At 48.0% G+C, this 71,291-nt stretch overlaps 1 protein-coding gene across 1 annotated transcript; it reads left to right on the top strand.

Annotated features, from left to right (window-relative positions):
* The first annotated feature begins 13,896 nt into the window (after positions 1-13,896).
* SMOX (spermine oxidase) lies at positions 13,897-70,673 on the top strand. The gene is made up of 7 exons (XM_048510025.1): positions 13,897-14,029; positions 47,244-47,478; positions 53,791-54,017; positions 57,777-57,950; positions 61,986-62,685; positions 67,071-67,231; positions 70,163-70,673. The coding sequence occupies exons 2-7, from the start codon at positions 47,271-47,273 to the stop codon at positions 70,298-70,300; spliced, it is 1,608 nt and encodes a 535-aa protein (XP_048365982.1). The 5' UTR covers positions 13,897-14,029; positions 47,244-47,270; the 3' UTR covers positions 70,301-70,673.
* Positions 70,674-71,291: the final 618 nt, after the last annotated feature.

The raw sequence follows: 71,291 nt of genomic DNA, 5'->3' as shown, positions 1-71,291 counted from the left end.
CACCTGCAGGATGTGAAAGCAATGGCCTGCTGCTGCTGCTGCTGCTCCTGAGCACCTGGTCTGCTAAGGCATTTGCAATCTCAGATCAAGGAGGATCAAGATTGGTAGCCATAGATCGACTTCTCCTCTATAAATCTGACCAAGCCCTGAGAGATAAATTGAATTATAATATGTGACTAAATATGTGAGTTACTTTTAAATTAGTGAGATGTTAATGCCTTTTCTACGCCATAGGTGTCAAACTCGCGGCACTCCAGATGTTATGGACTACAGTTCCCATCATCCCTTGCCAGCATGATGCGGGAACTGTAGTCCACAACATCTGGAGGGCCGTGAGTTTGACACCTATGAGCTGCTCGATTGTAGGAACCTGCGGTACTCTGATGTACCAGGGAATCCAATTCCCTTCAAAGCCTTCTGTCAGCATGGCCAATTGGCCATGCTGGTAGGGGCTGATGGGAATTGTAGTTCCTGAACATCTGGAGAGCCGCAGGTTCCCTACCCCTGTTCTACGCCCTCTACAACAAAAAGCAAAAAAGTTCATTTCTTATTCAAAGCAAAAGAGCCCCCAACGATGCCGTTGTGATTGCGTATTAACTTGTAAAGCAGTTATTATACTGCTGAAGTCTGATTTAATACTGTTTTGACTGTACCTGGTATGGCGGAAAGCTGTTATTTTTTAATTTATTTTAGATTTTAGATTTCTAGGCCTCCCATTCCCGAAAAGGACTCTTTTGCTTTGAATGAGAAATTTGCACAAAGAACCACGAGGAAATTTTAGTTCATTCCCCCTTTGCATTGTACAGTACACAGAAGAAGCATTTAAGGCTCACTAATGCAAAGCGAATAACATATTTAGCTTTTCCCCACCTGGTTATAATTTCATTTCTCTTTTGGGAGAAGACCAGGTCAAGACTTTCCCTAGGCCAGTGGTGGCAAACCTATGGCACGGGTGCCAGAGGTGGCACTCAGAGCCCTCTCTGTGGGCACGTGCAAACAGAGTGCCCCCCCCCCCACATCTAGGCTGGACTGGGCCACTGGGCTCGATTATTAGCATTAAACCTAAGACCTAGTTTTGGGGAAGCAGTGTAGGTAACCCTGTTAAGCGCTGTTAAACCCCACTGATTTTCACGCGAAGAACTACAGCACAATCCTTTACCTGGGAGCAAGCTCGGTTGCTGGCAATGGGGCTTGCTTCTGAGTCAACCCTCCTAGGGTCGTGATTCACCCATTGGAAGAGTTGCACGGTTGCTTCAAAGCAAAGCCACCGACTTACCACCAAGCTTACTCCTGAGTAACGCACACCTCGGAGCCAATCGTTTTTTCTAAACTAAAACCTCAGTATTCAGGTTAAATTGCCGTGTTGGCACTTTGCGATATATAAGTGGGTTTTGGGTTGCAATTTGGGCACTCGGTCTCAAAAAAGTTTGCCACCACTGCCCTAGGCTGTGCTACTGAATGGGCAAAAACTTAGGTAGGGAACTGATTTGCTGATGGGGCATTCGCGTGCCTATCTTTTGCCGTGGGGCTTGCAAAGGCAGGTAGCCGCCTAAGTCAATCAACCCAATTGCATCAGCAAATGCAAGTCTCCCTGAGTGAGAAATCTCATTACCGTCCAGCTGCCAGGTGGGCTCCATTACCTTTTACTATCTTTGCTTGACTCTCTCCTAGCTTATCAGTCTGCCTCAGGTATGGGTGCAGTCTCCAATTTAAATATGGGTGCAGTCTCCAACCTATCAGTCTCTTTGTCCAGCTTGCCTGCCTGCAATCTCCTTTTGTTATCTTTCCCAAAAACCCCGCTCAACTCAAAGCCAGGAAATCCATAGATATCTATCCTGGACTCACCCAGAATTCCGGGACCTTGCAGTTATTTCTTTTATAACCATCGCAAGCGTGTGCAGATTCGCACTTGCGAAACATGCATGTTCCAATAGCAAATATTTATAGTTTAGTATAGTATTTATTTATGCTATAATGTATTTTAATGAATTTTAATGTTTTATCGCTATATTGTATTTATGAGACCTTATATTGTATCTGTTTTATGTATCATTGTACACCGCCCAGAGACCTTCGGGGGTTGGGCGGTTTATCAAGCCTAATAATAATAATAATAATAATAATAATAATAATAATAATAATAATATTGATTGATTGATTGATTGATTGATTGATTGATTGATTGATTGATTGATTGATTGATTGATTGACAGGAAGTCAAAACGTACATAGATCAGCTTGGGACTCCTATGCTGGTAGAGTCTCCACACAACTGCCCAACACGCCCGTGCATTGAGAAGGCCCTGAAACACATTATATGACTTTGGGCTGTTCACACGCTCAGTCTCAGTTGTGACGAAAAGAAGGGAAGGAAGTGTTTCCTTTCATGCACAAATCAAAGATTTGCTTTAATTGTCTCAGTGAAGGATTTCACAGTGACACCTTTCCTCTCCTGTTATGGAATCTTCTTTTTTTGCGACTGAGATTCAGACAAGTGAAAAAAAAATTAACTACTTGATTGATTGTTGGTGGCATGTGGTTTTTAGCAATATAAATTATATATGTTGAAATAATTAAGAACGTAAGAACATAAGAACAAGCCTGCTGGATCAGACCAGAGTCCATCTAGTCCAGCTCTCTGCTACTCGCAGTGGCCCACCAGGTACCTTTGGGAGCTCACCTGCAGGAGGTGAAAGCAATGGCCTTCTGCGGCTGTTGCTTCCGATCACCTGGTCTGTTAAGGCATTTGCAATCTCAGATCAAAGAGGATCAAGATTGGTAGCCATAGATCGACTTCTCCTGCATAAATCTGTCCAAGCCCCTTTTAAAGCTATCCAGGTTAGTGGCCATCACCACCTCCTGTGGCAGCATATTCCATGTTCCAAACACCAATCACACGTTACGTGAAGAAGTGTTTCCTTTTATTAGTCCTAATTCTTCCCCCCAGCATTTTCAGTGAATGCCCCCTGGTTCTAGTATTGTGAGAAAGAGAGAAAAATTTCTCTGTGTCAACATTTTCTACCCCATGCATCATTTTATAGACTTCAGTCATATCCCCCCTCAGCTGTCTCCTCTCCAAACTAAAGAGTCCCAAACGCTGCAGCCTCTCCTCATAGGGAAGGTGCTGCAGTTCCTCAATCATCCTTGTTGCCCTTTATTTAATGTATAGCACTAATTTGGGGCCTGAATTTACCCGTGCTCCCTGGGAAATTCACCCGTGCCCCCTGGGAAATTGAGAAGTCTATGCCTCTGCTTGACTTGGAAAGCAAGGGGTGAGAAGCATCCTTGTAAAACCAAGAAATGCAATAAGTTCTGGGCTTCTGCGGAAAAGGGCAGCCCTTTGTTGATTTCCTGAATGCCATGTTTATTTACATATTTCAAACTCAGAATTGGAAGAGATCATGAGGATCATTTAGTCCAACCCCTTTCTAAACCATGAGCGACAGCTATAATACTCCCAGCACGTAGGTATCCAATCACTATTTTAATATCTCTAGTGATGAACGATACACCTCCTCATGAGGGAAACTGATTCAGTGTCGGACACATGTTCATGTCAGGAAGTTCTTCCTCAAATTTTGAGGACACCTCCTTTTATGTAATTTAGTTTGTGTATATGTGATATATATATATATCAGTCAGACTCCTATCATCTAAAACAACTGAAAACATACACTCTCTGTAATCTGGAGATGAGCTTTAATTCTGGGGGCGTCCGTTCCTTCAAGTCTACAGATGAACAGAGAATCTGAAGTGGATATGGAGGCTCAATACAAACACAGATTCTGTTAAGGTAATATGCATCCAAATGGGAATATTCTGCTGTATAGACATTTACATATGTTTGTCATGTTGTGTAGCATTGTTGTTTAGCACTTTAGCACTGTGTTCACTTTTGTATGTCTTTATTGATTCATGGTCTTTGCACATATACACAAACTAAATAGTTGCGTGGCAGAGTACAATGCGTTCCGTTTCTAATTACCTGATTATTCCGTTGCACTCGCATTGGTTTTTTCCCCTTAGGCATCTCTTCTCCAACATAGAGACCCCTAACTCCTTCAACTTTTCTTCATAGGACCTGCTCTCCAAACCTGGTCACTTCCAGGGATGATTAGGAAAGGAATTGATAATAAAACTGCAAAGATTGTCATGCCCTTATATAAAGCAGTGGTGCGACCGCACTTGGAGTACTGTGTTCAGTTCTGGTTGCCACATCTCAAAAAGGATATTGAAGAGATAGAAAAAGTGCAGAGAAGGGCAACAAGGATGATTGAAGGATTGGAGCACCTTCCTTATGAGGAGAGGCTGCAGCGTTTGGGACTCTTTAGTTTGGAGAGGAGACGTCTGAGGGGGGATATGATTGAAGTCTATAAAATGATGCATGGCATAGAAAATGTTGACAGAGAGAAATTTTTCTCTCTTTCTCACAATACTAGAACCAGGGGGCATACATTGAAAATGCTGGGGGGAAGAATTAGGACTAATAAAAGGAAACACTTCTTCACACAACGTGTGATTGGTGTTTGGAATATGCTGCCACAGAGGTGGTGATGGCCACTTACCTGGATAGCTTTAAAAAGGGCTTGGACAGATTTATGGAGGAGAAGTCAATCTCTGGCTCCCAATCTTGATCCTCCTTGATCTGAGATTGCAAAATAGCAGACCAGGTGCTCGGGAGCAGCAGCAGCAGCAGCAGCAGGCCATTGCTTTCACCTCCAGCATGTGAGCTCCCAAAGGCACCTGGTGGGCCTCTGTGGGTAGCAGAGTGCTGGACTAGATGGACTCTGGTCTGATCCTTCAGGCTAGTTCTTATGTTCTTATGTTCCTTCATTTCCACAGGGCTGGACACCTTCCAGCTTGTTGACATCCTTGCTAAACTGTGGTGCTTAAAACTGACCACAGTACTCCAGTTAAGGTCTGACTGAAGCAGTGCCCAGTGGCATCATGGCCTTACTTCATCTCAATCCTACGCTTCTGCTTAATGGAGCCTAAAACCACATTAGCCTTTTTTGCTGCTGCATCACACCTCTGGCTTATATTATGTAATGTGCAGCAAAACCTGCTCCATGTCCTGATGTTATCCCACTGTACATTTCCTTTCTATATCACTGGCTGCAGGGTGGGGCGCATTCATTGAAGTGAGGTCAGGGCAGCAAGTAAATTCGGCTATATGACTTGTATACACGCCCAGTACTTCTTATGACAGGAAATTCTGCCATAAAAGGGCTCAAATGTCACTCTAAGCCTTAGGGCATGCCCAGACAGCACTATCCCATATTGTCTTTCCCTGGTCCATCCCATTTTGTTCAGAGATGGAATATGGATTTAACATCAAAAACATAAATTTGCTTTGATGGGGGTCACTCAAGGTACATCTCTTCCAGCATTCTCTTTCCAACTTCCGGCGAGTCCTTCAGCGGGATAGGAATTCAACCACTCCCATGGTATGTATCAATCAATCAATCAATCAATCAATCAATCAATCAATCAATCAATCAATCAATCAATCAATCAATCAATCAACTTAAGACCTGGTTTTCTGCCCTCACAAGGTTCACCAAGGCAACCAACAATTTAGAACATACAGGACCAAAAACCCCCCAACATATTTTAAAAGCATTAAAATAACTCTCCTTGCAATAGGTAAAAAGGTAAAGTTTCCCCTTCAATAGCGTTTGACCCTGGGGTACCACTGCAAGCAATGATTTCACAGGCAAGCCGTTTTTGTGGGGTAGTTTCCCATTGCTTTCCCTGGCTATTCTTTACCCCCTAGCTAGGTGCTAGGTACTCATTTACTGACCAAGGAATGGATGGATGGCTGAGTTGACCATGAGCCGGCTGCCAGGATATCTGACCCACAGGGGGCTCGAACTCCTGAACGTGTGAGTGGCAGTGCAAGCACTTAACCACTATGCCACACAGCTCCTCCCCCCCAATACATATCATTAAAAACAGAGCTAAAATGTAAACGCAGGCATAAAACAGAAACTGTTGGTCAGGAAGCAGCAGGGTTGCATATTTCTTTATTTCATTAGATTTGCAACCTCGCCCTTTCCTGGCTAATGCCACGCTCAGGGCGCCTCGCCCACATCATATAAAAGCAGCATACAATTACAATAATTTAACACTAAAACACGGACAGATCCATTTCCACACACAATCAATAAGATGGTGAATGATAAAATCAGATTGTTGTGGGTTTTCCGGGCTGCGTGGCCGTGGTCTGGTGGATCTTGTTCCTAACGTTTTGCCTGCATCTGTGGCTGACCTCTTCAGAGGTGTATCAGAGGGAAGTCTGTTACACACTGTGCCCAGACAATAAAATCAGAGCCTCAAAGCCTAAGATTCCTCATCCCAGGGTCCTGCCACTCTAGTATTCAGGACAGGGAAAAGGGGGGGGGGGAGCATCAAACCTTTTGAAAATGAAGAAACTGAATAATTTGAAAAATGCTTGGAAAAGTTAAAAGTTTGAGAGGCCAGCAAGATGGATTGGACACACGGGTCGCCTAAACCAAAAGCACGGTCGAATGTCTCTGTCTTATAGGACCTAAGAACTAACTGAGGTGCTGCAAGAAATCTCCTGCTATTACAGTTGATTTCCAGATGTTGTACAAGTGAAGGAAGGCAGGGAGGGAGGGTCAAGAAAACTCAAAGAAAGCTCAACACACAGTGATCTCCTTTGCTTTCCCTGAGAAGAGGAAAAAGCCACACTTCCACACCTTTTGAAAAATGCGGGGCTTCTCTGATCTGAGAATGTGGTAAGTTCCGGAGAGGGGAAGGCGCAACGGGGCGGGGGGAGGCGCAACGTCCTGGGTGCGTGGCATGGGCGAAGCATTCCAGGGTGGGCGGTGATGCAGCAGGGGCGCAAGGCACGCATGTGCCCCCGAGCGCAGTTCCCCCACATTCTGCCCATTATGAGAGCCTCTGCTTTAACCCTTTCCCCCAAGCTTCTTTCTGAACCGTAGTGTTACACTGCAGGCGTATTTCCTATGCAAAAAAGCCTGCTTGAAAACTTCATGGTTTTGTGTAACTTGAGTAAAGGAGCAGCAGTGGAGGAGCAGCAGTGGCGTAGGAGGTTAAGAGCTCGTGTATCTAATCTGGAGGAACCGGGTTTGATTCCCAGCTCTGCTGCCTGAGCTGCGGAGGCTTCTCTGGGGAATTCAGATTAGCCTGTACACTCCCACACACGCCAGCTGGGTGACCTTGGGCTAGTCACAGCTTCTTGGAGCTCTCTCAGCCCCACCTACCTCCCAGGGTGTTTGTAGTGAGGGGGGAAGGGCAAGGAGATTGTAAGCCCCTTTGAGTCTCCTGCAGGAGAGAAAGGGGGGATATAAATCCAAACTCTTCTTCTTCTTCTTCTAAAGTCAGGAGAAGGGGAGCCTTCCTGACTTCCTCAGGCAGAATGTTCCAAAGCGTGGAGGGGCACAACTGAGCACGGATGTCAAGCAGGACTTTGGGCGGGGCCCCTTGAACTCAAACCTGTCTCCTTAGTAATGCAACCCATTGTATCCTGGTGGTTCATGCCTTTGTACTCGGCTGCGTTAAACCGGCCCCGAAACCCTCCACGTAACCGGCTCTTAAACATAATTGAGTTGTTTAGTGCTATTTGGTTGAGAGAGTATCAGATTGAGGTGAGCCGGCCACCACCAAGCCAGCTACGAAACCCTACACCCGGAAAGATTGTATCGGCCGGCTCTAATGGGATTTCAGCTGTCTGGGTGTACCTGTTCCACCTGCCTCTCTAAAGGTGCCGTGGTTTGCAGCATCAGCCACTCAGGTATGCCCATCGCAGCAATCTGTGGGATCTAGGTGTAACTTAACCCAAAGATATGTCATCAGGGTTAGTTTTGCTAAACCAAGACTCAGGTGTCTCTTACTGGAACACTGGCTGGAAACTTTGGAAGCTGTAGAGCTTAAAACTTCTCTTCGTTTCCTGGTTTCACTTATTCTCTGGCACCTGTCTTGGCAGAATCTTGGCAGAATCTGGAGGACTACACCCAGAGATACTAGCCTACTCTCGGTCCCTCCAGCTGTTCCGTCTACGTGACCTTTCTAGCTTGGATTGGTTGGGAGACGCCATTCTGTACCTTTTGCCTTCTAAGAATCTGCACGTCTCCCAAAGACTTCCCCAAAACGTATTCACCCGTAAGTCGAACGCTAGCTTGGTTTGTGACTCTTATGCATCAGGTTTTTATTTTCATTTATTTATTTAAAATGGTATGGCCCAAGAACATAAGAACATAAGAACAAGCCTGCTGGATCAGACCAGAGTCCATCTAGTCCAGCTCTCTGCTACTCGCAGTGGCCCACCAGGTGCCTTTGGGAGCTCACAGGCAGGAGGTGAAAGCAGTAGCCTACTTTCGGCTTTTGCTCCCGATCACCCTGGTCTGCTAAGGCATTTTGCAATCTGAGATCAAGGAGGATCAAGATTGGTAGCCATAGATCGACTTCTCCTCCATAAATCTATCCAAGCCCCTTTTAAAGCTATCCAGGTTAGTGGCCATCACCCTCCCGTGGCAGCATATTCCAAACACCAATCACACGTTGCGTGAAGAAGTGTTTCCTTGTATTAGTCCTAATTCTTCTCCCCAGCATTTTCAATGTATGCCCCCTGGTTCTAGTATTGTGAGAAAGAGAGAAAAATTTCTCTCTGTCAACATTTTCTATCCCATGCATAATTTTATAGACTTCAATCATATCCCCCCTCAGACGTCTCCTCTCTAAACTAAAGAGTCCCAAACGCTGCAGCCTCTCCTCATAAGGAAGGTGCTCCAGTCCCTCAATCATCCTCGTTGCCCTTCTCTGCACTTTTTCTATCTCTTCGATATCCTTTTTGAGATGTGGTGACCAGAACTGAACACAGTACCCCAAGTGCTCCGAACACGGCCCTAAAGGTGGCGGCATCAAACCTTAAGAACATTTTCAGCATTAAAAACATTTAAAATACAGTATGTTTGCAGCAATTCAATACAGGTATGAAAACAGATAACACGGGGGCGGGGTGGGGCAGTGGGAAGTCAGTAACAATCACTGAAAGGATGCGATACAAAAGAAAGTCTTTGCCCCACGGGCGGAAGACAACAATAGGAGACGGAGAAGTCGCTTTGGGGAAGTTCAAAGCTTCAGCGTCACAATCAAGAAGGCCCTTTCTCAGGTTACGATCCATGTAGCTTCACGTCCCAGGGGCATTCCAAACAGGCCCCTTCAAAAGAGGCATTTATGTCACAAAACGTATGTGCATTCCATTTGTACCTGATCAGCCCTTCTCCCAAAGAAGAAACAGGAAGCCTCAGTTCTGCTATTCAGGGGTGGGAAGGAACATGTTTGAGATGTAACAGGCCCTGGCCAATAGCTGCCTACAGGTTTCAGTTTCGAAGGATCAACATGCTTCTTTTTTTGTACATGGTGAACATTAGCACAGGATTTATGATCAGCCCTCGGCCTACGACTAGAACATGGTCCATGAGTTTCAAAGGCGGGAGAGCCGCTTTCTATACCCTTTTCAACAAAAAGAACTAAGTAGAAGAAGAAGGAGAGTTTGGATTTATATCCCCCCTTTCTCTCCTGCAGGAGACTCAAAGGGACTGACAATCTCCTTGCCCTTCCCCCCTCACAACAAACACCCTGTGAGGTAGGTGGGGCTGAGAGAGCTCCCAGAAGCTGTGACTAGCCCAAGGTCACCCAGCTGGCGTGTGTGGGAGTGTACAGGCTAATCTGAATTCCCCAGAGAAGCCTCCACAGCTCAGGCGGCAGAGCTGGGAATCCAACCCGGTTCCTCCAGATTAGATACACGAGCTCTTAACCTCCTACGCCACTGCTGCTCCCAGCAGAACTTCATTCGCCACAGGCTCGGCCATCTTTGTTTTAGAACGCTCCGCTTGGCTCCTAGTGCCATGGCGGTCCCACGAAGAGGAGCCATGGCCGCAGCGTGGGCGGGAGGCTGGCCGTGACAGTCCAGCACGTGGTGGATGAAGTTACAATTCTATTTAATTTTTTTAAAACGGCATTGCCACCCTCATCACTCTTAAAACGTTGCTCTGCCGTGGGTTTCCCAGGCTGTGTGGCTGCGGTCTGGTAGCCTTTACGCATCAAAACCAGACCACAGCCACACAATCTGGAAAAACCACAACAGTCAGTGGATTCCAGCTATGAAAGCTTTCAACAATCATTTATGGGCTTTCTTTGCGACAACGAAACCCACAGCCTAACCTTGGTTGAATTCTACTTCGCCTTCCTTTCAGGTTTGCACCGCTGCCATGCCACTTTAACCCAGGCACAGTGTTTTTAATGCGGTATAGTGTTTACAGTGTGAAACTGGCAGACCTGGGTTCAAACCCCCCTCTGCCACGAACATTACGGAGCGATGCCTTCTTAACAAGGACAGTCGCATTTGAGAAAGATTTGGGGAGAAGAAACGAGTAGGGAGGAGCCATGCCCTTACATCTCATTCTGTGGGAAAACACCGTTCGGGTGAAAGGCATTTCGCACGTGTTTAAGGTAGTTTCCCGGATGGCACAAATCCTTTCTCTTCCTCCTAAAAAAGCTCCCCACCGTTTCCTTGAAGAGGGAACCTCCCTCTCCTTGTCCGCTCTTTGGAGAAAAGATACTCTGCATGCACTTAGAGGCACGGTATTACGATCCTTTTTCTGGAAGGGGGAAAAGCCACACTTACTCTGTGGAAAAAGCATCTTTTGTACATGCTCTGAGGCAATGTATTTATGTCCTTTTCCAGGGAGGACCTGTGGCTGCCAACTCTGGTTTGGGAATTGCTGGTGATTTTTTTTGGGGGGGGGTGGCACCCAGGGAGGGGAGGGCTTGTAGGACATCATCAGGGTCAGTGGTGGGACATCATCAGGGTCAGTGCCACAGAGTCAGTGGTGGGATTCAGCCAGTTCACACCAGTTCAGTAGAACTGGTACCTAATTTTTTTTTTGTTGAGCTTGGAGAACTGGTTTTTAAAAGCGGCTTTCAGAGGCCCGGAGCCGCCCGGCGACTTGCTGCCCGGCTGCTCTGAGGCACTAAAACCCACGGAGCACCCTCTCCCAGGGGAGCGAGGGGGCTTTCAGAGCAGTGGTGACAAGGCCCCGTTGCCCCACCCCCACAAGAAGTTTATCCGCAGCAGGTAAGTGGGTGGCAGGTGTGTGTGTGTGTGAACCGGTTGTTAAATTATTAGAATCCCGCCACTACAGAGTCCACCTTCCAAAGTACGGTTGCCAACTCCAGGTTGGGAAATACCTTGTAATTTCAGGGGTGGAGGCTAAGGAAAGTCTTCAACATGGTAAAGGGCCATTGAGTCCACCCTCCAATGCAGCCATTTCCTCCTGAGGGCCTGATCCCTGTAGTCTGGAGATCAGTTGTCCTTCTGGGACAACTCCAGACACCCCCCCCCCCCAATCTGGAGGCTGTCAATCGCTTCCCAAAGCAGCCAAACTCAGGTGTAATTCCGGGAGGGCTTTCGGCCCCACTGGGCAGTCAGCATGTCACCATTTCCTCCAGAGGAACAGATCCCTGAAATCCAGGCATCATTCCCTGAGGTTCCAGTCCCCACCTGGAGGCTGGCAACCCTACTCCAAAGAAACCATGTTCTTCCTGGTCCCTGTTCTCTGGAGGTCAGGTGCCATTTGGGGGGGGGGGATAACAAAAGAGGGGGAAATGTAACTCTAAAATAACAGCAGTAAGTACTGAAAGGTCAAGAACAAATTCACATTTAGGGTCAAAAAATGAACTATATAAATGTATATATTTTAGAAATATACACATACAAATATACATAAAACACACATATACACACATATATATGCATACATACCGTGTTTCCCCGAATATAAGACAGTGTCTTATATTAATTTTTGCTCCCAAAGACGCGCTATGTCTTATTTTCAGGGGATGTCTTATTTTTCTGTGTTCTGTTCGTCGGGCGTGCTTCCAAACAAAAACTTTGCTATGTCTTACTTTCGGGGGATGCCTTATATTTCGCACTTCAGCAAAACCTCTACTGTGTCTTATTTTTCGGGGATGTCTTATATTAGGGGAAACAGGGTACACACATGTATATACACGAATATCTACACACATGTATATTTTATATATAATTATGTATATATCTACGCACACACACATATACACGAATATCTACACACATGTACATTTTATATATAGTTATGTATAGATCTACACACACACACACACCTATATATCTACATACATGAATATCTACACACATGTACATTTTATATATAGTTATGTATATATCTACACACACATGTATATACATGAATATCTACTTGTTTATATATAGTTATGTATATATCTATACACACACTCCTATATATATAGTATACACACATGTATACACACGAATATCTACACACATGTACATTCTATATATAGTTATGTATATATCTATACACACACACCTATATACATGAATATCTACACACATGTACATTTTATATATAGTTATGTATAGATCTACACACACACACACACCTATATATCTACATACATGAATATCTACACACATGTACATTTTATATATAGTTATGTATATATCTACACACACATGTATATACATGAATATCTACACACATGTACATTTTATATATAGTTATGTATATATCTACACACACATGTATATACATGAATATCTACACACATGTACATTTTATATATAGTTATGTATAGATCTACACACACACACACCTATATATCTACATACATGAATATCTACACACATGTACATTTTATACATAGTTATGTATATATCTACACATACACACCTATATATCTACATACATGAATATCTACACACATGTACATTTTATATATAGTTATGTATAGATCTACACACACACACACCTATATATCTACATACATGAATATCTACACCCATGTACATTCTATATATAGTTATGTATATATCTATACACACACACCTATATATATGTATGCATACACACATGTATACACACGAATATCTACACACATGTTCATTTTATATATAGTTATGTATAGATCTACACACACACACACCTATATATCTACATACATGAATATCTACACACATGTACATTTTATATATAGTTATGTATAGATCTACACACACACACACCTATATATCTACATACATGAATATCTACACACATGTACATTTTATACATAGTTATGTATATATCTACACACACACACCTATATATATGTATGCCACATGAATATCATCATCTACACATGTACATTTTATACATAGTTATGTATATATCTACACACACACACACCTATATATCTACATACATGAATATCTACACACATGTACATTTTATACATAGTTATGTATAGATCTACACACACACACACATCTCTCTCTCTCTCTCTGTCTACACACATACATACATATACACATGGGTACATACATACACAAATGTGTACACACATGTCTATATGTATATACACATACATACATATCAGCACGCGCACACACATATGCAAAACACCAAACCCACAAATGGGGCCGTTGATCGCCCACACCACATCCGCATTTGCACACGCACCCACACACACACACACACACACGCGGCAACCGGACAGGCCACCCGGGCGGCCGCCCTCCCTCCCTCCCTCCCCTTCCGCAGGCAGCGGCTCCCTGAAGCCCGGAGGCCGGCCGGCCGGCTGGCTGGCTGGGGCGCCATTCCCGGGGCGAAGAGGCCACTCTGCACCTGCCCAGAGGCCCCCTGCCCGCCCGCCTGCCTGCCTGCCTGAGGGAAGGCCCGCCGATGGCCGCCCTTCCGGCGGGCCCGGCGGGCAGAGGCGATGCGAGGCGGGGCGAGGGGCCGGCCCGGCCGGGGAGGAGGAGCCGGGGGGTGGGGGCGGGAGGCCGGCTGGCTGGCTGGCGGGCTGGCGAGGAGGAGGAGGAGGAGGAGGAAGGCCGGGCTGCCGAGGAGAAGGCCGCCGCCGGTCGTCGCTTCGCCGCTCCGCCAGCCTCCGCCACCGCCGGCTCCGCAGGGCCCCCCGACGCCGCCATTGGAGACAGGTACCGACCCGGGGGGGGGGGCGCTCAGCCTCACACCCCCTCCTCCATCCCTCCCTCCCCCCACCCTGAGGGGGCGCTGAAAAGACCACCCCCCCTTCCTGCTTGGATCATTTTAGGGGGCTCGGAAAAGACTCCGCCCCATCTGCCCGTGTTATTTTAGGGGGCTTTGGAAAGACCCCCCCCCATCTCCTCCCAACCTGCCTTTGTTATTTTAGGGAGTGCTGAAAAGACCCCCCCCCCCACAAAACTGCCTGCATTATGTTAGGAGGCTTTGAAAAGACCCCCTCCCCCCAAACCTGCCCATGTTATTTTAGGGGGGGTTGAAAAGAACCCCCCCCCCCCAAAAAAACCCTGCCTGCATTATGTCAGGAGGCTTTGAAAAGACCCCCCCTCCCCAACCTGCCCATGTTATTTTAGGGGGGGGTTGAAAAGACCCCCCTCTCCACCTGCCTGTATTATTTTAGGGGGCATCCCAAAGACCACCCCTTTCCCAAACCCTTTATTTCTTTTCATTTCTAGTAGGCATTAAAGCCCCCCCACCCATTGTTTTCTTTGGGGAGGGGGAGCTCTGTGCTCATTTTAGAGCCCCCCCCCCCCCGGCTCCCTTTGGGGTCTGTGAATGTTGGAGCAGAGGGCAGCCCCCCCTCCTCAGTCCTTCCCCCAAACTTAAGGGGAGCTTCTGCTGTCCTTTGAAGATAATGGTGTCCCCCCCCTCCCCATAAGAGTTCCCCATTTTTTTATTGTTATTGGTATTAATTTAAAAATTCTCCCCCATCCACTTGTTTTGCTCATTAACATTAAAGGTTGGGTGATTTTTCAGATTTTTAAGGGGGGGGTACACACTATCTTAACATACACCCCCCCCCCTTTGCTGGTTGCAATTTGGAGTTATGGAAATTTGTGTTGCTCCCCTTGTTTTAGCTAATCTGATCCCCCTCCTCAGCATTTTTTTTCAAATGGCAGGATTTGTAATTGCAGATTTTTATACACCCCCACCCCCGTTTAATTGTGTAGGAATTGTGCTTCTGTGACCATTTTGGGGGGGGTGTTGAAATCCCTGTTCCCTGTATCCCCCCCCATCTTGGAGCAGAGTGGGGGTTTTTTTTACTATTATCCTTGAACCCCCTTTCTCCCTCCCAAATGATCCCAAATGGGGGTGTGTTACTGGCGGGGGTGTGTACGTGTTAAGGTTTGCATTGGCTGCTGTAGGTAATGCACACCCACACAGCTCCTTCCCAGCTGCCTTCAGATGGGGAGGGGTGGATATACACATTGGGGGAGCAATTTGCTGAGAAGGTCCTGGGGGGGGTCATTTGTCTAAAGGGATGGTTGCATCTACAGATGATCCCGCAGTGTCTTTTTTTCACCCTCATCCATAGCAATGCCCCCCCTCCCCCAATATCTCATCCCATTGTGAGGTTATTTCTTCTTTGCGTATCCCTGGATGAGGGTGTGAGATTCTCTAGTAGGAATGACAACAAACACTCCGCCGTCCCTGGGAATAAAGCATGTTTTATCTTTGCCGATGTCATCCTATTGGTGGCCCTGTCGTAACATTCCCTTGTTTCCTCCCGCCGTGACCCCAAACGTGCAAAATGTACAAAAACGATGCACTCAAAAACCAGACTGAAACATGAGAGAATGGCAGAAATGCTTCTCATTTGAAATTTTGATCGCAGCCGCCTTTGCAGTGAGGCCGTGGAAGTATCGCAGTCATGGCAAAAGGCAATGTTTTGGTTTGAAACAAAGCAAAACAAAAGAAAATATTACGTTTTGTGCCACCGGGTGTGTTGACTTTGTCAGGTCTGCAAGTGGAAGGGGAATCGGGTTCAGAGGACGGCTGGTGTACGAAAATGCTCTTGCCATCTCTCCTTTACGCCCTAAATAGTAAAACATGACCTATTTGCCGACGACCTGGAAGAACGAGGGAGGAATCCTGCGCAGCAGAAGGTGGTGGGTTTTCCGTTCTGCGGCTTGCGTCGTCGTCGGGTGGGTGCCTGAACGGAAGGAGGAAGGGAGAAATCTCGCAAACAAAAGCCTCTCTTCCCTTCACCCGACAGACAGCAGCACCGTCAAGGGGAGGCGGGGGGGGGGGGGGAGGTTGTCACCGGTTTCAGCTGCATTGGGCTGGCATGCTTTGTGTGGAGATAATGCGCTCGCCTGGAGTATGTGCACGATGCGTGGATGGAAACATTCCGAGGAGCGCATCGCCGACAGGAAATCTGTGGCTGCTCAGATTTGCTGAGGTGCGTGGAAACAACCTGGGGTGTGTAAGCGACTTAAAGGGAAAGAGGAGCGTCGAAAGCCGGTTTATGCATTTTGAATTGGTGTGCGGTTGCGTGTGGATACGAAGGAGAGTAAGAGCGCATCATGCACTTTGCTGGATAAGGCTAGGGGTTCGGTTAATCCACAACAGCGACTGGAGAGAGAACCTGTGGGAAAATGGTGGCAGACCACAAAGGTGTAAACTTTCCCTTTGTTGTTTATCCAGGAGTGCTTTGATTGTGTGTTCCTGCATTGCAAGAGGTTGGACTTGATGGCCCTTGGGGGTCTCTTGCCGCTCTATGATTCTGTCCCTGCCCCCTTCTTTATAGATTTATATTGACTCCATATGTATCTATTACATTTTAATCAATATTTTACTTCATTTATATTTACATACTTCATTAATCTCCTGCCAGTCTTTCCAAAGGGGGCTCAAAGTAGCTTATGTTGTTCTCCTCTCCTCCATATTATCCTTACAACAACCCAGCGAGGTAGTTTAGACTCAGAATATTCGAGTGGCTTAACATCATCTTCCAAGCTTCTGTGGCAGAGGAGATATTCAAAGCTGTTTCCCCTGTCTTTTCTTCAGTGAGCGCACAGTGACATTATGTTTCTTCTGTTTACCCCATTTCCCCCCATTACAACAACCTTGTGAAGTAGGTTAGGCTGAGATTGAGTGACGGCCGACTAGCTTTAATTAATTAATTAGATTTCTTCCTCGCCTGTCCCTAAGAGACCCAGGGCGATTTAGAGGCTCCGGTTAAAATCCTCGAGTTAAAACAATCTCGAGTTAAAACAATATACATTACAATAAATACCTTAAATCTCTTTCTCTCAAAGCCTATCTGAATTTATAAGCAGTTGCTTAAAACTATCACAGCCATCAGGCGATAACACTCAGATCTCTCCCAGATGGTTTGATTTAGGTGACTCCCAGTAAAGGGTCTGCAAGTAAGGGAAAGGAAAAAGGAAAAGAGAGGGAAAGGAAGGGGGAAAACAGTGGGGATTCGAATTCGGTCCTGCCAGTGATGTTCATATTTATTTGAAATGTTTATATGCACACCTTTCTCTTGATGATAGAGGACCCAAGGTGCTTAAAAACAATACTCTATGATAAAACTGTACCTTACCACTGAGCTAAATACAAGTAAACTTTGAAACAGTAAATATAAGTTACTTTAAAATCACCAGTCAAAAAAACCCCCTATGCAAAACCAAAAAGGTATTCTCATTTGCCTGGTCCTGGACTGTCTTCAAAGTTCTCCAGAATAACGTATACTGAATGTCAAAGTTCAGTTTAGATATCACAGCTAACAGCCTTTGACTGGAGCTATTCTTCTTATTCAGAAGTTGTTATTCTTGGATTCAAAAGCTTGTAGGGGGAAAAGGATTCAAAAGGTCCAACCTGGTCACTACGGGGAGTTACCCTCCGACGGTATCTATCCCTGTCACGTGTCATTTCAAAAAGCATGATGTGCTGGTATGTTTCTCTGCCCCTGTAGCAGCACACGTGGAAATAAGGAAGGAGATGAGTAAACTACACACCAGTGATGTTGTAACATGTTTGTTCAGCTGTGTCTTGCCACGGAGACACGGGTTAATGGTGCTCACGTGTCTCCGTGGAACATGTGGCGCAAACTGAATGGTTGTTGCCTAGTTCTATACTTTCAAAGCAGTTAGCATAATTGTTTCGTAATCTCTGTGGCTGGTGTATGATGGTAAATCAGCTGATTTTGCCGAGTGTTGTGGGTTTTGTGGGCTGTGGGGCTGTGGTCCGGTTGGTTTTGTTGCTGATGTTTTGCTCACATGTGACTGGCATCTTCATGACATGGTGAGATGTGTTTGTCGCTGTGGCACAGTCTAACCGTGGCATGCCTCTGAAGCTGCTAACCACAGATGCGGGCGAAACGTCAGGAGCAAAAGCTAGCAGGCCACGGCCACGCAGCCTGGAAAACCCACAACAACCAGTTGATTCTGGCCATGAAAGTCTTTGACAATTTTGCTGACTTAAAAAGAAAAATAGGGGCCAAAAAACGAAGCAGGAACCTTTGCATTTTTACAGCCTACTTGGAAAGTGTGTTTGCAACAGAAGAAGTTGTTTGATTGCAATTCGTGGGTGTGATTTTTTTTTAGTACGTATCTCATTTTCCATCTCTTTGCATCCAGGCATCAAGTTTATTAATTTATTCATTTGTAGCCCACCTTTCTCACCAGTGGGAACCCAAAACGATTTACAGCATTCTCTGTTCCACTGCGTTATCCAAACAACACCCCTGTAAGGTAGGCTGAGAGTGATTGGCCCAAGGTGACCCACAAGCTTCCATAGCCGATTGGAAATTCGAACCTGGGTCTTCCAAATCCTAGTCTAACCCATGCAGGCTTTTGTTTGTTCTTCCCCTGAGTGGATGGAATGCCATTGAAGTAGACAGAATAAACGGCAGGTTAATTGCAGATTGGTTTTATTTTATTTGTTTATGTTGTTTATACCCTGACTTTCTTCCCCATAGGCCCAAGGTAGTTTACATTGCTCCATTTCATCCTCACAACAAGGTAGGTTAGGCTGAGAGTGTGTCCGGGATCATCTGTTGTGCTTCCGGCATAGGTTTGATCACTTTTGCGTGGCAGGAGAGCAGCAGTGGCATAGGAGGTTAAGAGCTCATGCATCTAATCTGGAGGAACCGGGTTTGATTCCCAGCTCTGCCGCCTGAGCTGTGGAGGCTTATCTGGGGAATTCAGATTAGCCTCTGCACTCCCACACACGCCAGCTGGGTGACCTTGGGCTAGTCACAGTTCTTCTGAGCTCTCTCAGCCCCACCTACCTCACAGGGTGTTTGTTGTGAGGGGGGGAAGGGCAAGGAGATTATAAGCCCCTTTGAGTCTCCTGCAGGAGAGAAAGAGGGGATATAAATCCAAACTCTTCTTCTTCTTTTGATTTCCTAGAGTGCGTAAAAAAAATTCATGTGAGTTTTTTTTAAACCCTTTTCCCCGCTTGAGCGGTTTTCCATAAAGAAACTGTGAGGTGCATCTCTGGGCAAACGATATTGGGATTATGATGATATATCAGCTATCAATTTAGGCAAGTTTAGCTGGAAGTTAGGCAATTAATTCAGGGGGTTTCGTTCCATGAACGTGCATAGGATTGCAGTCTTGGTCTCTTCTTAACACACAGACAAGTGGAAGAAAAAAGTAATTGCTGTGTGTGATTTGGAACAAAATAGTCGCATGCAAATAAAAGGTTAAGCACCCATTCCTTCCCAACACCATTTCTCTGCTCTAAATCGCCTTCCCCCATTTCCCCCCCATTTCCCCTTAAAAACAGGCATCGAGTCTGTGAAAATTGCAGAGAAGGCCACTGTTCTCTGTGGACCATTTTGTCTTTTGGTTTCCTGTTAACAATCTGACATTTTCTTAGAATTTGCTGAGAAACAAGTGTTATGGGTACAAAACATGGAGTGCTAGGTTATGTTAAATTACGGTCACGCTGGGACCCAGGGACTTCCCTATGGCATAAGAACCATGCTTATCTTAAGCCTTTTATCATCTTGATTTATTTAAGGCCTTTGTTGAGTCTGTTCATTTTCGGGCTGTTGTTTAACCCGGCAGCTCATTGATAAGTGGAAAAATACACATGGCTTTTCACTGCACTACTAACTGTCAGCAGGGTGGACGGTAATTTTTCTTTCTGACTCTTGTATTGTAAAGTCTGTATGAGTTAATTTCAGTAAACTATTTTGACGAAGTTATGTTTGAGTTATCACAAATGCTTTAAGAGGTTCATAGATTAGTTTGTCGATAGCCAGTTTGTATTTCAGCTAAAGTGAATGTCAGTGTTGTATTGTAACCTTGAGTCAGTCATTCAGCTTTAGCCTATCTACCTTGCAGGGAAAGGAGAACCATCTATGCCAGTGATGGCTAACCTATGGCACGGGTGCCAGAGGTGGCACTCGGAGCCCTCTCTGTGGGCACGCACACACAGTGTTCATCATGTGGGGGGTGGAAAATCACGCCCCCCCCCACACACATCTAGGCTGGCCTGGGCCACTGAGCAAACTGGCATGTCACGCCCTTGGGGTGGGCAGGGAGGGACTTGGCTGGCGTGGCCTGGTTGCCTGTGCTCCTAGCACAGCTACCCTTGCCGGGGTGTGTGTGTGTTACATTGCAGGAGTAGGCAAGAGACCTACTACAGGAGGCACAGAGCCCAGGATTGCATTACCAGGGACTTGCCTGGAGGCTTCAGAGCAGACTGAAGCCCCTGCTTTCGAGCGAAGTTGGGGGGAGGAAGAGTTGGGAGCCAAACATTTTTTTTCTAAATAGAAAACTCCTCCAGCCTTCACGCGTTAGAAATTGCCCGAGGTTAGCACTACGATAAATAAATTAGTGGGTTTAGGAAGGTTGCAGAAATTTGGGCACTTTCAGGGATGCTTAAAAAAAAAGGTTCACCATCACTGATCTATGCTGTCCTTAGTTCCTTGGATGACAGGTGGAATTGAAAAAAAAAGTCTACATCGATATATCATTACCCCATCTGTAGATATTTAATTCCCGAAGTTAGATCTATGAACGGACATATCTTTCTACAATCCTGAGAAAAACCCAAAGTTTGCAGAAAAAATTGTAATCTTAAAAAAATGGGGGGCTAAAAGTCCCCAAAATAAGAGAAGCAATGTCTGTACACATTTTAGGGGTGATTGATGCCCTCTAAAGGATCTCAATGAAACTGTTGGTATTGGGGTTGCTTCCAGAGCAGCCCAAGACAATAATGCCAGCCTTCAAGCTTTAGTTTCTTTTCTAAGTCAAGAAGCTAGGGGAGGGAGCATAGTCGTTCCTAAGACTGTTTGGTCTCCTCCTTTGTTCCCCTTTCCCTGCATGATGCAGTGGTGTAGTGGTTAAGAGCAGGTGGATTCTAATCTGGAGAACCGAGTTTGATTCCCCACACCTCCACCTGAGTGGCGGAGGTTTATCTGGTGAACCAGATGTGTTTCCCCACTCCTACCTTCCTGCTGGATGACCTTGGGCTAGTCACAGTTTTCTCAGGACTCTCTCAGCCCCACCTGCATTACAAGGCGTCTGCTGTGGGGAGAGGAAGGGAAAGGAGCTTGTAAGCCACCTTGAGTCTCCTTACGGGAGAGAAAGGTGGGCAATAAATCCAAACTCCTCTTCTTCTTCCTGGAGGGAGGACTCATCAGGACGAGGAGTGGCAGTAACCACCAAGCCACTCACTACAATGGCAGCATGACTCTCCTGGGTGACTCATTACCATAAAATTTGCTCAACTCACACTGGTCCAGTGGTGGCTAGAAGGTGTCTGGGTCCAGTAGCGGCTCCCACTCAATCACTTGAGTGTCTTGCTTGGTCAGACTTGGGCAGACCTTTCTCAGAAAGAAATTGCCACGTGAAGGGAATGGTGAGAAAGGTGAGATCCAGTATGATGTAGTGCTTAGTGGTTCAGACAGTGGTGGCGAACCTTTGGCACTCCAGATGTTATGGACTACAATTCCCATCAGCCCCCTGCCGGCATGGCCAATTGGCCATGCTGGCAGGGTCTGATAGGGAGTGTAATCCCTTAACCTCTAGATATAAAAGGTTATACCTCTGGACTGGAACCTTATGGTAGACCAGACGAAGTTCCAGTCTTCCCTACCCTGAAACCTCGCTGGGTGAGATTTTGGGGCAGTCACTCTCTCTCAGCCTAATCTCCCTCATTTGCGTTGCTGTGAAGATAAAAAGGAGGAGAGGAGAACAATGTAAATTGCTTTGGGACCCCTGTGGGGTAAAAACTGAGTGAATGCAATGTAAATATAGAGCTGAAGTCTGGATGGATAAGATTACAAGCTTTGTTTTTGCTTGCTGCAAGGTTGGCTTGTTTGCCAAGGCTTTTGAGGGGGTTTGGATGGCAGGTATCTTTCGGAAGAAAGGTGGGAGATTTAGGGTTTGTTATTTTACTTTATTCTGGTTTTAACTGGAAAAGCTTTTCTTTTTTGGAAACTTTATTGTTAACTGCCTTAAAGCCCGAGGAAGAAATTAAATTGTGGCAAAATGTTTGCTTGAACTAGAAAATAGAAACAAGCGAGATACGGTGGGTGGTGCTTGGTGGGTAGCAAGGAAAGAAGAAAGCAGGGAAAAGGGCCGGGATAAGAAAGCTTCCGGAAGGAAGAGAGTACGAAATAAGGGAATGGGATACAGAAGAAAATGAGGTGCCCTTGAAGGTCCATGTTGGGTCCCTTCCTGTAAATCAGGGGTCTTCAAACTATGGCCCTCCAGATGTTCATGGACATCAGCTCAAGTGGCAGGTCTGATGGGAATTGTAGTTCATGAACATCTGGGGGGCCATAGTTTGAAGACCCCTGCTGTAAATAAATGACCAAATTACAGGGTATCACTTTTATTACAGGCTGCCAAATTTTTTATGCCGATAAAATCCTACTTATGAAAATGGGATATTTGAAGTCAGCGGCATTTATCTGCATGTTTTGGACCCTTCCTGTTAAGTTTTCTCCTATTATAGATTAACATCTTTTATGGCTACTTAAAGTGGATGTATTTTAACTGAGACCCGTTCAGAGGTTCCTAATGACATTACCTTTGCTCTTTTCTGCCCCAGGGGAAGTAGTTTCCATCTTTTAAATTTAATTTCCAGTGCTCGGATGTGTGTTGCTAGAAAGAAGCAAGGCAGTCGGGGGTGAGCTGTACTTTCCAAGTTCTGCTGACACGTTAGAAAATTAGCAGCTAAGGAGACAGTCACACCCTGCTTCTGTCCCTTGTACCATGTGAAACGGTACCAAGATTATATCTTTATGGCGAGCATTTTGAATTTCTCTTGCACTCTCCAAAAAAGCCAACGTGTTGGTGGTGAGAAATGCTGACAAGTCCCAGCTGTAGAGTGACCTGGTAGGATTTTTCAGGGAAGAAGATTTTGGATGTATATCCCCCCCTTTCTCTCCTGTAAGGAGACTCAAAGGGGCTTACAATCTCCTTCCCCCCCCACCCCACCACAACAAACACCCTGTGAGGTGGGTGGGGCTGAGAGAGCTCCGAAGAACTGTGACCAGCCCAAGGTCACCCAGCTGGCGTGTGTTGGAGTGCACAAACTAATCTGGTTCCCCAGATAAGCCTCCACAGCTCAAGGGGCAGAGCAAGGGAACGTCAAACCCGGTTCTCAGATTAGAGTGCAGCTACTCTTGCCACTACACCGCTGGGAAGGCAGGCGAAAGAGAGGTGATTGGCCATTACCGGCCTCTGCTTGTGCGCGCACCTTGATCTCACATCTAGAGGCTGTGACAAGGGCAGTACAGAGTAATAATTGCATTGGCTTTGGGGCACACAAACCCCAAAGCGTTTTAAAAGGCTGGTGCTTGAGAAGGGCCAGTGACTAAAAAAAAGCGTTGTGTTATCGTTGCTGTTGTTATCTTTGCACCTACCTCCATGCCAGCATAACTATGGAAGTATAGGGGCATAGTTTTATATTGCGTCAGGTGTAAAATTATCTAATTATGACTCTGCTGCCATCTAGTCAACAACTGAGGCCGACCCTGCTCAGCTTCCAAGATTGGCCTAGCCTGAACCGTCCAGGTCAAAGCAAGAGGTGTGTGTGTGTGTGTGTGTGTGCCGATAGCATGCGGGGGGCGGAGCTTGCCATTGCCTGCCTCTGCGTCACCACCCTGGTTATCCTTCGTGGGTCTCCCTTCCAATGCTGAATAGCACAGGTGTCAAACTGGCTGCCCTCCAGATGTTAGGGACTACAGTACCCATCAGCCCCTGCCAGCATGATGTTGGCGGGGGATGACAGAAACAGTAGTCCATAACATCTGGAGGGCCGCGAATTTGACACCTATGCTGAATCGGGTCGACCCTTCTTAGCTGCCAAGATCTGGCGTTTTAGGGCTCGCCTGGGCCATCCAGGTCAGGGTGCCAAAGTTTTAAAGTCACGGTTGCCCTCTGCCGAACGGTGACCCTGGGACAAACAGCACGGAGGACGGTGATGGACGCAGCTCCGTTTCAGAGCCACTGAGCCATAAAAGCAGGCATTACAAAATCTGAAGGAACGACTTTCTTGCAGTCAACGCTGGATTTTCTTGGGGTGCATCTCAAGCGCTTGCAGGTGGCTTTCCTTAAAAGCGGCTTTTCTCAAGCCGCCGGTCCGGTGTGAAGTCCAGCTAATATCGACAAAAGCAAAGCGGCTTCTTAGTTAAGCAGGCTTAACAAGTGTTCAGGTGTCTGACCCTGCTGTTGAGTGTGCAGCTGCACAGAATGGGTTGCCTGGGGCTGAAACTCCCAAATGATGCCTCCACCCAGCAATAAAGGATTCAGTTTGTTGCCCTGAAATAGTGTCCCAAATAAATTGCCTTAAATGACTTCTGCAGTGAAGAAGAGGAGGAGGAGGAGGAGGAGGAGTTTGGATTTATACTCCTGTAAGGAGACTCAAAGGGGCTTACAAACTCCTTTGCCTTTTGCTTCCCACTGCAGACCCCTTGTGAGGTAGGTGGAGCTGAGGCAGTTCTGAATTAACTGTGACTGGACAAATCAGCCAGCAGGCTTCATGTGTAGGAGTGGGGGAACAAATTAAGTTCACCAGACAAGCCTTTGCCACTCATGTGGAGGAGTGAGGAATCAAACCCGGTTCTCCAGATTAAAGTCCAGATTAAAGTCCACCCACACTGGCTTTCTTTTATGTCATGGGAGAGCAGAACTAGTTCCACCTGGAGATTTCATTCTGTTTTTCTGGTGAGCTACTCCCACTATGGCGCCCTCCAGTTACGAAGGGTATAGTAGTTAACAGAAGAAGAAGAAGAGTTTGGATTTATACCCCACCTTTCTCTCCTGAAGGAGACTCAAGGTGTCTTACAAGCTCCTTTCCCTTCCTCTCCCCACAACAGGCACCTTGTGGGGCTGAGAGAGTCCCGAGAGAACTGTGACGAGCCCATGGTCACCCAGCAGGAATTTAAGAGTTCGGAAACACAACTGGTTCACCGGATAAGCCTCCGCCACTCAGGCGGAGGAGTGGGGAATCAAACCTGGTTCTCCAGACTAGAATCCGCCTGCTCTTAACTACACCACCACACTGGCTCTCCTATTGCCTGCCTCTGCATAGAGACTCTGAACGTCTTGGTGGTCTCCCGTCTGAGTATTAACCAGGGCTGACCTGCTTAGCTTCTGGAGCAGATAAGATCGGGCTAGTTTCAGCATCCGGGTTAAGACAGAGGTGGTTTGCCATTGCCTTCCTCTGCATGGCTAGCCTGGACTTCCTTGTGGTCTCCCATTCAAGAACTAACCGGTGTCAACCCTGCTTAGCTTCTGAGATCTGACAAGATCTGGTTATCCTGGGCCATCCAGGTCAGGGCATCGGTGCTTGTAGCTTGGCCTCTTCACCTTTCGTTGGCCAAAAGGGCAGGAGTTTCTGCCTACTGAATTTCAGGCCCCTAGACCCTTATTTGGAGCAAACACATCCCGGATCTAATTTCTGCAGCCCGGATGGCCCACGAGAGCTGGCTGCAAACGCAGTGAACAAAAGACACCTAATGAATCCAGACAGACGTGTTGATATTTTTTTTGCTCTTGCGGTTTTTCAGAGCGTGTCGTAGTGTGAAAAATCTGTCGTCTCTCTCATCCATTAACCCCAGTTTCCAGCGAGATTATGCTCTGAATCTTTGACAAAAATTGCTCTGGAAAGGGTTTCCCTCTGCTATTCTTTTAAAGAAAGGCATAAAGTCTTAGGCTGATGCTCAGGTTTTGAACGAGTGTGCCCTTCAGTGGTAGTACCTGGTTTGTGATGCTATTGCCACTGGACCTAAACTTTATATTCTGTAAATCAGGGGTTTCTGTCAGGGGGATTGTATCTAGTTGATTGAGATGCATTCCTAGCTTAATGTAATTGCTACAAGATCTATGTAACCAGCTTGCGATATGTTATCTGGGACATTCTTTCCTTGATCTTTGCTTTATGGCTTCACATGCTGAGTAGATGACTAGGCTTTCCCCTGACACTTGGTCTCATGGGAAACGGGATTGTTTCTGTTGTCCTGTGGGAGCAGGAGGCCGGGTGACTCTATCTCTATCTATTGTAGACCTTGGGGCACCTTAACTCCAAACTAGCTCTTTCTCACATTCTTTGGGAAAATGGGAGGGGTGAGTAACATCAGAATAAAGGGAGTAGCAAAAGCCCAGTTCTCCAGAACTAGCTTTGACAAGCTGGGTGCTTCGATGCCTATCAATGGCAGCTTTCGCCGATCAAAGCAATCCAAGAGTCCATTTCCAGTTGCTTATGGGTTCGAGACCTAACAGTTTCCCAACCTTTTTGAGCCTGTGGGCATCTTCAGAATTCCGCTACAGCACAGTGGGCACCGAAACAAAATGGCCACCCAAAATGGCTGCTGCAAGAGGTGGAGCCGACCACACAGTGGTTAACATTCAGTTGCACAGTACAAAATCCTTTTGCTATGGTGGTCAATGGTGGTAATCCAATGATCTGCACCGACAGTCAAATCTCTAGTGGCCAATCGGAAGCATTGGTGGGCAAAGGTCCACCTGGCTCCACCCACTTCCTAAAAAACACTTTGTGGACACCAGGAAAGATATTGTCTTGGGCACCATTTCGGGGACCCCTGCTGTAATGTGTGGAAACTTGAGACCAGTACAGAAGCTTGTGAACTTTAAAGAGGCATATTGTCTGTTCATGGTCTTTAACTCCCTGACCCAGTTGGCTGTTTTTGAGACCCATCTCCAAAGTAGCATTTTAGGTCATTTCCCTCAAAGCCATAATCCCAGTTTTGTATCTGATGAAGTTCACTTAGGAGTGCATCTTATAAACCAAAACTTATTCGAAGATTTCACATAAATGGCTGTAGGTTGTTTTTGTTTTTGCAGTAAAGCCACAGCTAGCTTACAGTGACCCCCTCGGGTTTTTGAGGCAAAAGGTTTTCAGAGGTTTCCTCTGCGTAGCAAGCCATGGTGGCCTCCCATCCAACATGTATCAAGATCTGATCCTGTTTTGGCCTCTCACAAGGATCTACAAGGTTTGGATGGTCTGGAGGTCAGGGTGATTGTAACCTTAATGCAGATCTTTAAGGACCATCGATTCTTTTGAAGGAGATAGCTGAACTCTGTCCCATTGAAAGATAAGAGGAGATTTGTAAATTCATCTGCTACTAACTGCACCTTCTTTGCTGTAGAATGCCCCATTTGGGTCCTATAGAAAAAGAAGAGTTGGATTTATATCCCCCCTTTCTCTCCTACAGGAGACTCAAAGGGGCTTACAAACTCCTTACTCAGTTCCTCCACATTAGAATACACCTGCTCTTAACCACTACGCCACTGTTGCTCCTCTATACACTGTTCCACTGAACCTATACTTGGCTCCTATACTCTGTTGGCACTGGGACACAAGCAGAGTATTCTACAGCAAAGAAAGTCCAGTTAGTGGCAGATGAATACACAAATCTCCTTTTGCCTTTTGGTCAGAGAGAGTGTAACATAGGGGAGGATGCCCTGAAGTAATCAATTATGCAACTTGGCTAACTGACTGGAAAGTTTCCCAAGAAAGACAGTCATTCACTAAGAACAAGGTGTGGGGCTACTCTCTTTGAATCAGACCTGTGCGAAAAATGGAGACCCACTTCCCTGAAGGCTGAGCAGTGTTGCTAGGAGGTTAAGAGCTGGAGTGTATCTAGCTTAGGGTTTGATTCCCAGCCTCTGCCACCTGGCTGTGGAGCTTATCTGGGAATTCAGATTAGCCTGTGCACTCCCACCTGCACGCCAGCTGGGCGCCCGGAGCTGATCAGTCAGCTCTTCCTTAGGAGCTCTCTCAGCCTCAACCACCTCACAGGGTGTTTGTTGTGAGGAAGGGCAAGGGAAGTTGTAAGAAGCCCTTTGAGTCTCCTGCAGGAGAGAAAGGGGGGATATAAATCCAAACTCTTCTTCTTCTTCCTGGGTAAACACAGTTTGCGTCAGATCTGCAAGCTAATGGCTTGACAGCAATCGAGTGAACTGAAATTAACTCTGAATGCAGAAGGTGACTGGACTGTGGGAGAGGAAGTCCAGGGGAGGTTTCACTTCCACTTCCTCTGAGCTTGGATGCCTTTTCCTGCTGCCGCACATCTGGACTTATATTCCCTCCCCCCTTCTCTTCTGCAGGAGACTCCAAAGGGGCTTACAATCTCCTTCTCCTTCGGCCCCCCTCACAGCAACACTACCCTGTGAGGGTGGTGGGGCAGGAGGAGAGCTCAAAGAACTACGGTGACTAGCGGAAGGTCACTAATCTAACATGTCGTGAGAGTGACAAGCTGATCTTAGTTTCCCAGATAAGCCTCCACAGCTCAAGTGGCAGAGCGGAGAATTAAACCCAGTACTCCAGATTAGAATGCACCTGTTCTTAACCATTACATCCTACTGGCTCTCAGAGAATGACTGGCCCAGGATTGCCCTATAAGTTTTGTGGCAAAACAAGAATTTGGAGCTAGGGCTGTCCAGTTCTAGTCCCTCTCAGGTTACACAGCTTCCCCCTGCCACGTGCAGCTGCCGAGGATCTTCTGACGCTCTTGGGCTTTCTGCCAACCTTTACTGGCTTCGGCGATGCAGGGCAGGCTGGGGCCATCGCTCCATGTGAAAAAGCATGCGCCACAAAGCACATTCCATGTGCTGGTGTCAGTGTGGCAGGTGAGGTGGCACAAATCTCTGGTCTAAAAACGTAGTGCTGATGTCATTCTCCCCCCGGCCCCCCGCCCCCGTTCTGGGTGGAGTCCATGATGAGAAGGGAACCGGATGGTGAAGCCTCTCCTAAATAATGCAGAATTATTTAATACAGTAAACCGGTTGAACACGCAATTCAGATTCTGTCCTTGCAAAGGTGGAAATTGCACTTTTGAAGTACCCAGTCCTGATGCTGTGCTGTGCACCTGGTTGTTCTCGTTCAGAACCAGATCCCCGTGGGGAAGGGCAGCAGCCCCAGTAGCCCAGACTAGCCCAGTCTTGACATAGCTTGGAAGCTAAGCTGGGTCAGTACTTGGATGTGAAACCACCAAGAAAGCCTAAGGCTGCTATGCGGAGGAAGGCCGCAGTAGACTATAAGAACATAAGAACATAAGAACTAGCCTGCTGGATCAGACTGCACCAGGATCCATCTTAGTCCAGCGTGCACAGCTGCACTGGCCAGAGTGGCCCACTAGGTGCCTTTAGGAGCTTCACCTGCAGGAAGGAGTGAAAGCAATGGCCTTCGCGGCTGTTGCTCCCGAGCACCCTCAGTCTCAGGCATTTGCAATCTCAGATCTGGGAGGATCAAGGTTGGTAGCCATAGATCGACTTCTCCTCCATAAATCTGTCCAAGCCCCTTTTAAAGCAATCCAGGTTAGTGGATATACTATCTCTTCTCATCTCCTGTTTTCGAAACCCCAAGACATGGAACTTCATGGGGTTGTGATTAAGCGGTTGCATCCAAGGTAGGGGCTGCGTCTCAGGAGCGAGATGCATCTGTCGCGGCATGCAAGAGGTCCCCGGATCACCTCGATACGGCATCTCCAGTTGGAAGGACCAGGAAGTAGGTTAGGTGAAAGCCCTCCACTTGGAAATCCTGGAGAGCGGCTGCCGGTCTGAGTAGGCAGTACTTATTTTGAGAGCCAGCGTGGTGTAGTGGTTAAGAGCAGGCACTCCCCCCCTAATCCTAGTGCAGGGTTTGATTCCAGCTCTGCCCACTTTGGAACTGTGGAGGCTTATCTGGGGAACTAGATCAGTTTGTGCACTCCCACACACGCCAGTTGGGTGACCTTGGGCTAGTCACAGTTGTTCAGAGCTCTCTCAGCCCCACCCACCTCACAGGGCATTTGTTGTGGCGGGGAGAAGGGAAAGGAGATTGTAAGCCCCTTTGTGTCTCCTAACAGGAAAGTGGGATATAAATCCAAACTCCTCCTCCTTCTCTCCTCCTCCTCCTCCTCCTCCTCTCCTCCTCCTCCTCCTCCTCCTCCTTGATGGCCCCAGAGATCCAATTCAACATAGGGCAACTTCATGCATTTCACGTATAATACATCAAAGAGTTATCCAGTACCCTAAAGATGTATTTTATGACCAATTAAAGACCTTGTTGGTGTTCCTTGAGATGCGTTTTGAGGAATGTGTTTCTAAAAAGCAGAAACGGCAGCTTAAAGAAAACAGGCCGAGAATACAGGATTATTTTAGGAATTTCTTTCCTTAGGAGGTGCTGTGTATGATTCGGGACGCTCCTTTCGCAGAATACAGCAGTCAGATAAACTGGAGAGTCTGTGAACCATCTTGGTTCGTTTTAGGAAGAAGGAAACCCGGGGTGACTCAGCCAAAGTTATTTGAGTTCTTCTATTTAGAGCACAACAGAATTTGGCGTTAAAACGCAAGTGTCTGATGGGGGTAGAACTGCCAAAAGGAAATCACATAATTAATGCAGGAGACTCATTGCCAAGAAACGTGGTCACAGCCAAATGTTCAGCGGGGTTCTAATTTGATACGATTACATAATCCCGTGACATCTTCCCCGGTATATTCAACGTGAAGTGTTTCTCGCTTCCAGCTGTAGGAGTATAAAAGCCTGCTGATTCCAGGTATAGCCTAGGTGACTTTGTAACCTCTATCTGTGGGTTCTGTGGGGCAGAACTTGGAATGAGTTTGCAACAACAAATTTTAAAAACAATATGGTTTACTTTCTTAACATATAACATATAACATCAACATTTAACATCACACTTCAAGGTCCTGTTCAGGTTTCACTTCAAGTCCTTCTAGTTACAGTCTTCTGATATTGCCAAGTCCAATTCTTCTTTGCAAGTGGGCTGGCTCCTGAAGACTCCAAGGGCTTGGTGAACAGGATTCAACATGATGAAGGTTTCCAGGAGAACTCTCACCCATTACAAACATAAAAAGAAACCCTGAAACAATAAACTCCCAACATTTACAACATAGCAAAAATAAACAACCACCTTCCCAGTAGTTCCCAACAACATTGCAGTTACCTTAACAAGGTGTTAAGGGGCTTATAGAAATCCAGGTCCGAGTCTGGTAGCCTTGTCTCCTCCAAACTACATGAGCTCTGCAGCCTTCTACTGCTTTGAGTCTCCACCCCTTTCTGGGTCAACCCATTCTGAGCATGGGGGTTACAACTTCTCAGGGATTTGTATTTTTCTGGGGAGCCAAGTGGGTAGAAAAAACAGCTCCTTTCATGATGGCAAGCCTTGCCCCCAAGTGTAGTGTTTGGAGATGTATGGTTCATTAGCTATTGTGGGGTTTCCAGGCTGTGTGGCCACACTCTGATAGTTTTTGCTCCAAACGTGTCACCCACATCTGTGGCTGGTCTCTTCAGAGGCATGTCCTGGTGAGATGTATTTCTCTCTCTGTCTCTTGTTACTATTCAGAGGTGCTCTGTGAGCGAAGGTATGGCTGACGGCGCTAAAAGGATGGATAGTAGCTATTCAGAAGAATTCCTCTATACCTTCCCTGTTTCCCCGAATATAAGACATCCCCGGAAAATAAGACGTAGTAGAGGTTTTGCTGAAGTGCGAAATGTAAGGCATCCCCCAAAAGTAAGACATAGCAAAGTTTTTGTTTGGAAGCATGCCTGACGAACAGAATACAGAAATATAAGACATCCCCTGAAAATAAGACATAGCGCATCTTTGGGAACAAAAATTAATATAAGACACTGTCTTATATTCGGGGAAACTCTTATATTTGGGACACTGTCTTATATTCGGGGAAACACGGTATCTTAAGTGTCCATTTCCACAAGACATCTTGGAATTCAAGTTCACGTGTGTAGGACATATATATGGCTTGTCTTTTAGGATAGTCATTCTTCCAGCTGCACCTTTAGAGAACAACAAGATTTTCAGAGAATGTGCTATTTGAGTATCCGGAGTGGTTTAGCAGAGGGGGGGCTGGGGGCAGACAGCCTCAGGTGCATATGCCACCTCCACTGAACTCCACTGCCAAGTGCCCCAGGGCAGGCTAATGCACCAGAACAAGGCCATGCCACTCCTTAATGCCCTTTAGAAGAAGAAGAGTTTGGATTTATCCCCCACCTTTCTCTCCTGTAAGGAAACTCAAAGTGGCTTACAAGCTCCTTTCCCTTCCTCTCCCCACAACAGACACCTGGTGAGGCAGGTGGGGCTGAGAGAGTTCAAAGAGAACTGTGACTAGCCCAAGGTGACCCAGCGGGAATGTAGGAGTGGGGAAACATCCGGTTCACCAGATAAGCCTCCGCCACTCAAGGTGGAGGAGTGGGGAATCAAACCTGACTCTCCAGATTAGAATCCACCTGCTCTTAACCACTACGCCACGCTGGCTATCACACTGCGTAAGGAGGGGTTGAAACCATGTTTATTGCTTCAGCACCAAGTTTCCGTCATGGTGTGTTGAACCAGGAGAGCTGCAGGTGAGCGCACCTCTGGGTTACTCAGGACGAGTCGGGAATAACAGCACGTAGCCTCAGTATCTGCATCCAGATCACAAGACCGGTTCCTTCCCCCCCCCCCCTCCAATCCCTTCCCCTCCTTTGCAGACTGAAGATCTGGATTTCTGTTCAAAGGAGGCTTTGAAGATTGGATTTGTGTAATGGTTTAATTTTGTTTGAGGCTCACATTTGTTTCCTCTTGATCTTTCAGAGCTGTCATGCAATCACCCCAATAGCTTCTCCATTCCACATGGCGTCCTTTTGTTTCTTTTTATAAGGCTTTTCCAGATGATTAAAAGTTCCCAAGACTTCTTCCTTCGCACTAAGAGCCAGAACGGATCTGGTGCCAGCACAGCCATATCTCGAGTCTGTTTAATAGATGAATATATATATATAGACTAGTGTCTGGATGTAACTGAACTGGTATTCAAACATTTTATTCGGGGTCAAGGGAGATCAAGCAACAGAATCAAGAACTGCCAAAAATTGGAGGAGGGAACAGGTAGCTCGATAATGGGAAGATCTCAACCTCTCAAGATTTTTTTTTTAATAAAGCACAATTAAAAGCACAATCCCCAAATGATGGGATAGGGGAGGGGTCTGCAACCTGTGGCTCTCCTGATGTTCATGGACTACAGTTCCCATCAGCCCCTGCCAGCATGGCCAATTGGCTGATGGGAATTGTAGTCCATGAACATCTGGAGAGCCACAGGTTGCAGGCCCCTGGGATAGGGGAACCGGATGAAGGTTTGCGGCTGTGCTCAGTGGCCAAGTATCTACTTGGCATGTGGAAGATCTCCAGTCAAATGAGGCCGATGGAAGGAGTTGGGAAAGACCTCTGGAGGTCTCTCGCTTTTACGGTTGATGTCTGGATGACAGACATGGGTTCCCCCGGAGGACAGGGTTGCTGTGGAGGGTAAACTCTATCAGTGGTGGTGAACCTATGGCACAGGTGCCAGAGGTGGCACACAGAGCACTTTCTGTGGGCACGCGCAAACAGAGTGCCCCCCCTCCCCACAACACACATCTAGGCTGACCTGGGGCACTGGGCTCAATTATTAGCATTAAACTTAAGACCTAGTTTTGTGGAAGCAGTGTAGGTAACCCTGTTAAACGCTGTTAAACCCCACTGATTTTCATATGAAGAACTAAAGTGCAATCCTTTACCTGGGGGTAAGCTTGGTTGCTGGCGATGGGGCTTGCTTCTGAGTAAACCCTCCTAGAGTCGTGATTCACCAGTTGGAAGAGTTGCACGGTTGCTTCAAAGCAAAGCCACCAACTACCACCAAGCTTACTCCCGAGTAACATACACCTTGGAGCCAACTGCTTTTTCTAAACTGAAACCTCAGTATTCAGGGTAAATTGCCGTGTTGGCACTTTGTGATAAATAAGTGGGTTTGGGGTTGCAATTTGGGCACTCAGTCTTGAAAAGGTTCGCCATCACTGCCTATGACATTGTATCATTCTGAGACCCCTCTCCAAACCCTGCCCCTTCTAGGCCATGCCCCGAAAACTCCACGTATTCCCAACCCTACTGAATTGTTGACCACCTGGTTTTAAACGGTTCCAAAGCATTGTGTGTTCCTTTCCCATTGAATCATGCTGGGAAGGCATCATTTTAAATGGCAACGAATAAACAGAGATGCAAGCAACCTGTGACAATTAAGGACTGCTAAACGAAGCAAGATCATTTGCCAGCATGTCCCCAAAATGAGGATTTTTTTTTAAAAAAAGTTCGCCTTGGAGAACGGTTGTCCGCTCTTGTTTTTCCTTGGCCGGGCACTGGAAAGGGAAAGAGCCAGAGACGGGACAAATTCTCTCCAGCATTTTGTTTTTTTGGGGGGAAGAATTAGGACTAATAAAAGGAAACTCTTCTTCACACAACGTGTGATTGGTGTTTGGAAGATGCTGCCACAGGAGGTGGTGATGGCCACTCACCTGGATAGCTTTAAAAGGGGCTTGGACAGATTTGTGGAGGAGAAGTCGATCTATGGCTACCAATCTTGATCCTCCTTGATCTGAGATTGCAAAGGCCTGAGCAGACCAGGTGCTCAGGAGCAGCAGCCGCAGAAGGCCATTGCTTTCTCCTCCTGCATGTGAGCTCCCAAAGGCACCTGGTGGGCCACTGCGAGTAGCAGAGAGCTGGACTAGATGGACTCTGGTCTGATCCAGCAGACTCCTTCTTATGTTCCTATGAGCAGCAGCAGAAGCCGCAGAAGGCCATTGCTTTCACCTCCTGCACGTGAGCTCCCAAAGGCACCTGGTGGGCCACTGCGAGTAGCAGAGAGCTGGACTAGATGGACTCTGGTCTGATCCAGCTGGCTTGCTCTTATGTTCTTAAGGCCATTGCTTTCACCTCCTGCAGTGTGAGCTCCCAAAGGCACCTGGTGGGCCTCTGCGAGTAGCAGAGACCTGGACTAGATGGACTCTGGTCTGATCCAGCTGGCTTGCTCTTATGTTCTTATGTTCTTTGGGAAAAGTTCTGCTGTGAATGCCCTGAGAGCCCTTTCTAGATGGGAGGGGTCTTTCCTATCCCTACAGGACTTCAAAAGTGAAGTGAAGTCTCCCAAATTGGAAGGCGGAGCTGAAGTGAAGTGAAAAAAACTGCCCCCTCCCTGTTTTCAAGAGGATCGGAAATTTGCCCGGAAAATTAATCCGTTCTTTTCCAAAGTCAAAACTTTTGCGGTTCAAAAGAAGCAAACTCGAGTGGTCAGCCAGGAAGGGCGCGGGGGAAACATTGTGTGCTGGGAAAGACAGTCCTCGCCAACAAACTGTGTGTGACGCCACGCTTTCTAAAACCTTCCGGCAGAAACCAGTTTGAGACCAGTGATTTACAAATGGCACTTCTTCATCACTCTGGCCCCTTCCGCACACGCAAAACAATGCGTTTTCAAACCACTTTCACAACTGTTTGCAAGTGGATTTTGCTATTCTGCACAGCTTCAAAGAGCACTGAAAGCAGTTTGAAAGTGCATTATTCTGCATGTGTGGAAGGAGCCTCTGTTTTATTTTCCGGCTCTCTCAGCCCCACCCACCTTACAGGGTGTTTGTTGTGGGGGAGGGCGGGGTAAAGGAAAGGAGTTTGGGAGCCCCTTTGAGTCTCCTTACAGGAGAGGAAGGGGGGATATAAATCCAAACTCCTCCTCCTCCTCCTCACAGAAGAGAAAGGGGGGATATAAATCCAACTCTTCTTCTTCTCCTCTTCCTCCTCTTCTTCTGAGGCTTAGATTTGGCCTGCCGTCCCCGTGGCTGGTGTGGTCCATCTCACGACCTCCTACTACAACAAGTGTCCCACTGGTGGTCAGCTGCAGACATCGGAACCTGAAGATAGAATTTCAGCTGCATGTTTGCTTTGGCTGGGGGATTAATGCGGCAGCATCTTGGATCTCCGATCGCTAACATGTGCTGCTTTCATGCTGAGCGTACTTTTGTCCTCTCATCTGTGTGCTCTCCTTTAACTGCGTGACCAAAACAATTCGCACTAGATAGAGTCTTTGGCCTCCATTCTAGCTGCTTGCAGGAGGTGTAAGAAGCAAAGGAGTTTGAAAATAGTTCGGAATCGCTGTAAGTATACCGTACCCTTGTATGTAGCCTAAATGCGTGAAGAAGAGTAGTAGTAGTAGTAGTAGTAGTTTGGGTTTATACCCCAACTTTCTCTCCTGTAAGGAGACTCAAGGTGGCTTACAAGCTCCTCTCCCTTCCTCTCCCCACAACAGACACCTTGTGGGGTAGGTGGGGCTGAGAGAGTTCTGAGAGAACTGTTACTAGTCCAAGGTCACCCAGCAGGAATGTGGAGGGTGGAAGCACATCTGGTTCACCAGATAAGCCTCTGCCACCCAGGTGGAGGAGTGGGGAATCAAACCTGGTTCTCCAGAATCCACCTTCTCTTAACCACCACACCACACTGTATTGTTTCGATTTATACTCTGCCCTTCTCTCCTTTTCCTTCTTGTCTTCACAACAGACATCTTGTAAAGTAGGTGTGGCTGAGAGAGTTCGGTGAGAACTGTGACTGGCCCAAGGTCACCCAGCAGGCTTCATGTGGAGGAGCGGGGGAATCAAACCCAGTTCTCCAGATTAGAACCCACTGCTCTGGTCACTGTTTTCTCTCTTTCTGTAAGACTTGCCTGGGCAGTTTATAACTCACGATGTTCAGCATGAAGCAGAAGACCAGGGTGATGGTGCTGATCTACGGGACCACTCACATATACCATTGTAAGGATTGCCAACCTCTAGGTGAAGCCTGGAGATCTTCCAGAATTGCATCTGATCTCGAGATAACAGAGATCAGTTCTTGGTGGTTTTGATTTTCCCAGTCTTTCTGGCCATGGTTCTGGTAGTTCTTGCTCCTAACCAGGGTCGGACCAAGGGGGAACTGTATCCAGGGCACGCGTGCACCCCCTTGGCACTATGCCACTGCTCCTAACATTTCTCCCACGTCTATGGCTGGCTGTGAAAGCCAAAACAGAGATCAGTCCCCTTGGAGAAAACGGCTGCTTTGGAGCAGAGGCGTATCGGGGGGAAATGGCTCCCGGAAACAACTCCCTCTCCGGGTGCCCTGCACCCCCACGCTCCTTGTGCTGTGGGGCGGGGATTGGGGGTGTGGCCCCACTCCTGAGCCCCACCCTCAGCCTTCCTGCAGGCCGGTATTTGCCCCAAAGCCAGCCTGCATGGGGGCGGGAGTGGTGGGGCTTGGTGGAATGGGGCTGGGGTGCACACTGTTTGGTCATGTGGGGTGGAGGGTGCCTGCCCCTCCCCACGTGACCAAAAGACGTGCGCCTGGGGACATGGGTGAGTCCATGTCCCTATAGGACAGGGGTAGGGAACCTTTAACACTCAAAGAGCCATTTGGACCCGTTTTCCACGGGATAAGAAAACACTTGGAGCCGCAAATAATTTTTGACATTTAAAATAAAGATAACACTGTATATATAGGGGTTTTTTTACCCTTTACTCGGCTCATTCTGAGAAGCGCATGGATGCGCCCGCCCTGCTGCCTGCAGGGCGGGCAAGGGTGAAGCCGGTGGCTCCGCCTCGCCGACCGCCGGGAAAGTGCCCGCCCCGCTCCAACAGGGTGGGCGAGAGGGGAAGCCCGCGGCATGGCCCAGCCGACCGTGGGCAGTTGGTGCGCCCGCCCTGCTGCCTGCAGGTCAGGCAAGGATGGGGCCGGCGGCTCGGCTCATGGAGCCACAGTGCAAGGGCAGAAGAGCCGCATGCGGCTCTCGAGCCGCAGGTTCCCTACCCCTGCTATAGGCTGTACGCCTCTGCTTTGGAGGGTGGTCTCCCTGCTGATCTCATTCCTCTTCCCAGATCCCGCCTTCCCCAGCTCTGCCCCCAAACCTCCAGGAATTTCCCCAGCCGGAGTTGGCCAACCCTAATGATTGTGTAGTCAACAAAGGCTGCCCTCTGCGCTCCAGAGCCGGATGAAGTGTTCAATTCTAAGGCTTTGTGTGGTCATACCGACGCTTCACCGCCGCATTTTCCCCCAGAGAACGAACGATTATCCTCCTCACGTGAAAACCGCAAACGTCAGCATGTCGAATCCCTGATCTGAGTAGTCCAGGTTAGTCCAATCACAGCAAATCTTGGAAGTTAAGGGAGGTTGGGCCTGATCAATACTTGTAGGGAGACCCCCAAGGAAGTCTAGGGTTGCTATGTGGAGACAGGCAGCGCACCTACATATGCCTTTCTCCCTGACTTGGATGGTCCAGACTAGTTCAATTTCAGTAGATCTCAGGAGCTGAGTGGGGTTGACCCTGCTTCATATTTGGGAGGGAGACCTGAAGGAAGTCCAGAGGCAGGCAATAAGAAACCAACTCTGTTGGCCTCTTGCCTTGGAAACCTCACAGGGGTCACCATAAGTCGACTGAGACTTAATGTCACTTTCTAGTAAGGATGCTGGAACAAATGGTTGGAGTGTTAGATCTTGGTATCAGCACGTTGTAGTGGTTAAAAGTCGCAGACTCTAATCTGGAGAACTGGATTTGTTTTCCCACTCCTACATTCCTGCTGGGTGGCCTTAGACTTGTCACAGATCTCTGAGAAAGGAGAGAAAGGAGGGGATATAAATCCAACTCATCTTCTGTTTCTTCTTCACGTTTTTGCCCGCAACTGTAGCTGGCACCTTCAGAGACTTGTCACTGTAAGACCTGTTTTGATATCACGGAGAGAAACATTACGCCAGCCATGGATGCATGCGAAACGTTAGGAGCGAAAACTACCAGACCGTGGCCACAAAGCCCAGAAAACCCACAACACCCAGTATAGAGACTGCTCCGCTGCTCTTGGCTGACCTAATCTCCTTGGCCTCCATCCAGGCTCCCTCCTCTTCTTAGTGAGAGCCGATTGTTTTTGTCCGCATCTCGTGGTGGTGTGACTCACTGTTGGCCAATTGACAATGCTTCTCCTGCTGCACAGATGGGCCGCAGAGTCTTCGCCTTGATGGTCGTCCTAACCCTGACAAAGGGAAGGGCCGTGGCTCAGTGGCAGAGCCTCTGAGCTTGGCATGCCGAAGGTCCCAGGTTCAATCCCTGCGTTCTCTAATGAAAAGGTTGTCATCGTAGGTGAGATGAAAGTCCCCCACCAGAGTCCCCGGAGAACAGCTGCCAGCCAGAGCAGACAATGCTCACTGAACAGACTGATCACTTGACTCAGTACACGGCTTTTCCACGCGTGTTTGTAAGCACTTGCTCCCTGGAAAGGCCTGCTTGTGGAAAGGCCTGCTTGGGCTTCTTAGCTGTCATTTTCTAAGATCAGAGGGTTTGCACGGTGAAACTAATGACGGGCTGAGATCCTCTAAAGTTGTGATTCATGCTTCTCACCTGGCAGAACATGCCTCAGCCAGAGCACTTGACTGCCAGGGCTTGTTCCAAGTGGTACCTCGGAAGTGTTCTTTGGGAGGTGGTGAGCTCAACTTGTGTGGCTGCAACAAATCCTGCCAGTGTCAGAGGAAGCTCTCAAGCCTGAGGCCAACTCTTCTTTCTTTCTTTCTTTCTTTCTTTCTTTCTTTCTTTCTTTCTTTCTTTCTTTCTTTCTTTCTTTCTTTCTTTTCTTTTCTTTTCTTTTCTTCCTTCCCTTCTTTCTCTTCCTTCCCTTTCTTTCCTTCCCTTCTTTCCGCTTCCTTCGCCTTCCTTCCTTCTCCTTCTACCAGCTGCCCTTCCTTCCTTCCTTCCTTCCTTCCTTTTCCTTCCGTCCGTCCGTCCGTCCGTCCGTCCGTCCGTCCGTCCGTCCGTCCTCCCTTCCTCCGTCCGTCCGTCCGTCCGTCCGTCATTCATTCAACCGTCCGTCTGTCTCTTCCTTCTCGGCCTCGTCTCATCTTCGTCATTCGTCCGGCCCTCAGTCCTTTTTTCCGCCCTTTCCTTCCTCTTCCTTCCTTTTTCTTCTTTTTCCTTCCTTCCTTCCTTCCTTCCTTCCTTCCTTCCTTCCTTCCTTCCTTCCTTCCTTCCTTCCTTCCTTCCTTCCTTCCTTCCGTCCCTCCTTCCTTCCTTCCCTCCGTCCCTCCGTCCCTCCGTCCCTCCGTCCCTCCGTCCCTCCTTCCTTCCTTCCTTCCTTCCTTCCTTCCTTCCTTCCTTCCTTCCTTCCTTCCTTCCTTCCTTCCTTCCTTCCTTCCTTCCTTCCTTCCTTCCTTCCTTCCTTCCTTCCTTCCTTCCGCCAGCATTGTTGTGAATCACATTTGAACAAATTCATAATACCCCAGAGCCATGGCCCACAGTAAAAAACAGATAAAAAACAGGAGTGAGAGATAATGCACAACTTTTATCATCCGTTAGAGTTCAGAAAGCTGGTATTTTTAAAATTTCAAATAAAGTTAGCCCAAGAAGGCAGATATATCATGAACAAAGCGCATGCTTCGTATTTAACATTCAACCCATCTGAATGATTGATTTGCCGTACAACAGATCTGACACCTGTACATAAACAGACTACATTTATTTGTGGGGGATGGAGATTTTCCTTGGAAAAGTGTAGCATCCGAAAATTTTCCACCCTGCACCACTGCTCCCATGCTGTGCACTTCCAAGTGTTTCTTAATTGTCAGGCATCAAATAATAAAATCACCCATGCTGCCAACTCTCAAGCAGGAACTCCATCATGCGCCAGTGATGTCCCGTGTCGCTTATTGAAATCAAATCCCAGATATCAGATTCAGCATCTACGGGCGTTATCTTCCGACGTCTGCCGAATATTCGACTTCAGGATTCCCATAAGAAAACTTGGAGCCGAATTTCTTGGCGAATGTTCTTCCGTTTTGGTTCAGTTTTTTTTGCTTCCCGCTGCTGTGAGGCTTTTTGCCAGGCAGTTAATCCTGAGCATCATCAACAATGTTTCCGTAGCCCCAGGTTGTTTTGCTGAAGCGTTCGTCAGCTGCTTATTCTTCTTGTTGGGCGGCAGTTTAGCTGCTAGTTGGCTACGAACTCACGTTTGTTTGTGATTGCTGGGAAATGTTGTGCAAGGGCACGTGGCTCGTGATAAGTGGGTGCAGCTTGCTAGATTTCTCTTAATGCGCTTCGAACGGTAAGTTGACTTGCTTTGTTCTGGAGAGGCTGTGGTTTGTTTTCCCTCACATATACAGATGCCACAGAGGTGCAATATGAGGTGGATGACTTAGACCAGGGGTCTTCAAACTATGGCCCTCCAGATGTTCATGGACTACAATTCCCATCAGCCCTGCTATTTAGCCATGCTGGTAGGGGCTGATGGGAATTGTAGTCCGCAAACATCTGGAGGACCATAGTTTGAAGACCCCTGACTTAGACAGTCAGTTTGGGGACTGTTTGGGCACTGTTTGGGGCAGTTGACTAGGCAAGTGATTGGACCTATGGACCTGACTTAACAGGAAAATTGTTTTGGCCGAAAATTGTTTTGGCCGAAAAAAAATAAGAGTATTCTGAGGTTCCACGCAGAGGACCTATATTTATTAGATGCCTTTTTTTTTTACCGTATAGGAACTCAAGGTGGCTTAGAATGTAAATCAGGGATCTGCAACATGGTTACCTCACCATGTGTTTTAAAATGAGCCAAAGTGACTGCTCTCAAATGGAATCGGGCTCTTTTGCACAACTGTCCCTCATCCGGCTTTCCCTCCTTTACAAAACTTTTGAGAAGTTTCTCCCTTTAGTACCAGCCCCACCCCCATCATCTCAGTTTCAGCCCATTTGCTTGTGCTTTGTTTGATTTACAGTGGAGAAGGAATGGAGTGAGCGATGGCTCCTAAGTCTGGAAGGAGATGATGATTTGTGTGGATGGGTGTGGGTACAGATGGGTTTTTGTGTTAATGGCTCTTTACAAGGCTAAATGCTCTTGCAAAAGACCTTGCTGTGGGGGGGGGCAGAACAATTTTAGCACGCAGAACAATTTTGGCACCCCTTGTAATCTGTTCAACCTTTTGTTCCCGGAGCATTTACCTGCCCACCCCACTAACTAAGCTGTTGTAAAATCCTTTGCATTTTTACAGCCTACTTGGAAAGTGTGTTTGCAACAGGACAGAGGGATATGCACGCTCAAGCTTTCTTTTGTTCTTGAATTTCTGTAAACGTCAGCATGTATTTCTCTCCAGGGCTGCCCAGTTAATGGATCTGAGAGACCCTCGAATTCTCGTGTTATTTGCCATCCCGTCAACTTGTTTTGATTCTGTTGGGCATGTTCAGTTGTGGCCAGAGGGGTCCAACTCTGGGGCTTCAGATGTTCATGGACTACAGTTCCCATCAGACAACTGGCCATGCCAGCAACGGCTGATGGGAATTGTAATCCATGAACATCTGAAGCCCCAGAGTTGGACACCCCTGGTTTAGGCCCTTAGTTTCAAAGAACCGGAGGCAAGCTTTCGGTGGACAATACTTAGGAGTGCTGATCAGACAATTTGGAGGCAGGCTGGAGCAGGGCTTGCGAGAGAGGTGTGTTTGCGGTTCCAAGAATGGCAGCATGTCACAAGTTTGGCCAAGGCTCCTGGCCTCCTGAGTCCCTGATGAGAGCATGCTGCGTTCTCTCCCAGGCAGTGTTGTTTGCATAAAGAGCCAACCTGGCTTTTCAGGACAACGGGGTAGGATTTCTTCATGTCACGAGCACTTTCGTAGCATCTCCAAAGAGAATTCCCTTCAGGGTGGAGGAGTTTGCTGTTCCCGGGGTCTGCCAGCAAAAGCTAAATGCGCAGCTCGAGCACGCATGTTTTTGCTATTTATGCTTCTTTGAAAACTGTATAATGGAAGGGAAACACGCCACAATTGGCAGACATTTCTGGGCTTCCGCTCGTACTGTTTCCCGTAGCAGCCAAATGTGACAGACCAGGATTGCGCTGAGGACAGGCATTCTCATGATGCTGCTCCATCAGATGTGGTTTTTGCCAACAACGTCCAAAAATGTCGGAACGAAGTGATTTGTGCCAACGGGTAATCAAACCTCTGAGGGCCAATCATGTTTGCCTGACATACACTGCTTGCCCAGGACATTCGAAACACACCTAGGGCAGCAAAATGTTTAGACTTTAGAGAAGAAACCTGAAAGAAAGAAAGAAAGAAAGAAAGAAAGAAAGAGCGAGCGAGCAATTGAGCGAGGCGAACGAGCAGTAATCTGAACTCCTAATACCCCCCCCTTTTTTTCAGGGGTCTGTGTCCCACTTTAGGAAGGCCGATCCATTTTGGATGCTGGCTGTTCCTATTTGTAGGCCCAGCGTGCCAGCATTGGCAACGGGAAGAGCCAGTGTCTAACTTAGAGCCTTCTGAAATATGCAGAGACCCATATGTGGATCTGGCCCCCTCTTTGCATTTTTAGTTGAATCCTGCCCTGTGTGGTATAGTGGTAGACTCTAATCTGGAGAACTGGATTTGTTTCCCCACTCCTTCACATAAACCCTGCTGGGAGAACTTGGGCTAGTTCCAATTCTCCCTGGACTCACTCAACCCCACTTACCTCACATGGTTTCTTTTGTGGGGAGGGGAAGGGAAGGAGTTTTTAAGCCTCTTTGAGACTCCATACAGAGAGAAAGGCGGGGTTTAAATTGAGACTCTTCTACTTTTTCTTCTACTTCTAGTTTTTCTTGTACTTCTATGTCTACTTCTACTAATATTTTTACTTTAAATTGTCTTCTTCTACTTCTATGTCTTCATCTTCTATGTTCTTGACTAATAGGTTATTTTGCTTCAGGAGTGGATAAAAAAATCTTGCCTTGTGTGAACACTGAGAGGAATAGCTTGAGGACAAAGGGAGGTTACTCATTGGTGGAAAGGATTCCTCTTCTCCTGGAGGTGGGGGACATCTTGCTAAATGGTTTCCCAACCCATCCTCAGGGAGGCAGGAACTCAGATTCTGTCACTTCCTGTGGAGGCTTGGGAGACCATCTTGTCCTGACAGTGTTTTCCACCACCACCAGTCACTCTCTATTGGTCCTCCAATGCTCTCTGCTGGTTTGCAGTACGAAAGTCCCCTCCTCAATGGTGAGGTCATAACTCTGTCTCCTCCTCTTCCTGCCTAAATGTCAGTCCACTTCCTGTCTTGTGTTTCCAGCAAAAGTGTGTTCCATTCTAGTGCCTGTGGGTTAAAGATAGCAGGACCAGGTCAGGAAAAGGTAAAAGGTAAAACTAACTGACCAAGTGAAGGTTCGAGATGGCCAGCCCATTTCTGTCTCTAGCGTAGGATCATACTTTAACAGGATTTTCTGTTAAAAATATGACCCTTTAGGCACTCTGTATAAACCGAGTCTGCTGTATAATTTGTTCCTGAAATACTCCTGGCTGTTTGGCAACTGTGTCATTATCTTCCTTACATACCATTTATCTCATTTTATAAGTTGGGACCTTATTTTTTTTTTACGTAGCATGGCTGTCTGCCGTTTGTGGATTTGCATCGAGAGCTGTAAGATTTAAAAGAGTGGCAAGAAACCGCTCTTTTAAATCTAAAATGATTAAAATAATTTAAAATATCTAAAATAACTTTTTTCCTCTCCTCTGTCCAGATCAGAGACTGCCAAACTCCTGAGTGAATCTTTCCAAGTCAAAGTGGGGTGTGTATGTGTGCGCGTGCGTGCGTGCTCAGGAATCTTCCCAAATGTTATAGATAAAAATGGACTTCACCTGAGTATAGGGAGCAGGAAAGCGTCAGAATGCCGTATGGGTAGAGGAGTCAAATTTCCAGAATTTTTTTTTGAGGGGAGGAAAAAACCATATTTATTGTAGATAAAACTTAAGCAATTTATACTTGAAAATATGTTGTGCATGTCTACAGTATACACAGGAGATTATCACTGTAACATTGTTGATTTTTTGGCATAACCTTCTCCCTACTGAACTTTTTGACTTTGTAAAACTGCTTTCCAGTTTGCCCCAAAATAAGGAACGGGCACGCACATACCCGGTCACAAGGCATGTCTGGTGTCCTTTGTTTGACTTGGTGGTTCAGGAGCTTTGCAAGCTCTTGAGGATGTTGGCTAGACATGCCCTGGCAAGGGCGTTCGGTAAACGTCCCTCCTTGAATGCACCTCTTTCAGAGTATTTCACACATTGTGCAAAGTTGGGTACATCTGGGTCAGGGGCGTACCTAAAACAGCGCTCTCCCCACAGCCAGGGTGCAATGGCAGGCTGGCGAGCGGGCCTGCCCCTGTTTGCTCTCCTGGATGGTGTAGGCCATCTTGTTTGGGTTGTTCTCTACCGTCAATCAAGGAGGCAGGAAATATACTTTGGTCACTTCCTGTAGGCAGGTCGTAGCCGTCTTGCCCCAGTATCTTCCTGCCTCGTCAGGGAGTGCAGCAAATTCAGCAGGCTCTTTGCTTATTGATAGGCTTCGTGCCCTTTGTATCCCAAAGACTCCTTTCTGTGTCTGTGAGAGTTTGTAGTCTTTTTTCCTTGTAACTCTGTGTCTGTGGTCCCTGCCCTCCTTGCTTGCTTGCTCTGTCCCTCTTCCACATGGAGGGGGGAGCAGTAGGGGCCCGTTTGAGCGTGGCTTGGGTCAGAGTTGGATCCAACTCTAAGCTGCAGGGTTGGAGCTGGATCTGAGCCTGGTGCCAGCTGTGCTCAGATTGAATCTGGCTGCTGTGAAGCCTCTAGCTTTATACTGTTGGCTCCGCCCCTAAACCCCACCTCCTGTCGGGCGGAGCTTGCGGGAACCAACGGTATAAAGGGATAAAGTTATAGAGGAATCGAGAGCAGCCGGCTTCAGTTTGAGCTTGGTTGAGACCAGCAGGTTACAGCTTAGAGCTGCGTCCAAGCCTGACCTTAGTCGGGCTCAAATGGGCCATTGCTGCTCCCACCTCCATGTAGAGATCGGGTGTGGCCCCGCTCACCGGCTCTCAACTCCGCTCCCAAATGGGGAGTTCCTGATGGGGCACAGTTGGGAGGGGGCAGGGCACGGCTGCAAAATTCATCTCCCAGAAGTGGTGGCTGGGGCTGTAGACCCCCCCCCCCTTACATCCCCTAGATCCGTGGTGGCGAACCTTTGGCACTCCAGATGTTATGGACTACAATTCCCATCAGCCCCTGTAGGTTTGTGCCAAGGTGTTGGCCCATGCTGGCGGGGAGGCTGATAAAATTATAATCGAGAATCCCACTCGGAAGTCGCAATAATTACCACTTCTAAATAACTCTACTAATCTGGGCCCTTGATACAACATCTTATTGAAACGAAGCAGGCCTGGGTCTGTTTGGGGGACTTCCCGGAAACCCTGAACAAGTTTTCTGAAAGCCAAGATGAACGAACGGGGAAGTGATACTGGGGCAGTTAGCAAATGGTCCCCAGGTTATTCACAGCGTGGAGAGAGTTGACGAACAGAACTTTTTCTCCCTCTATGCCAATATTCTTCTTGAATTGCGGTGCTCAGAAGGAACTGGTTGACCACTGCATGAGACGGGATGCTGGACTAGATGGACTGCTGGTCTGATCCAGCAGGACCCTTCTTAAGTTCTCATGTCCAGCCCCCTGACCAGCGAGGTAGCGCCAGAAATGAGCCCGTCACATCCACTCTCTATTTTAAAGAGCATCCCTAAAACAACATCTTGTGCGAAGCTGCCCTTTCATGCCCTCCTTTGGAAAACCAGCCCCAGCGGCCTCCTCCTGTACCTTCAGACCCGAAGCCTGCGTTTTGTGGTTGCCAAAGAAGCAGCAGTTCAGCTGAATCATTCTTGCCCTCGGCAGGTCTTCACAGAGCGTGGCGTGTCCGTGTCGGCCCCCATGTAGCGTCTGGTTTTTTGTTTCCCACAAAATTGCCGCCTCCGTCGGCGAGGTGTGTCTATAAAAAGTCTAGAAATTCTATGCATTTTCTGGAAATATCATATCTGATGACCGGGTGGAGACCGTGGTACCCTTGCAAGCTTTCATCCTTCGGGGTCAGCCACATTTATATTCCGGGCTGATCTTGCTGCTTTTCCCAGTGGGTCACATTTAGACCCACGGTTAGGTTTGGTCCTCCCTTTGAGACTTGCTGGAACTCCGGCGTTTCTGCAGATTTATTGACGTGTCGGCCGCAGAGGAAGCAAGCGATCTTGATAGCAGCAGGAGGGGAAGAAAGTGGAAAAAATTTTTTCCAGCCTTGCTGTTTGAACTCACTTCTGTGTCTTTTCTCCGCAGGTTCCTTAGAAAGAGAGCTTGGACGGCATGCAAAGTTGTGAAATATCTGCAGACAGCACTGATGATCCTCTTTGTAGTGGCCTACCGAAAAAACGACAGCCGCGAATAGTAGTTATCGGTGCTGGGCTTGCGGGCCTCTCGGCGACCAAAACTCTCTTGGAAAAGGGTTTCACGGATGTGACTGTCCTCGAAGCGTCTGACCGAATCGGAGGCAGAGTACAGAGCGTGAAACTCGGTAAGGACCCGGCCCGTGCTTCCACCTTGTCGGGCTCGCTTTTCGGAAAGTGTGGATGGATTTGCTCTCGGGTCTGTCCATACCTGTATTCTGTTTCCAACAGTCTGGAGCCAGATGAGAAGTAAATGAGCAGACAGAAAGGCTGTCTTCTGATGCTTCCTTCCAGCATCAGATATTCAGAGGTACACTGCTACAGAACTTGGAAGCTTTATTGCAGATAATAGATATTAATGAGCCTGTTCTCCTTAACTGTTCACATCCTTTTTCAAATATGACTCCCCCTTCAAAATTAGTGTTCAGTGCAGTATTAAGCATGGTGAGCCAGTGCGGTGTAGTGGTTAAGAGGAGGTGCACTCTAATCTGGAGAACCGGGTTTGATTCAAGGAAATCCAGAGTTTGCACATGGAGGCGGGCAGTGGCAAACCACCTCCGCTCAACTCTTGCCTTGAAAACTCGGCAAGGGCTGCCTTAAGTTAGCCGCAGAAAACTTAGGCGGTCACAGAAATGCCTTTGATAAAAAATGGAAACTGGATAGCCCACAGTTTGCCTGCTGACCTTTTCATATGGAAGATCAGGCTGCATCTTCCTTTCCGCTCCCAGAAGCTCCGGGCAGACTTATTTCCTTAAAATCTTTACCTCCCAGCGTTTCTTGCACAAAGCCTGCAAAGCATCTTACAGTAAATCCACTCCAAATAAAAATGATGAAGTGTGCCATAGTCAGAAGAAGAAAAAGAGTTTGGATTTATATCCCACCTTTCTCTCCTGTAAGGAGACTCCAGGTGGCTTACAAGCTCCTTTCCCTTCCTCTCTCCACAACAGACACCTTGTGAGGTAGGTGGACCTGAGAGAGTTCTGAGAGAACTGTGACTGGCCCAAGGTCACCCAGCAGGAATGTAGGAGTGTAGAAACAGATCTGGTTCACCAGATAAGCCTCCGCCACTCAGGTGGAGGAGTGGGGAATCAAACCCGGTTCTCCAGATTAGAATGCACCTGCTCTTAACCACTACAGCAGAGTGAGCTAGAATGAGGGAAACCGGGCAACAGAGCCCTACTCGGCCGTAACGCTCCCCAGATCGGAACGCTCCCTGGTTCGGAACAGTTTCAGCCTTGCACGGGTGTCGTGCGAATAACACAGAGGGAAGAAGAAGCTTGACCACCTTGGAGGACGAAGCAAGATGAATAGGTATTAATGAATAATAATTACGTGTTGTCGGGTCCCAACTGACCTAGAGTGACCCCATTGAGGTTTTCAATGTGAGAGATGACCAGAGGTGGTTTGCCATTTCCTGCCTCTCTGTAGCAATCGTGGACTTCCTCAGTGGTCTCCCATCCACGTTCTAACCGGGGTTCCAAGATCTTAGCTTCCAAGATCTGACGAGATCTGGCTAGTCTGGATAATTCAGGCTGCTCCCAATATATTAGGCCAGGGGTTGGGAACCTGCGGCTCGAGAGTCGCATGCGGCTCTTCTGCCCTTGCACTGTGGCTCCATGAGCCGAGCTGCCGGCCCCATCCTTGCACCCAGCCCTGCGGAGGCATGGCAGAGCCGGAAGCGTAACCTCTTCACCCACCGGTCTGGCTGGGCCGCGCCCGTGAGCTTCCCTCACCCGCCCGTTAAGAGCCCGGGGTGGGCGCTTCCGGCGGCAGCCCGGTGAGGCCGAGCCGCTGGCTTCATCCTTGCCCGCCCTGCAGGCAGCAGGGCGGGCGCATCCATGCGCTTCTCAGAATGAGCGGAGTAAAAGGTAAAAAAAACCCCCTATATATACAATGTTATCTTTATTTTAAGTGTCAAAATTATTTGTGGCTCCAAGTGTTTTCTTTTCCCGCGGAAAACGGGTCCAAATGCCTCTTTGAGTGTTAAAGGTTCCCTACCCCTGTATTAGGCAGACATAAAAAATTATAGCGATGAGCTTGCTAATCTGCCCTTGACCGTTCTCTCAACGACTTCCTTTGCCGTGCTGAAAAGCCTTCCTCACCGCAATTAGCCGGCTTTTATTTTCGGCCCCATTCTTTGTTCTTACCGGGGCGGGGGGGGGGGGGGGCCCCAACCCATCGCCCTCTTCCTCTTCTCTCGGCCCAGTCCTGACGTCAGACCCTGCAGCGCAGTCGATAAACACACGGCAGTAAATTAAACCCGAACGTCTCGCGAGCCCTCTCAGGAGGGGACGTCGACGAGAGAGGATGCTCGACAGGTCCCGGCATCCGACCTTTCCGCTGGGGATTGAGAACGCGGTGAGATTTGGCACCGGCCTTCGAACGGGAAGCCGTTTGTGTGCTGTCGTGTCGAAAATAACTCCCGGGCAGCATGTGCCGTTCGGCAGGAGGGAAGCACTTAATAATTCGAATCCTTTGGGGGCTCTTTCTTCGATCAACACCTGCAGACCGTTTCCTTACAGGCAGAATCTCTGAACACGCACACCAGAGTCTCAGGCTCTTGCGAAGAGCACACATGAGGCACTTCTCATGCAAACTCTGCACCTTTCTCGTGAGACCCGGAGGCTGTACTGCTGGGGCTCCACAGCATCTGTGATTCCGAGAGAGCCAGCGTGGTGTAGTGGTTACGAGCAGGTGCACTGTAATCTGGAGAACCGGGTTTGATTCCCCGCTCGGCCACTTGGAGCTGTGGAGGCTTATCTGGTGAACCAGATTAGCTTGTGCTCTCCAACACATGCCAGCTGGGTGACCTTGGACTAGTCACAGTTCTTTGGAGCTCTGTCAGCTCCACCTACCTCACAGGGTATTTGTTGTGGGGGTGGGGGGAAGGGAAAGAAGGTTATAAGCCCCTTTGAGTCTCCTTACAGGAGAGAAAGTGGGAATATAAATCCAAACTCTTCTTCTTTTTCTTCCATGCATGGATTGGTACTGTGTGTAGGTTTTAGCATCCCTACAGTACCCAAGATGGAAGTCCAAGTAGCATTTCTGCTCCCGTGGGGTATGGCACCCATGCCTCGTTGAGAAGAACAAAAGCTAATGATAGAACATTTTCCTGTAAGGAGACTCAAAGGGGCTTACAATCGCCTTTCCTCCTCCCCCATAACAAACACTCTGAGGTGGGTGGGGCTGAGAGAGCTCTGAAAAGCTGTGACTAACCCAAGGTCACCCAGCTGGCCTGTGTTGGAGAGCACAAGCTAATCTGGTTCACCAGATAAACCTCCACAACTCAAGCGGCAGAGCAGGGAATCAAACCCGGTTCTCCAGATTAGAGTGCACCCGCTCTTAACCACTACACCACGCAGAGTGTGCATTTTAACCCAGATGTCCTCATCCTAGTCCAACGCTTTAACAGTTACACCATGCAGACTTTCTTTGTGTCTCTCTCCAGTTAGCAGAGGGCACACTTGGCTGCTGCCGCTTCAGGGAACAAGACAAGATCGAACGGGTTTAAGTTACAGGAGGTTACAGGAGGGTTACAGTTAAGTTACAGGAGGGTACGTTTCAATTGGGAAACCTTATCAGTAGATGCAGTTTGACGACGGAGCCAGTTACCTGGGGCGGAGGCAGCATTGCCGGTACCTGTCAACTAGTGGGGGTTGGGGTATGTTTAACTTCAGGAAACAAATACTAGGAGAGCACAGCTGGTGATCTGGCGACGTCATTTCCAGCAAGTGCCAGACATGATGTGATCATGTTCTCGGCAATGCAGGGACGCTGGGATATTTGGACAAAATTCTGTGTGTTTGTGTGTGTTAAGTGCTTTCAGGTCACTCCCGATGTCCTCCCCCCCATAACATCAGTGGACTCTACCGCCCCCTCCCCTCCCCTCCCCCCCTCTTTTAGGGGATTTGATAGTAGGCCGCTTGGTATTTAGAAGCTGCATTTCAATGGGGTTGGTTTTAATGAATATAGAGCTATGATTACTATTAATTAATTTTGATATTTATTGTTTTTATTTGTGCTCTACCTGTGTATCTTGTTTATCTTGTTGTTCACCGCCCTGAGCCCTCCGGGGGAGGGCTGTATATAAATATAATAAATAAATAAAATAAAAATAAATAAAACATCCCATTGTTAACAACCTTGCTCAGGTATCACGGAGAGCTGTTTTTATAGACCCAATTCATCTCACATCGAGTCTTCATTTTCCTTCCACCTTTCCAAGCATTACTATGTTTTCCAGTGACTCTTGTCTTCGCATTATGTGAGTTTAGTCAGCGTGGTGTAGTGGCTGAGAGCAGTGGACTCCGATCGGGAGAATTGGGTCTGATTCTCCACTCCTCCACCTGAGCGGTGGTCTCTTACCTGGTGAGAACTGCATTTGTTTCCCACCTCCTTCACATGAAGCCTTCTGGGTGACCTTGGGCTAGTCACAGTTCTCACTGAACTCTCTCAGCCCCACCTGCCTCACAAAGTGTCTGTTGTGGGAAGAGGAAGGGAAAAGGAGTTTATAAGCCTTGTTGAGACTCCTTGTAGGAGAGCAAGGCAGGGTATACATCTGAACTCTTCTTCATTTTAGCTTTCAGAGACAGTTCAGGCTTGATTGGATGAAGAACCCACTGATTTGTTTTTCGAGGGCGTCTACATTATCCACAACACTCTCTTCCAACCTGACATTTCAAAGGAATCTGCTTTCTTCCAGTCAGCTTTCTTTATTGTCCATCTTTCATGCCCATTCAGAATATTATTATTATTGTTGTTGTTGTTGCTCTTGTTTTTCTCTCTTTCTCACAATACTAGAACCAGGGGGCATCCATTGAAAATGATGGGGGGAAGAATTAGGACTAATAAAAGGAAACACTTCTTCACACAACGTGTGATTGGTGTTTGGAATATGCTGCCACAGGAGGGGGTGATGGCCACTAACCTGGATAGCTTTAAAAGGGGCTTGGACAGATTTATGGAGGAGAAGTCAATTTATGGCTACCAATCTTGATCCTCCTTGATCTGAGATTGCAAATGCCTTAGCAGACCAGGTGCTCGGGAGCAACAGCCGCAGAAGGCCATTGCTTTCACCTCCTGCGTGCGAGCTCCCAAAGGCACCTGGTGGGCCACTGCGAGTAGCAGAGAGCAGGACTAGATGGACTCTGGTCTGATCCAGCTGGCTTGTTCTTATGTTCTTATGTTCTTATGTTTAGATTTATTCTCTGCCCTTTATGATAGTCTCAGGGCGGGTTACGATAAAAATCATAATAAAATCCTGTACAATACAAAAGTAAAACCACTATAAAACCAATCGGAAAACATAAAAGACTCTAACCCCCCACCCACCCACCCAATCACCCTCACAAGTGAGAGGAGTGTACAGGATACCTCGAGCTCCCCCCTCAACCCAGCAAAGGGGGGGAGGGGGGAATCAGTCAAATGCTCAGGTGAAAAGGCTAGTAATCCAGGTGCTGAAACTCCCAAGAGAGTAGGCGGCTGGTGTTAGGTCTCGGACCTTGAAACAATAAATGGGCTCTGTACTGTTGAGCAGCAGTGTTTATTAATAGGTCAGTCAGCTGCACAAAGCCAGTTCTGGGGAACCTGACTTTTGCTACCTGTTTTATTCCGATGTTAATTCCCCCTCCCATTTTCCCAAGGAATGTGAGAAAGAGTTAGTTTGGAGCTAAGGCGTCCCAAGGTCGGCAATAGATAGAGACAGAGCCCCCACAGGACACCGAAAACAATCCCGTTTCCCATGAGACCAAAGTGTCAGGGGAAAGCCTAGTTATCTACTCGGTGTGCAAAGCCATAAAGCAAAGATCAAGGAAAGAATGTCCCAGAACGCCAGTGATAGCATACAGCAGGCTGGTTACATATATCTTGTAGCAATTAAATTGAGCTAGGAATGCATCTCCATCAATTAGATACGCTCCCCTGACTGCTGGTGGTATTCCACAGTGTTGGGGCCACGAATGAGAAGGGTCTCCAGCCTGCCCCTATCCCCCCTCACCTCTGAAGGGGGCAGAACAACTGGGGAGGGGGAGCTCTCCCTCCAACCTCAGTGCCAAGGCAGGAATATATGAGCGGACGATCTCTCTCAAGTAACTAGGCCTGTGCCGTTTAGGACTTAACTTGTGGGTTTGATTGGATTTAGGTGTCATTGGCCTTGAAAGATGATTAGATGACTTCATGAAGGAAAGGACCATAATTTTTGTTTTGTTTTGTTATGCAGACGGTGTTTGCTACATATTTTCCCGTTCCCCATCAGCTGACATTTTGTTCTTTTCCGTTTCAAAAAGGAGCATCATTGAGTTTTTAAAAGGTTCCCTCTGTTTCTCTTTCCCGCTGACGACCTCCTCCTCCTCCTCCTCCTCCTGCTCCTCCTCCTGCTCCTCTTCTTCTTCCTCCTCCTCCTCCTCCTCCTCCTCCTCCTCCTCCTCCTCCTCCTCCTCCAGGAAACGCGACTTTTGAACTGGGAGCCACGTGGATTCATGGTTCAAATGGGAATCCAGTCTATCATCTAGCAGAAGACAATGGCTTACTCGAGGAGACCACGGATAGCGAGCGGAGCATCGGCCGGATCAGCCTGTACTCCAAGAACGGAGTGGCTTATCATCTCACTAACAATGGTCAGAGGATCCCGAAAGATGTGGTTGAAGAATTCAGTGATTTATACAACGAGGTTTGTGCCGCAGGGGGCTAAAGGGCGTTTAGAAGCACTGGCCGGCGTGGTGCAGTGGTTAGGAGTAGGTGGAGAACTGGGCTTGATTCCCCACTCCTCTGCCTGAGTGGCAGAGGCTTATCTGGTGAACCAGATTCTGCACACCTACATTCTTGCTGGGTGACTTTGGGGCAGTCGCAGTTCTTTGGAACTCTGTCAGCCACATGTACCTCACAAGGTGTCTGTTGTAGGGAGAAGAGGGAAAAAGAGCTTGTAAGCCACCTTGAATCTTCTTACAGGAGAGAAAGGTGGGGTATAGATCCAAACTTCTCTTCCTGCTCCTCCTCCTCCTTCATCTCCTCCTCCTCCTCCTCTTTCTTCTTTCTTCTTTCTTCTTTCTTCTTTCTTCTTCTTCTTCTTCTGCTTCTTCTTCTTCCTCCTCCTCCTCCTCCTCCTCTTCTTCTTCCTCCTCCTCCTCTTCTTCTTCCTCCTCCTCCTCCTCTTCTTCTTCTTCTTCCTCCTCCTCCTCCTCCTCCTCCTCCTCTTCTTCTTCTTCTTCTTCTTCCTCCTCCTCCTCCCTTTCCTTAATCCTTTCAAAACCCGCTGGTTTTGGACGTACAGAGCTTGCATACCGTGACAGATCACTGGATCACCTAAACCCATTCACTCCAGCCTGCTGGGGGCAGGATCCCAAGGCCAGGAGAGCAGGAGGCTTTTCCTAGTGTTGCTATTGGAGCTGGCTTAGCTGGTGTCTAACAGCATCTTAGATTTTCGTGGCATGAGCTTTTGAGGATTAAAGCTGCCTTCCTCAGAGACACATCAGGTTGGTCTCAAACGCCCATACCCTGAACATGATGCCGGTTTCTGGGGTACGTCTGGACTCCGAGACAGCTGCTATGCTGGAGACCAACATGGCTGCTCTCTGAGACTTTAACGGGAGACGTGGGAAATAGAACCTGGGGTTTTCTGCCTGCAAAGTGGGCTGCGCTGCCGCTCTGCCAGACACTTTTCTCTGTTGCTGTCACAGCCGTTGCTCTTTTATTTATTTGTGGGAATAATGAGCCTTTGTGCTCTTTGCGACTTGCTGGGGGCATTCCTTTTTTTATAGCTGTTCTCAGAGTCAAACAGCATATTAAGGTGACAGAAAAAAGCCCCCATGAAAGGCTTGCTTTCCTTTTGGAATTCAGTCCGGCTGGGCACTTCTTCAAGGATTGGGAGAGTGAAAAGACTCCTTAACCCTTTCCTCTGCTTCTGTTTTCTCATTAGGAAAAACCCCTCTCTTCACACTGATTTTAGCCCCACCGGGGCAAAAAACATGAGAATATTGATGTTTTTATTTTCCTGGTGGAAAGGGAACAATAAGGGAACAGCCATCTTGAATATGCCTTCCTCCCTCCCTCCCTCCTTCTCTCCTCCCTCCCTCCTTCCCTCCCTCCCTCCTCCCTTCCTCCCTCCCTCCCTCCCTCCCTCCTTCCCTCCTTCTCTCCTTCCCTCCCTCCTCCCTTCCTCCCTCCTCCCTCCCTCCCTCCCTTCCTCCCTCCTTCCTTCCTTCCTTCCTTCCTCCCTCCCTCCTTCCCTCCTCCCTCCCTCCCTCCCTCCTTCCCTTCCTCCCTCCTTCCTCCCTCCCTCCCTCCTCCCTTCTCCCTTCCTCCCTCCCTCCCTCCCTCCTTCCCTCCCTCCCTCCCTCCTTCCCTCCTTCTCTCCTTCCCTCCCTCCTCCCTTCCTCCCTCCCCTCCCTCCCTCCCTTCCTCCTTCCCTCCTTCCCTCCTTCCCTCCCTCCTTTTCTCCTTCCCTCCTTCCCTCCTCCCTCCCTCCCTCCCTCCCTTCCTCCCTCCCTCCTCCCTCCCTCCCTCCTTCCCTCCTCCCTCCCTCCTCCCTCCCTCCCTCCTCCCTTCCTACCTCCCTTCCGCCCTTCCTCCCTTCCTCCCTCCCTCCTCCCTTCCTCCCTCCTTCCCTCCTCCCTCCCTCCCTCCTCTCTCCCTCCCTCCCTCCCTTCCTCCCTCCCTCCTCCCTTCCTCCCTCCTTCCCTCCTCCCTCCCTCTTCCCTCCCTCCCTCCCTCCCTCCTCCCTCCCTCCCTCCCTCCCTTCCTCCCTCCCTCCTCCCTTCCTCCCTCCTTCCCTCCTCCCTCCCTCTTCCCTCCCTCCCTCCCTCCTCCCTTCCTACCTCCCTTCCGCCCTTCCTCCCTCCCTCCCTCCTTCCCTCCCTCCTTCCCTCCTCCCTCCCTCCCTCCCTCCTTCCCTCCTTCCCTCCTCCCTCCCTCCCCCCTCCCTGTCAGATCTAGTAAACGAGGGAGGGTCAGCCCTGATTAGTACTGGAATGGGAGGCAACCAAGGATGTCTAGAGTTGAGGCAGGCAATGGCAAACCACCTCTGAAGGTCTCTTGCCTTGATAACTCAAGGGATTGCCATAAGCTGGCTGGCCTTAAAAAGGGGGGGGGGAGAAAAGAAAGCTGGCCAATAAAGGGTGTGTGTGTGTGGGGAGAAAAGAAAAACAAGTCAGCCAAACTTCGAGTTTCTTGTTTTCACGTCAAGCTTGCCAGTGGTCCCGTCTGTGAAGGGCTGTGTGTGGGGGGTGCTCGGCAGAGGCATTAGTCGGATCCTCTTAGAACATTCCGAACGGCACTTTCCGTGCTAGGAATTAGGGTCACGCCAGTGGCGTGGATTAGCACAGCAGTGTTTTTTCTTTCATAAGGAGATTCTGCCGCAGCAGCTGGGCTTTGAGTTTAAAAAATCAGGGCCTTTTCTCAGCCAGGTACGAGAAGAAAACAAGGGGCGCTAAACTCAGCCCCGGCTAACCGGCTAACTTGATTTGAATGCAGTTTTGCTTGTCTTATAAATGCGTGGTCCTCTTCCAAGCCACAGGGGGCTTGTGAAAACTGAGCAGTATGATGCCAAGGCCCAGAGAAGCACTGGTGTAGTGGTTAAGGCAGGTACATTCTAACCTGGAGAACTGGGTTTGATTCCCCGTCCTCCACCTGTGTGGCAGGTGAAAAAGATGTATTTCTGCACTCCTACATTCCTGGTGGGTGACCTTGGGCCAGTCACAGTTCTCTCAGAACTCTTTCAGCCTCACCTACCTCACAAGGGGCCTGTTGTGGGGAGAGGAAGGGAAAGGAGCTTATAAACCACCTTGAGTCTCCTTACAGGAGAGAAAATCCTCCTCCTCCTCCTCCTCCTCCTTCTCCTCCTCCTCCTCCTCCTCCTCCTCCTCCTCCTCCTCCTCCTCCTGCTGCTGCTGCTTCTGCTGTCAAAATTGTGCTATTGAGTGGTTTGGGGAAAGAGGGAAGAAAAGTAACATGACTAGCAGGGGCAGATGGTTGAGTCTGTGGCTTACATGGAGACCTGCCCACCTTTCTGGACCTCCTTTAGGAACTTGGCTTCTTTTGTATCATGACAGGAGTCCGGGCCGCGCCAGGCAGAGGCCGGACTAATAAAAGGAAACACTTCTTCACGCAACGTGTGATTGGTGTTTGGAATATGCTGCCACAGGAGGTGGTGATGGCCACTAACCTGGATAGCTTTAAAAGGGGCTTGGACAGATTTATGGAGGAGAAGTCGATCTATGGCTACCAATCTTGATCCTCTTTGATCTGAGATTGCAAATGCCTTAACAGACCAGGTGCTCAGGAGCAGGAGCAGCAGAAGGCCATTGCTTTCACATCCTGCAGGTGAGCTCCCAAAGGCACCTGGTGGGCCACTGCGAGTAGCAGAGAGCTGGACTAGATGGACTCTGGTCTGATCCAGCTGGCTTGTTCTTATGTTCTTATGTTCTTATGACAGGTCTATAACCTGACTCAGGAGTTCTTCCAAAGTGGTAAACCAGTCAATGCCGAGAGCAAGAACAGCGTGGGCGTCTTCACACGAGATGTCGTGCGCAACCGCATCAAAGCCGATCCAGACGACTCAGAGGCGATCAAGAGGCTAAAGCTGGCTATGATCCAACAGTACCTTAAGGTCAGAAAACGTGACTGAATTCTCTCTCTCTCTCTCTCTCTCTCTCTCTCTCTCTCTCTCTCTCTCTCTCTCTCACACACACACACACACACACACACACACACACACACACACACACACACACACACACAGAGTTGTATGATACAATGCGTTAGTCTAATGGCTCTCAAAGGTACGGATCAGGACTGAAAAGGGGACTGCAACTCCAAGGTTGCTAAGAGAGGAGGAGTGATGGAAAATGTGGCTCTGCCTCTGCCAAATGTATAAAATCGCTTTCAGACACGTTCTGTTGCTCGCTACTGCTATACATCTGTCAAAACAAAAAATATATATTTTTGAACTTGTTCCACTGCTGTGAGATTCTGGTGTTTTATGTTGGAGAGAGGCAGAATTACATGGAGTTAATTTGCAAATGGGTCCCCCCCCAAATATTGAAGTGGGCACGCTACCTGAAAAGTAGGAGCAGCAGTGGTGTAGGAGGTTAAGAGCTCGTGTATCTAATCTGGAGGAACCGGGTTTGATTCCCAGCTCTGCCGCCTGAGCTGTGGAGGCTTCTCTGGGGAATTCAGATTAGCCTGTACACTCCCACACACTCCATTTGGCCTGGGTGACCTTGGAGCTGATCACAGGCTTCTCAGGAGCTCCTCTCAGCCCCACCCACCTCACAGGGTGTTTGTTGTGAGGGGGGAAGGGCAAGGAGATTGTAAGCCCCTTTGAGTCTCCTGCAGGAGAGAAAGGGGGGATATAAATCCAAACTCCTCCTCCTCCTCCTCCTCCTCCTCCTCCTCCTCCTCCTCCTTCTTCTTCTTGCCCTGGATTGAGAAATACTTGAGGATTTTGGGGTGGAGCCAGAGGAGGGGAGGGTTTAAGGAGGGGAGGGACTTCAGTGGGTTATAATCTATTCTACCTTCCAAAGTGGCCATTTTCTCCAGGTGAACTGATCTCTGGAGATCAGTCGTAGTAATGGGAGATCTCCAGCTACAATCTGAAGGTTCTACCACAGGGGTGTCCGACTGTGGCGCTTCAGATGTTCATGGACTACAATTCCCATCAGCCCCTTCTGGCATGGCCAGGGTGGGAGAAAGAACCATTTTCATTGGTTAACAAGTGTAAAGGGTGCAATTTGCAAGCGCAATTTGCATGTGTTAAGTAGAATCCACCCATTTTAGCATATGTAAGTGGAATCCACTCGTTTTCGCATAGGTATGTAACATATGTATGTTACATGTGGATGTATGAGACATGTATGTAACCTGTGGAATGTCCCACCCTGGACATTCCACAGGTGCCTATACTCCACTTGCTTTACTACCATCCGATCCTCTGAAGATGCCAGCCACAGGTGCAGGCGAAACGTCAGGAGAAAATGCTACTGGAGCTCGGTCACACAGCCCGGAAAACCCACAGCACCATCGCTGTGACTGCCAATCCAGCAAGTTCAATGGCAGAGTTTTAATCTGAACCTGGATCTTCCCAGTGCTAGTTTGATACTAGACCAGTGGTGGCGAACCTATGGCAAGGGTGCCAGAGGTGGCATTCAGAGCCCTCTCTGTGGGCACGCACAAACAGAGTCCCCCCCCCCACACACACACATCTAGGCTGGCCTGGGCCACTGGGCTCGATTATTAGCATTAAACCTAAGACCTAGTTTTGGGGAAGCAGTGTAGGTAACCCTGTTAATCACTGTTAAACCCCACTGATTTTCATGCGCAGAACTAAAGTGTGATCCTTTACCTGGAAGTAAGCTCGGTTGCTGGCAATGGGGCTTGCTTCTGAAATGCGAGTAGAAGCCTCCTCCTAGGGCCAGTGATCCACCACATTACTGGAAGAATTGCAGTGAAAGCTTCAAAGCAAAGCCACAGAGCTACTGCACCAAGCTTACTCCCGGAGTAGCGGTGCCTTGTAAGAGGCTCAACTGTTTTCTAAACTGAAGACCTCGAAGTTATTCAGGGAATTAGAATTGCCGTGTTGGCACTTTGCGATAATAAATAAGTTGGGTTTTGGGGTTGCGAATTTTGGGCACTTTCGGGTCTCGACGAAAGGTTAAGCCATCCACTGTACTGGAGCCATGCTGGTTTTTTCTGTATACAAGAGTGAATGCAGGACTATTGGTCTGCCTTGCACCAGCAACTGTCTAGCATTCTCCTTGGAAGCCTTTTGACTGGGAATGGCAAGGGCTGAATCTGGGACACAGCAGGGCGGGTAAAGTGAATGTTCTGCCCTTCAGCCAGAGCTCCCTCCCCACCAACCACAATCAAAACCATCATTAGTTCTGGTTGACATCAGAACAGTGCTCCCTTATTCCACCACTGTCCTTTTCCCCCTTGCAGAAATTCAGTCCAAATATTTGGTTTCCTCAGCAGCCTGATAGCCCTGCCTAGCCCAGTCTCATTGAAACTTGGAAGCTAAGCAGGGTCGGCCCTGGTGAGCCCTTGGATGAGAGACCACCAAGGAAGAACAGGGTGACATGATAGGGTTGCTATGTTGGTGAGGGAGCAAGCTTGTTTTCTGCTGCTCCAGAGACTGGGACCAGGAGTCATGGATTCAAGGTGAAGGAAAAGTGATTCCACCTGAACATCAGGAAAAACTTCCTGACAGTAAGGGCTGTTCGGCAGTGGAATGCACAACCTCAGTTCCGCAGTGGAATGCACTACCTTCATTGGAGGTTTTTAAAAAGAGGCGGGATGGCCATCTGTCAGGAGTGCTTTGATTGTGTGTTCCTACATTGCGGGGGGTTGGACTTGGGATCTCTCCAACTCTATGATTCTAGGGTTGCTAGGAAGACAAAGGCAATGGAAAACCACCTCTGCTCATGGTCCGAGGGTTGCTTTGAGTTGGTTGCAATTTGATGTCCTACACAGCTTACCCTTCAGGCTGTAGTCCGCTGGCCAGCGTGGTGTAGTGGTTAAGAGCAGTGGACTCTAACCTTCAGAACCAGGTTTGATTTCCCCACTCCTCCACTGCTGGGTGGCCTTGGACCAGTCACAGTTCTGTCAGAACTCTTTCAGCCCCACCTACCTCTATGTCCTGCTCTATGTCCCAGGTTCAGTCCTTGCCAATCCCAATGAAAAGGGTTCCAGGGAGCAGGCTAGACAGCTGCTTTGATTGTGTATTCCTGGATGGTAGGGGGTTGGGCTTGATGGCCTTGTGGTCTCTTCCAACTCTACGATTCTACCTCACAAGGTATCTGTTCTGAGCAGAGGAAGGGAAAGGAGTTTGTAAACCCCTTTGAGTCTCCTTACAGGAGAGAGAGGTGGGTATAAATCCAAACTCTTCTACTGTGTAGACAGAATGCTGGACTCGGTGGGTCTTTGGTCTCATATACTATGGCTCTTCTAATGATCTTACAATTGTGTTTGGCATCTCCAAATTGACTATGGGGGAGCAACCCTTTGTTGGCTGGTCCTCAGTATCTCTTGGTTTTTTAATTTTTATTTATTTATTTTTAGATTTCTACCCCACCCATCCCCGAAGCGCTCAGGGCAGCAACAACAAAATAAAACCAATGCAATAAAATAGAATAAATATTTAAAATACAACTATAAACCATCAACATTTCAATGGCAACTTAACCCCCCAACTATCCCATGGGAGGCCAGTAATAGTAAAAATCAGCCCGCCTGGCCCCTAAACACTCAGTGGAAGAGTTCCGTCTCGCAGGCCCTGTGGAAAGAACTCGAATCCCACCTGGTCCTGATCTCACTCGGGACCCCATTCCACCAGGTAGGGGCCAGGACCAAAAAGGTCAGCTGGAGATCCTTTGGGCTGGAAATTACCAGCAGGTTCTCCTCTGAGGAGCGAAGGGACCTAATTGGGTGATATGGGGAAAGGCGGTCCCTAAGGTATGTGGGTTCAAGACCACTCACTGCCTTATAGATCAAAACCAATACCTTGAAAATGACCCAGAACTCGATAGAGCATAGTGGTTCTGTTTGGCTAACATTAGCCTTGCGGCATCTGTGATTTGTTTACTGCATCTTCTGGTACTGAGTTCCACAAACCCCGACACGGTAACACTGTCCTGTTTTCCCATAGGTGGAAAGTTGTGAGAGCAGCTCCCACAGCATGGACGAGGTCTCTCTCAGTGAATTCGGGGAGTGGACCGAAATCCCAGGGGCCCATCACATCATCCCTTACGGCTTCATGAAGATCATAGAGATCCTGTCTCGTTCCATCCCAGACTCGGTCATCCAACTGAACAAGCCGGTGAAGTGCGTCCACTGGAACCAGTCCATCAGCAAGGAGATAGAGCGCGTGGCAGACCACAACAGCGACCACCTGGAAGAGGACGTGGGCTTCCACGTCTTCGTGGAGTGCGAGGACTGCGAGTTCATCCCGGCCGACCACGTCGTCATGACGGTGTCCCTGGGGGTCCTGAAGAAGCGCCACGAGAGCATGTTCCAGCCCCACCTGCCCGAGGAGAAGGTGACGGCCATCCAGAAACTGGGCATCAGCACCACGGACAAGATCTTCCTGGAGTTCGAGGAGCCCTTCTGGAGCCCCGAGTGCAACAGCATCCAGTTTGTCTGGGAGGACGAGGCTGAGAGCGAGAGCCTGACCTACCCGGAGGAACTGTGGTACAAGAAGATCTGCAGCTTCGATGTCCTCTACCCGCCAGAGCGCTACGGCCACGTCCTCAGCGGCTGGATTTGTGGGGAGGAAGCCCTGATCATGGAGAAGTGCGATGACGAAACCGTGGCGGAGACCTGCACTGAGATGCTGCGCAAATTTACAGGTCTGTGATATTGGTGCCTCCCCTCTCGGGTTCTGCAATGAAAGGAGAGGAGTAGGGGTATGAAGGGAATGTGGTGAAATATGGTGGAATCGCCTTGTAGTGGTTAAGAGCAGGTGCACTCTGATCTGGAGAACTGGGTTTGACTCCCTGATCTGCCACGTGAGCTGTGGAGGCTTACCTGGTGAACCAAATTAGCTTGTGCACTCCAACACATGCCAGCTGGGTGACTTTGGGCTAGTCACAGTTCTTTGGAGCTCTGTCAGCCCCACCTACCTCACAGGGTGTTCGTTGTGGGGGGGGGGGGGGAAGGGAAAGGAGGTTGCAAGCCCCTTTGAGTCTCCTTACAGCAGAGTTCCCTGGACCACCGTTTGGCAAGCAGCCCCTGTTTTGCTGTTGGTTGGAAAACTACCCATCAGCTTCTCATGTGCTTTGAGTCTCATCTGTGATCCGGATTTTCTTCCTCGTGATCATTAGGATCATAGAATTGGAAGGGACCTTTAGGGTCATCTAGCCCAACCCCCTGCTCAGTGCAGCATCATTTGCTTTTAGTGTTTCCTGTCTACACAGAAACAGTCTGAACACAAGAAACTGGTCCATAAAAACTGATAGTCATGCAGACTGGTAGCTTCTCTCCAGGGTCATTCACATTACGTACTACATAGTCCTTAACTGCAGATTCCAGGCAGTGAAACTGGGACCTTCTGCACGCAAAGGGCAGACTTGAACACGGGGCTGTGGCCCCTCCTGTTTCTAGGACTGTGGTTTCACACGCGGATTAGCATAGTGGATTTACGGGGATTTTTTTCTGTCACAACCCACTGGAGCCGAGCCAGCGCATGCACGACTGACCATTGAGGCTGTTGGCAAATCTGATTAAAGCGGTGCCCCGTTGAAACAATCTCAGGACTTTTATTCTTATTTGGAGGCTTTTGTAAACTTGGGATTAAAGCATCCTGTTTTCCTAAACCAGTTGGAGATGGACTTGTTGCAAAAACTTCTTCTGCAGGGCTAGGAAACATATCCTCCAGCTCCAGGTTAGCTTCCAATGGAGCAAATCTATTTGATAGTGTTAAATCCCCTCAATTAGGTTTGCCTCCCACTGGAGAATTTAGCTTCGGTGAAAAGAGCTTTAGGTCCAATTTTTTGGGTCTGTTTACTAGACTTCTGGCATGGAGAGTGTGGGGATGAAAGGTACCGTTTCCTCCCGTTCTTCATTTTAGATAGCAGCCGTAAAACAATCAGACAATGAATAAAATATTCGCACAGGAGCAATTAATTACACTAAGCTAAAACAGACGCTTAAGACGCCAAAGGCTGGTAAAAAATACTAAGTAGCAAAGTGCAGACTTGAACACGGGGCTGTGGCCCCTCCTGTTTCTAGGACTGTGGTTTCACACGCGGATTAGCATAGTGGATTTACGGGGATTTTTTCTGTCACAACCCACTGGAGCCGAGCCAGCGCATGCACGACTGACCATTGAGGCTGTTGGCAAATCTGATTAAAGCGGTGCCCCGTTGAAACAATCTCAGGACTTGCATTACCGGCCTTTGTTGATCTAAGCCTCTCTGTTTCGCTTTGGGGGGGATCCGGCAGCTTTCGAGTTCACAGGAGTGCGGTAGTAGCTCAGGACACAACCGATACGGCCTGCTTTCTCTGGGAGCGATTTTGACTATGCTGAAAATCCCAGTCTTCTTTTGATCGTCTGGTTACTGGTGCTTTACGTTATTATTCAAAGACTTCAGCATTTAGGTCAACAGGTGGCGGCAAAGCCTTTTGAACTGAATTATAAAATGGCCTGGAGGTAACGTGGGTTGACAGGTGGGGATGTGCGGTGCTGACTGTACGCCCCATTTCTGGAATCCACCTTTTACGATACAAAGTGAGTTTCAGTGGGAATCCATTTGGTCTGCAGTAAAAGAGAGAGCTGGCATGGTTTAGTAGTTAAGAACAGGTAGACTCTAATCTGGAGAACTGAGTTTAGGTTCCCCACTCCTCTACCTGAGCAGTGGACTCTTAGCTGGTGAACTGGGTTTGTTTCCTCACTCTTTCACATGAAGCTTGCTGGGTGACCTTGGACTAGTCCCAGTTCTTTTTGAACTCTCTCAGCCCCGCCTACCTCACAAGGTGTCTGTTGTGGAGAGAGGAAGGGAAAGGAGTTTGCCCTTTGAGTCTCCTTATAGTAGGAGGAGAGAAAGAGGGTATCAATCCAAATTCCTCTTAATCCCTGTGCAGTAGCATCTTAAGAGATCAACAAGAATCCAACTTGTACCCTGATAATTTTTTGGTCTCTTAAGGTGTTACTGCGCCTTAGTTTAGTGATACAAACTGAGAGACTGTCAGGATTTCATCTCTGACTTGGGCTTTGCAGGCATTTGGAAGCTGAATTTCACATCTGAGTAACAAAGATGAGGAACACACACACTTGGGTGGGGTTTACACTACTGGGGAGTGGTGCATTAACAAGATCTTGGGGATAAGGATGGACAGTAAGTTAAATAAGAGCAGCCAGCATGATGCAGCAATAAAAAGGAGTAACGTGATCTTGGAGTGGTGTATCAACTAGGCTTGGCGATTCGACAGGCCTGATTCAGCCGTTTCAGCTCGGATTTGGGCCGAATTCAAGTGGCCCGAATCGAGCTGAATCCGAATCAATTTGAGTGCCCAAATCTGATTTGGGCATTCAAATGGATTTGAGGGAATTGGGAGCTTCATGGGCTCCCTTTAAAGGACCCCCGGAACCAAACTTGGGTGGTATCATCAGGAGAGTCTCCAGATGATACCCTGAAATGTTGGTGTTGCTAGCTTTAAAAATGCACCACTTGCAGGCCAAAACACAAAAAAACCCAAAAAATTCAGACGGACCCACACATATTCGGATATCTGAATTTATTCGGGTATGCCGAATATGGCATTCAGGCTTATTCAGGCATACAGATACTTTTATGCCCAAATAAGCCTGAATCCGAATTTTACCGAATATTTTCGGTATTGCTCAACCCTAGTATCAACAGAGGCATAACATCCAAATTGCAAGGACATAGCCCCACTTGTACTCTGCATTGGGGTATTGTGTACAGTTCTGGAGGCCTCACTTCAAAAAGGACAGGGGACAGAATGGAACAGGTGCAGAGGAGAGCGATGAAGACTATCGGGTCTGAGAGACCCAGCCCAGTGAGGAAAGTACTAACCACAGCCAACCCTGCTGAGCTTCCCGGATCTAACAAGGTCATGCTAGCTTGGGCCATGCGGGGTAGGGCAAAAGACAAAGAAAGCTGGTCTGCCTCTGTGTAGCAACCCTGGGTTTCCTTGGTGGTCTTCCATCTAAGAACTGGCCAAGGCCAACCCTGCTTAGCTTCCAAGATTTTACAGGAGGTCAAGCTAACCTGGACCGTATACATCAGAGTTCCTTTTTCTAGGCCAGGGTAAATATTTTCACAGTGCTTTAGTGTCCTGCTATTCACAACATTAGCAGCGAGACTGACTTTTCATGACGAGTTCAGTTTCACCTTGCCTGTATGCAAACAGACCTTGGGTTAATGTGTGACCCCAAAGAAAGTCTTTTTTGGCGGGGTGGTGGTGGTGGTGGTGGTGTTCTTCCCACAGTAGGCTCTGCAAAGATCAGGTAGCATGACCTGTCTTTAACAAGGAGGCTGTAATAAATGTTGATTATGCAGGTGATAGGATCTTGTGCGCTCAAAAACAACTCTGACCTCTGTGCAAGGCAAAACTGTGGGCTGTTGACACCACCGGAAAGTGACTATTGCAAAAGGCAGGTCCACTCACAGAACGTTGGGAAATTCCAGGCTATCCTACAGTAGATTCTTCCATTCAGAGAGTGGATCCTCTTTCATGCATCAGAATCTTTGTTTTGGTTTGGGGAGAAGATGTTTTTGGGCTTACCTTTCCAAAAAACGAGGACTTTGTTGTCCTATCAGCCACCAGGACTGGTGGCCAAGCACAGAAGTATTGGAAAGGCTGGGTCTGGCTCAGGTGGTGCGCATGGAGCTGGGGTGCACATGCCCAGGATGTGCTCAGAACTTTGCTGACCAATCAGCAACTACCATGTTCTTGTGTTCTATTTAAGACCCTCTGGATCTTACCCACAAGTCTCAAGAAGAAGAGTTTGGATTTATATTCCCCCTTTCTCTCCTGTAAGGAGACTCAAGGTGGCTTACAAGCTCCTTTCCCTTACTCTCCCCTCAGCTGACACCTGGTGAGGTCGGTGGGGCTGAGAGAGTCCTGAGAGAACTGTGTCTAGCTCAAGAGTACATCATGTTCTCCGTGTTGAAACTCCTATTTCAGTTGTTGGGTTTCTGGGGATGTATTTTGGGATGGTTTGCCGCTTCTCACTCACCTCCATTCTCTCGGTTGTTTTTTGGTTTAGGGAATCCCGACATTCCAAAACCTCGGCGGATCCTCCGATCCTCGTGGGGCAGCAATCCGTATTTCCGTGGCTCATATTCCTACACTCAAGTTGGTTCCAGCGGAGTGGATGTGGAGAAGCTGGCCAAGCCACTGCCTTATACTGAGAGCTCCAAGACAGCTGTAAGTACACTCCGGATGAGAACCCGAACTGGGAATGCCGAGATCCAGAGGTGTACAGCCTGTATAGGGACATGGGGTCACCTATGTCTCTGGAAGCACACCTTTTGGTCACGTGGCGGGGGACCAAGCCCCGCCCCCCACCTCTGTGCAGGCTGGCTTTTGGGCAAAATGCAGCCCGCACGGAGGCCAGGGGTGGGGCCTAGGGGGCATGGCCACACCTGAGCCCCGCCCCCAGGTGCAGCGGACGCCCGGAGAAGGAGTTGTCTCTGGGCGCTGTTTTCCCCCCAATTCGCCTCTGCTGAGATCTGCCGTGGGTTTCCAGACTGCGATTCCCATTGGGCTCACTAAGATACAAACCAAACATTGCATTAAAACTAACTTTGGCTGAGTGGACCCCCACAGTGGGCTGCCATGGTGACTTTAGGAACCCCCAGGTGACCCCTTAGCCCCTGGAATTCTATCACCTTAGCTCATGCTCTTGGCAGTCCTGACAAAAGCAATTACTGTCCATTTTTTCCTGACTTCCCTTCAAAGACTCAGAGCGATGCACTCGGTTCTATCCCACTGAGTTTGTTCTTGCAGCAATCAATGTCTCTATGAGAGTGAATGAATCAAGCATCCAGGAAATAGCACTATACTTAGGCTATCTCCAAATCATACATGAAGTGAACAAAGGTTTGATAGCCAGTGCATATAAATATACATATATAAACAATAGATAAGCAACCACCCAAACAAAAACGTGGTAGGAACAGCAACCTGCGCAACACTGCGTCTAAAAAAGACTGCACCGTCTATTCTCGTGGAAGCAACCGCAATCAATTTTCAGAATCGGAAAATGATTCAAAGTTCATATCCTCAACAGAAGATGCGGGGACAGGTTTTCCGGATGTCTTTCTTCCTGTTTCATGTGGAACAGGAATTCCCACTTCCTCTGCAAGGCGGTATAAACACTGCCTTGGCCTGAAATTTCTGCTTCCTGCAGGTGCTTGAAGGACCGCTTTTTGCTATCTTCATCTCAGTATGCACACTCATGACACGTCCTAATAAATCTGGGTGAAAAAACCCGAGAGATTTAGTGCTTCGGGACTGGCCTCCCTTCCTGTTGCTGCCCTTCCCTTTCCCATCCTCAAATGGTGCATTCGTTTACTCTTGGTTTGCTTTTAGTGCTATCTTTGTATGATATTTCATACAATTTGTATCGACGATATTTTTTCATAAATTGTATTTTATATTGTTAACTTCTCTGAGCCCACTGCAGCGGGAAGAGTGAGATATTAAATCCAAATAAATACATAACATAGGGTGGTGGCTATACAGTCAATGTGGCTGCCACAGGAAGCAGAATCCCCCCACATACGAAGCCCAAGTGCAAAGACGAAGAGGAGTAATTAAGAACATAAGAACATAAGAACTGGCCTGCTGGATCAGACCAGAGTCCATCTAGTCCAGCACTCTGCTACTCGCAGTGGCCCACCAGGTGCCTTTGGGAGCTCACATGCAGGAGGTGAAAGCAATGGCCTTCTGCTGCTGCTGCTCCTGAGCACCTGGTCTGCTAAGGCATTTGCAATCTCAGATCAAGGAGGATCAAGATTGGGAGCCAGAGATCGACTTCTCCTCCACAAATCTGTCCAAGCCCCTTTTAAAGCTATCCAGGTGAGTGGCCATCACCACCTCCTGTGGCAGCATATTCCAAACACCAATCACACGTTGTGTGAAGAAGTGTTTCCTTTTATTAGTTCTAATTCTTCCCCCCAGCATTTTCAATGGATGCCCCCTGGTTCTAGTATTGTGAGAAAGAGAGAAAAAATTTCTCTCTGTCAACATTTTCTACCCCATGCATAATTTTATAGACTTCAATCATATCCCCCCTCAGACGTCTCCTCTCCAAACTAAAGAGTCCCAAACGCTGCAGCCTCTCCTCATAAGGAAGGTGCTCCAATCCTTCAATCATCCTCGTTGCCCTTCTCTGCACTTTTTCTATCTCTTCGATATCCTTTTTGAGATGTGGCGACCAGAACTGAACACAGTACTCCAAGTGCGGTCGCACCACGTCTTTATATAAGGGATATATATAATTAAAAGATATAATATATAATATATAATTAAAAGACAGACAGACAGGGACGGACGGTCGGACGGACGGATGGACGGTCGGACGGACGGATGGACGGTCGGACGGACGGACGGACGGACGGACGGACGGATAGACTGATGGATAGACTGATGGACAGATAGATGGACAGATAGATACTGAGAAAGCAGAGCTGGAGAATAAGGCAAATACTATGGTGGCAGAGAGCCACTGAAACATAGTAATCTGCACCGCCAATCAGATCTCCAGTGGCCAATCAGAATATGCTAAAATGGGTGGATTCCACTGAACACATGCAAATCACACTTGCAAATTGTACCTTTAACACTTTTAACCACTGCAAATGGTTCTTACTTCCACCCTGGACATTCCACAGGTATATACACTCCACTTGCTTTACTACCATCAGATCCTCGGAAGAAGCCAACCACAGATGCAGGCAAAACGTCAGGAGCAAATGCTACTGGAACATGGCCTTGCAACCCAGAAAACTCACAACACCCTAATCAGAAGCTTTGTTAGAAAAAGTCCTGCCTGGTCCTACCCACCATATTAGCAGTCCCTGGCTTAATTCTTTGACATGTCCTCGTTGGCTGTCCGCATAGCATGGAGAACCAGTCATGAGTCTGTGGAGCATTTTCTGACATAGAGGAGAACTGTGGAGCTCTTGTGTATACAGAGCTCTGTGTGTGCCGGAAAATGTCGTCCTGGTCTTGCCTTTCCATGACAGTTGATTAACGGGACCTTTTTTTTTTTCTTTTCTGAAATGCTTTTTGGTATATTACATCATCTCTTTCTTTTTTTCTCCCACTTTCTCCCCCTGCCCGGATTTCCAGCCTATGCAGGTGATGTTTTCGGGTGAGGCCACCCACAGGAAGTACTATTCCACTACCCATGGTGCTTTGCTTTCTGGCCAGAGAGAGGCGGCTCACCTTGCCGAAATGTACCAAGACCTCTTAACGTGCAGGGACTGACGGGCCGGGCCGAAAGTTTCCGAAGAACCACTAACTCGTGATTCCTTTTACAGTTGTGTGTTAAAATAATTCTTTCCCCACCCCCTTTCTTTCTTTTTTCTAACTGCTAAGAATAGACATTTTTTTATCTTTTTATATTTTAAAAGAAGTCTTACCTATTTTAACCCATAGTCGACTGATCGTAGCTTATTTTCACGTACTGTATTCTTAACAGGGAAAGGTGCTCTTTCTGGTCTGGGTGAAACCTGTTCTTTCTTTTCTCTGTGTAATTTGATTTCCGATTACACTACTGCTTCTTCTCTTGGAGGCATTCTGTCCTCCGGCCCCTGTATTGTAAGTGCCTTCTATACTTCAATAAATGTTGTAATAACCACAGAGTTTGAGCATTTGCTTTGGAACATGCAAGTTTTGATCTACCGTATATACTCATGTATAAGTCGAATTTTTCAGCACATTTTTAATGCTGAAAAAGCTCCCCTCGACTTATATGCGGGTCATTAAAATTTTTTGTGTGCTTTTACTTTGCCAGCCAGCAGGGGGCGCAGTTTTTATGCTAGCGGCACCAACATTTCAGGGTACCCTCAGAAGACTCTCCTGGTGATACCAGCCAAGTTTGGTAAAGTTTGGTTCAGGGGGTCCAAAATTATGGACCCCCAAAGGAGGTGCCCCCATTCCCCATTGTTTTCAATGGGAGCTATTAGTAGATGGGGCTACCCTTTTGAGGGTCCATAACTTTGGACCCTCTGAACCAAACTTCACCAAACCTGGCTGGTCTCATCAGGAGAGTCTCTTTATGATACCAGCCAGGTTTGGTGAAGTTTGGGTCAGGGGATCCAAAGTTATTGATCCCCAAAGGGGTGCCCCATCCCCCATTGTTTACAATGGAAGCTAATAGTAGATTTTCCATTTCTGATAATATCCCTCTTAAAATCTAAGTTGGGTTACATTTGGACATACAGATGATGATGAGGAATCCAGTTTTGAAGGATTT

The sequence above is a fragment of the Sphaerodactylus townsendi genome, linkage group LG10, assembly GCF_021028975.2.
Source record: "Sphaerodactylus townsendi isolate TG3544 linkage group LG10, MPM_Stown_v2.3, whole genome shotgun sequence".
Classification (NCBI taxonomy): domain Eukaryota; kingdom Metazoa; phylum Chordata; class Lepidosauria; order Squamata; family Sphaerodactylidae; genus Sphaerodactylus; species Sphaerodactylus townsendi.
Note: the sequence above shows the minus strand (reverse complement) of the source record. Positions and strands in the feature narration are given on the sequence as shown.

What these genes read in the sequence shown, in the direction of transcription:
- SMOX (XM_048510025.1), top strand. Translation starts at nt 47,271, where the DNA reads ATGCAAAGTTGTGAAATATCTGCAGACAGCACTGATGATCCTCTTTGT. An exon ending in TGATCCAACAGTACCTTAAG is followed by an intron (nt 57,951 to 61,985) that starts GTCAGAAAACGT and finishes GTTTTCCCATAG; the next exon opens with GTGGAAAGTTGTGAGAGCAG. An exon ending in GATGCTGCGCAAATTTACAG is followed by an intron (nt 62,686 to 67,070) that starts GTCTGTGATATT and finishes TTTTTGGTTTAG; the next exon opens with GGAATCCCGACATTCCAAAA.